Source organism: Hyla sarda, chromosome 3 (genome assembly GCF_029499605.1).
Source record: "Hyla sarda isolate aHylSar1 chromosome 3, aHylSar1.hap1, whole genome shotgun sequence".
In the NCBI taxonomy this organism is placed as follows: domain Eukaryota; kingdom Metazoa; phylum Chordata; class Amphibia; order Anura; family Hylidae; genus Hyla; species Hyla sarda.
Window position 1 is genome coordinate 271,673,257 of NC_079191.1, and position 72,089 is coordinate 271,745,345.

At 42.5% G+C, this 72,089-nt stretch overlaps 1 protein-coding gene across 6 annotated transcripts; it reads left to right on the forward strand.

Moving 5' to 3' along the window:
• Window positions 1–3,537: 3,537 nt before the first annotated feature.
• Window positions 3,538–49,708, forward strand: TNFAIP3 (TNF alpha induced protein 3). Of its 6 annotated transcripts, none has more exons than XM_056566655.1 (9): window positions 3,538–3,746; window positions 23,513–23,814; window positions 32,427–32,617; window positions 33,410–33,557; window positions 34,051–34,221; window positions 35,875–36,055; window positions 38,172–39,049; window positions 40,438–40,643; window positions 44,374–49,708. In XM_056566655.1, the coding sequence occupies exons 2-9, from the start codon at window positions 23,517–23,519 to the stop codon at window positions 44,617–44,619; spliced, it is 2,319 nt and encodes a 772-aa protein (XP_056422630.1). In that variant the 5' UTR covers window positions 3,538–3,746; window positions 23,513–23,516; the 3' UTR covers window positions 44,620–49,708. The 6 variants fall into 6 exon arrangements, with proteins under 6 accessions (XP_056422630.1, XP_056422627.1, XP_056422629.1 ...); XM_056566652.1 differs by lacking the exon at window positions 3,538–3,746 and adding an exon at window positions 16,037–16,337; XM_056566654.1 differs by lacking the exon at window positions 3,538–3,746 and adding an exon at window positions 16,497–16,621.
• The last annotated feature ends 22,381 nt before the right edge of the window (window positions 49,709–72,089 follow it).

Sequence of the window (72,089 nt, forward strand, 5' to 3'; positions counted from 1 at the left end):
TTCATCAATGGAAACCTCAAGGCCATTGGATATGCAAAATTGCTACATGATGATGTGTTTCCCTCTTTATGCACTGAAGCTGGCACGTTCCCTGAGTTTTTCCAGCAAGATGGTGCACCACCACATTATGGGTGTCAGGTCCAAACATTCCTAGATGAACAGTTTCCTGGAAAGTGGATTGGTCGTCGTGGGCCAGTTGAATGGCCCTCAAGGTCTCCCGATCTGACCACCATAGACTTTTATCTTTGGGGTCATCTGAAGGCAATTGTCTATGCTGTGAAGATACGAGATGTGCAGCACCTGAAACTACGGATACTGGAAGCCTGTGCTAGCATTTCTCCTGCGGTGTTGCTATCAGTGTGTGAAGAGTGGGAGAAGAGGGTTTCATTGACAATCCAACACAATGGGCAGCACATTGAACACATTTTATAAGTGGTCAGAAACTTGTAAATAACTCATGAAAGAATAAAGTTACGTTAAAACCAAGCACATCATTGTTTTTCTTGTGAAATTCCCAATAAGTTTGATGTGTCACATGACCCTCTTCCTATTGAAAAAACAAAAGTTGGATTCAAAATGGCCAACTTCAAAATGGCCGCCATGGTCACCACCCATCTTGAAAAGTTTCCCCCCTCACATATACTAATGTGCCACAAACAGGAAGTTAATATCACCAACCATTCCCATTTTATTAAGGTGTATCCATATAAATGGCCCACCCTGTAGTTTGCCCCATAATTTTGCACTCAATATTCAATAAAGACAAAGTGAAAACAAAATTTTAGAAATGTTTGCACATTTATTAAAAACCAAAAACTAAAATTTTACATGGACTGGTCAAGGGCTTCCCTTTTCTCTCCTAGGGTTCTTTCTAAACCTTAATTGCAGTCCCCTGTGGTAAATTCAGGTGATTGGACAGCATTTAGAAAGACACACCCCTGTCTATATAAGGTCTCACTGCTGACAATGTATTTCAGAGCAAGCCATGAGCTAGAAAGAACTGCCTGTAAAGCTTGGAGACAAGATTGTTGGGGGAACAGATCTACAAAAGGGTAAAAAATGTTTCCTGCACTGAAAGTTTCCTAGAGTACAGTGACCTCCATCATTCTTAAATAGAAGAATGCAATGCAATCGGAAAGGCAAGGGCAGTAATAAGGGGGTAATGCAGTGAAAAGTATCTTATCCCCTATCCACCGGGGCTTGGACCGCTGGGCCCCACCTCTCTGAGAGGAGCATGTGCTGGGGATGGCACACGCTCCATATATTTCTATGGGAGCTCTGGAGATGCCTGAGTACAGCACTCGAGTCTCTTCAGCGCTCTCATAGAGAATGAAGGAAGCGAATACCAATCCCAACATGCGCACTTCTCAGAGAGCCGAGGCCCTACACAGGAGATTGGGGGGGGCAGTGGTCCTGTGAATAGGGGATACGTTACTTTTAGCTGTAGTACCACTTAAACCACCTCTGCCATCTCTCCAGAGAAACAAACAAAGAAACAAACAGACTACTCCCAGAGGTAACTGCACACGTTTTTAGTCAATGGGTGGTCCACAGGTAGTTAGGGAATGGTTTAGAAAATCCACTGATTTTAATCAATGTGCAGTACAGAATGGTGTAATCTGAAACAAGATGGTCAAGAAGAAGTGCTGCCATACTACTGACTGAGTTTCCTAATTAGTAGTAAAGAACATATGAGAAATAATAATTCAAGTGAAGTTTATAATTATGGATTGTATTTCCAGTTCCCTTTTTCATTTCCCATTGTGTTTATTATTCATTTATTTCCTTTCACATGCTACTGAATTCAGGGTTTTTATAAATTGTTCAACATCTGTAGGTCATTTTTTAGGTTTAGTTTAATATCAAAATTACAACAGTTTTTGACATCCATTCCTTACTTTATTGTAAGATTGTAATACTGATGTGACAACTTTCTGTTCACTTTAATATAATTCCCAGGCCAAAAGATGAAAAAATACCATAACAACAGTTTCCCTACACACACTAACTTATCGCAAAGTACTGTATATGACGACCTATTCAGGTGTATTTCCTACCAAGTATTTGTGGTGAACCACCGGGTGAATGGCGTGTGTGGCGGTGGCCGTAGGTGGGATCAGATGGTATTATCCCCGGGGTCTGGATGGTATTAACCCCCGGATTCTCCGCCCGGATTCTCCGCTATCCCAATTGCTAGTAGTGAAATGAGAGTCCACAACCAGCTATCAACCAGCTGTCTTCACAGAATTCTCAGAGAGGTGGCCAGGACCCTGAGGACCTCGCAGCTTGCTGGACCAATATATTTGTAATAAACTTGACTTGTAATTAGACTTGACTTGACTATGTGCAGGACTTGACTAGTTTCATTGACAGCAGACATAGACTTAAGACTTACTGGAGAGATGGTAGCTTTGTGGCCTTACAGATGCTGATCACTTGCCCTGAGTTCTCTGGTAGCTGAGCTCAGTAAGGTAGTTGGTGGTAAGTGCTAAGAGACTGAATAGTAATGTCCACCTCTTTATATAGTGGGGGGCTGGACTAAAGCTCATTGGTCAAGACGTGGGTCATAGGTTAAACTGGTGCTCTCTGGGAGAACGTGACAACAAATCACGTGACTGCATAACATAACATGTGACAGGCTTACTCACAGGTCCTTGAGACCTCCCACAGGTCCTTGAGACTATCTATAGATAGGGATCATGTCTAAGCATTAAAGTGACACACACATCTTTATAAAACCAACAGGGGGAGTCCCTGCAGGGGAGCCCTAGGTCACTGAGGGACTCAACCTGACAGGGCCTAAGGGAAGTACAGGACCATGTCCTATACTGGGACATCACATATTGTAGTAGTCCAGTATCAAAAAGCTTATCCCCTATCCGCAGGAGAATAGATTTGCTATGGGGATTTGTTCCTGCTCTGGACAGTTCCTGACATGGACAGATGTGTCCGCAGAGAGCACTGTGGTCAGACAGAAAAGAAATCCAAAAAGAAAAGAACTTGCTCTGTAGCATACAGCAGCTGATAAGTACTGGAAGGATTAAGATTTTTTTTATAGAAGTAATTTGGAAATCTGTTTAACTTTCTTGCACCAGTTGATGAGAATTTTTTTTTTTCCACTGGAGTACCCCTTTACACCAGTGTTCAATCCAGTCACAAATGATACTTTCTAACCTTTATTTAGCAGGCATCTATGAGGGACAGTGTCAAATGCTTTCACAAAATTCTAATATACTATGGGAGAGACTTATCAAAACCTGTGTAGAGGAAAAGTTAAGCAGTTGCCCATAGCAACCAATCAGATTGATTCTTTTATCTCTCTGAGGCCTTCTGAAAAAAATGAAAGACGCAGCCTGATTGGTTGCTATGGGCAACTGGTTAAATTGTCCTCTACATAGATTTTGATAAATCTTCCCCTATATCCACAGCCACCCCACTATCCAGGCTACTTTTTACTCTTCATGAAAACAAATTAGCATCGTTTTACTAGGAATCCTATAGGAGGGAAATCACATAGCATCAAAAGTACATGTGATCAGGTGTCCCCCACATACCACAAAAGGAGGTGACATCAGACTATATCCCTGTGTTCTAGTGTGGTCGCACTTATCTCGTGGTTGGCTCAGTGGTGGAATAACTTACCATGGGCCCGGGCTGTTGGACAAACATCTTAGGCCCAATTTTACAACTCCCCCTAGAGCCTCCCATATCTCTAAATAATCTCCCCATCCACAATGCCCTAAATGGTGATTATGCTCCTTTTTGTGACCCACACTGTAGTTACCCCCCTAATAGTACCCCCACACAGTAGTTATCCTCTGAATTGCGCTCCCATATAGTAGTTGGCCTTCTCTTAGAATGTACCGTATTTTTCGCCCTATAGGACGCAGCGGCGTATAAGACGCACCCTATTTTTAGGTGCAAAATCTGAAAAAATTTAAGATTTTAAACCCAATAGTGGTCTTCAACCTGCGGACCTCCAGATGTTGCAAAACTACAACTCCCAGCATACCCGGACAGCTGTTGGCTGTCCGGGCATGCTGGGAGTTGTAGTTTTACAACATCTGGAGGTCCGCAGATTGAAGACCACTGCATAGGAGGTAATACTCACGTGTCCCCGCCGCTCCGGACCCGTCACCGCTGCCCTGGATGTCGCTCCATCGCTGTTGCCGTGTCCCCGTCGCTCTGCTGCCGGCCTGCTGCTGAACGTCTCTGCTGCCGGCCGGGTATCCTCGATCTCCGTCATCACGTCGTTACGCACGCCGATGCATGTACGCGACGACGTGATGACGAGGAAGGAGAGCGCCGGCCATACAGGGGATCCCTGAACGGAGAAGACACCGAGGAGGCAGGTAAGGTCCCTCCCGGTGTCCTGTAAGCACTAACCCGGCTATTCAGTCTGGCTGTTCGGGACCACCGCGGTGAAATCACGGCGGTCCCGAACAACCCGACTGAACTGCCGGGTTAGTGTCACTTTCCCTTCAGATGCGGCGGTCATCTTTGATTGCCGCGTCTGAAGGGTTAATACAGGGCATCACCGCGATCGATGATGTCCTGTATTAGCCGCGGGTCCCGGCTGTTGATGGCCGCAGGGACCGCCGCGATAGGGGTGTATTCGCCGTATAAGACGCACCGACTTTTTCCCCCCAGTTTTGGGGAAGAAAAAGTGCGTCTTATACAGCGAAAAATACGGTAAGTAGTCTCCATTTTATAATCCACCACTGGTATATCACCACAGTGCCCTAATTTAACAGTGGCTTCTCTGACAACATGAAAATGAAAGATATGTGAAAAGCATTCAATTGTGTGGGGTAAAAAATGACATTTATCATGGCGTGTGCGATGTACACACAAATTCACTGGTGCATAAAAATAGCTCTATGTGAAAAGTCACAAAAAATCGCAGCACAGCTTGCTGTGGTTTTTGTTGGGGACAATTGAAACAAAGAAAAAAAAGGGGGGACACCATGATAAATGTCCCCCATTACACAATCCCATGGGAATAAATACATTAGAAAGAGGAACAACACACAATAAGTCAAACATATGTCCAGAGTTTCCAAACCTTTTTTTAATGGGGAACTCCTGGCATTTACTTCCACATCAAAGACAGCCCTACCTATTTAATGATTCAGAGCCCATAAAGAAAAGAATGTAAGAAGCCTTAGTAACTACTGCTTAACCCCTTAAGGACCGGGGGGGTTTCCGTTTTTCCATTTTCGTTTTTTGCTCCTTGCCTTTAAAAAATCATAACTCTTTCAATTTTGCACCTAAAAATCCATATGATGGCTTATTTTTTGCGCCACCAATTCTACTTTGTAATGGTGTCAGTCATTTTGCCCAAAAATCTATGGTGAAACGGAAAAAAAAATCATTGTGCAACAAAATTGAAAAAAAAAACGCCGTTTTGTAACTTTTGGGGGCTTCTGTTTCTACGTAGTACATTTTCGGTAAAAATGACATCTTATCTTTATTCTGTAGGTCCATACGATTAAAATGATACCCTACTTATATAGGTTTGATTTTGTCGGACTTCTGGAAAAAATCATAGCTACATGCAGGAAAATTAATACGTTTAAAATTGTCATCTTCTGACCCCTATAACTTTTTTATTTTTCCGTGTATGGGGCGGTATGAGGGCTTATTTTTTGCGCCGTGATCTGAAGTTTTTAACGGTACCATTTTTGCATTGATAGGACTTATTGATCATTTTTAAATGATATAAAAAGTGACCAAAAATGCACTATTTTGGTTTAATTAATGATATATTTTTATAATTCGGACATTTCCGCACGCGGTGATACCATATATGTTTATTTTTATTTTTATTTACACTGTTTTTTTTTTTTATTGGAAAAGGGGGGTGATTCAAACTTTTAATAAGGGAGGAGTTAAATGATCTTTATTCACTTTTTTTTTTCACTTTTTTTTTTGCAGTGTTATAGGTCCCATAGGGACCTATAACACTGCACACATTGATCTTCATCATTGATCACTGGTTTCTCATAAGAAACCAGTGATCAACGATTCTGCCGCATGACTGCTCATGCCTGGATCTCAGGCACTGAACAGTCATTCGGCGATCGGACAGGCTGTCCTGTAAGCTTTTCGGGATGCCGCGATTTCGCCGCGGCTATCCCGAACAGCCCACTGAGCTAGGCGGCAACTTTCGCTTTTAGCCGCGCGGCTCAGCTCTGAGCGCGCGGCTAAAGGGTTAATAGCACGCGCCGCCGCGAACGGCGCTGCGCGCTATTAGAGGCGGGTCCCGGCTTCACTATGACGCCGGGCCCGCCGTGATATGATGCGGGGTTACTGTGTAACCCCGCGTTATATCAGGAGAGCAGGACCAAGGACGTACCGGTACGTCCTTGGTCCTTAAGGGGTTAATTGTTGTTTCGTCCCTTATACACAGAATTCAGTTAGGCTAAGTTCACACTAAGGAATTTCTGTCTGAAATTCCATGTAGGAATTTCAGATGGAAATTCCGATGCAGTGGAATCCTTTTGCTGGCAAAGGGATTCCCCTGCACTATGCACACTATGGAATATCAGCGGCAGATATTACGCTGATAAAAAATTCCGCCACCAAAAGAATGAGCATGCTAATTTTTTTAGGCAGAGTCTGCGCCACAGACATTGCTGTGCATGGGGACAGCAATGTCTGCGCAGTCCTAGCGCCAACTCATTCAATCAGCATTGGGAGTACTCAGAATCTCCGCCTGGAAGTTCTGTAGTGTGAACCTAGCCTTAGGGTATTGTCACACAGGAGCACATGCACAGTATATGTGACGCTGCGGATGTGCCAACGGCAGTCACAGGGCCCAGGCAGAGCAAGCTCCCGTAGTTCTGCGTGTCTACTCATGACTGCCGGCAGGAAATCCACAAATACAAGCGGGGACACAGAGCTACAGCAGCAGCAAGGAGGTCGCTCTGCCGTGGCTCTGTGACTGCTGGCAGCGCATCCGCAGAGTCAAATATGCTGCGGATGGGCTCCTGTGTGACCCTACCCTTACTGTATAAATGCAAAGACTGCATGTATCACATGTGGTTTTCACCCATTGGTTGTATTTATATGTGCCACCTTCTCACACAATTTTCACAAAACTGTGAAGTGGTTTTGCAAAAATAGCACATTCTAGCATGGTCTTGAAAAAATGGTGCAGTTAAACAACAAGTTTTGATGGTTCCGTAGTAGAACTAGAATTTTGGTCCAAAGTGTAATAATATTATTTCCTTGATCTGAATAATAATAAAAAAAAACTTTTTGAGACTTATTTTTGTTTTCTTTCTGTATTAAAACCATATCTGCCTGAAACCATAAGGATATGTTCAAGATTCGTAATGTCCGCACTGCAAATCTTTGTGCGCATACTCCGAAGATTGTGGGCGCCGGCACATGCCACACGGGAATGTTTTGTCTAATAGAAGGCCATGCATTTTATATGGAGTCCGCAGAATGACAAGTTAATTATTTCTGCAGACACACAATTAGAAATGTCCTCGCCTGGCACGGAAATTCCACTGTATGGACAGCGCATCACAATCCCATTAAATACAATGGGACTCTGCTGCAGCGGAATTTCCGTGAAGAATTCCAATGCAGAATTCCGCATGGAAATTCCGAGGCATGAGCATAGCCTAACTGTCTGGTTTTGTTCATAGCAACCAATCACAGCTCAGTTTTTATTTTACCAGAACTTGTTTAGATATGAAAGCTGAGCTGCGATTGGTTGCTATGGACAGAACCAGATAGTTTTGGTTTCAGACAGATTGATTAATCTGGACCATTGTGAAGTGGTTGTGACGGGTTATTGCAGTTCAACAATTCACTTCAGTGGGAGCTGAGGTGCAGTAACCTCTTGTAGCCACTAAACAATGGGGGAAATCTAAAGGGCCAGATGTTACAGAATTACAACTCCTAGCATGCCTGGGCATGCTTGGAGTTGTAGTTTTGCAACATCTGGAGGGCTACAACTTGGGCACCACTGTATAGTGGTCTCCAAACTCTTGCCCTACAGATGTTGCAAAACTACAATAACCAGCATGCCCAGACAGCCTTTGACTGTCGGGGCATGCTGGGAGTTGTAATTTGGCAACTCCTAGAAGGCAGCAGTGAAGATCACTTACCACTGATCTTTACTGCTGTCTCCGCCGCTCCCGCAGATCCTGCCGCTGCCCGGCGCGATCACCGGTCCCGCCTCCTCCTCCTGCACTCAGGCCATCTTCTCCCCGCTGGCGGGCAGAGCGGGGATTTCAACTTTAACCCTCCGGCCCCCCCTCCTGCCATTGGTCGGTTAGTCCTAAGCTCCAATCATCCATATTTTCCAGGCTATCGGGTCACCAACGTATAAGCAAAACCAAAAGCAAAAAAAAAAAAAGGACTTCAGAACTCGCTTACCAAAGCAACAATGATAAATGTCCCCATTAGTCTTTATGTCGTTAATTTCAGGCAAAGGTAATGCACCAAAAATGCTGATGCATTTTTTTGGCACACGGCATGGCATTCCAGGGCATGCCCCTTTGCACCTGTGCGAAGCAGTTTTCAGTTTTTTTCTTATATGCTGCCTAATAAAGGTCTTCCAATTGCCTTGCACCAGAATTCTAGTACATGTGGTCCAGAGGAGAGTTTTGGCCGCAGTTTGCACATGATCACAATAGAAGGATTCCATATGTAGTACGTGTTAAGGTCTTCATAGACCTCAGTCACCCAATGAAGGCCAAAAAAGTATAATTTTCGTTGCTGAAAATCGCAATCAAATCCGCCCGTGAGAACAGACCCAAACCTGGTGGGTCCTAACTGCTCTCAGCAGCAAGGACCCAGGGTTAATGCAGGGCACTGCCGATCAGGCCGATGCCCGGCATTAACGCTTTAAATGCCGCAATCAAGGTTGATCGCGGCGTCTAAAAACGAATGTAAAATGCGCCGGCAGCTCAGCGGAGCTGATCGGGACTATCGTGACAAAATCGCGATGTCCCAATCAGCTGAGAGGACAGCGGGAGGGTGCTCGCCTGCCCCCTCACTGTCCGATAGGTGTTCTGCTGCTCCATGCCTGCTCAGCAGGCTGGAGCAGCAGAGCACCGATAACACTGATCAATGTTATGCTATGGCATAGCATTGATCAGTATATGCAATCAACAGATTGCATGTTGTAGCCCCCTATGAGGGCTAGAAAAAATAAAGTGTTAAAATAAAAGTTTATAAAAGTTAATTAACCCCTTCCTAATAAAAGTCTGAATCCCCCCCCTTTTCAATTTTTTTTTAAATAAAATAATAAAATAAAAATAATAACAATCATATGTGGTACCGCAACATATGCATGTAGTTATAAATTGGTGCATGTAGTTATAAATTGGGCATAAATTGGGTATCCTTGTAACCGTATGGACCTACAGAATAAAGATAAGGTGTCATTTCTACCAAAAAGTGCACTGCGTAGAAAAGAGAGCCCCCAAAAGTTACAAAATGCATTTTTTTTTATTTCACACCACAAATAAGTTTTTTTTTTGTTTCGTTGCTGATTTTGTTGTAAAACAAGTATTGTCATTACAAAGTACAATTGGTGACGCAAAAAACAAGCCCTTATATGGGCCTGTAGGTGCATAATTGAAAGCGTTATGATTTTTAGAAGGTGAGGAGGAAAAAAATGAAAGTGCAAAAACAAAAATTGGCCTTGTTCTTAAACTCCGCCCCTAGACATCTTATCCCCTATCCAAAGGATAGGGGATAAGATGTCAGATCGCCGGGGTCCCGCTGCTGGGGACCCCCGGGATCGCCGCTGCGGCACCCGGCACACCGATACAGGGGACGGAGCTGTGATGTCATGACATCACAGCCCGCCCCCTTAATGCAAGTCTATGGCAGGGGGGTGACGACCGCCACGCCCCCTCCCATAGACTTGTATTGAGGTCTATGTATTGAGGTTCTATATGCAAGTCTATATGTAAAGTAATGTGGTGAGGGTGTGATGAAGGGCAGATGTTATTACCCTAGGGGCAGATGGCATTAACCCCTTGTATTCGTGACACCAGGGGGTGGTTAACCTCTGCACCACCCGAGGTATGGCCGCTGGATCCTGGGCTAGGCGCAGGGCAAATATTGGCTCCGATGCCAAGTTACGGAACAACGGCAGCTTTACTGAGGAAGACAGATGTTATAGTCTTTACAGCTCAGTTAGGCCCAAGGAGATGACCAGTGACTTAAGAGACTTGCGGGCCATCTGGGACTTGTAGTGGACTTGGACTGAATTATGCAGACCCACGCTGACTTTAGCAGATTTGTCTGACTTGACTATGACTGACTAGACTTTACACCTGTGGTAGCTTACCAGGCTTTGACTTTTACATTTCGGGCACTTGGTGGTGGAAGCGTGGCTGCGTGGTTAGGCCTTGGGTCTCTTAGGGACACCAGACACTCTCAGGTCTGGACTGTTCTGTACTCAGCAAAGACTAGAACTCAAGAGCTAGCTAGCTTCTCCCTGGGTTTATAAGGGAGCAATTTGGAGGGGTCCTATAGGTACCCACGCAAGTCACCTGGTCACAGAAACCTTCTCTGGTTACATACATCTAAATGAAATACATTAACCACTTGTAGGAACAATCACATACCCAAAGTCCTGAGGAGTGTGGGGCCAGGGGACTAGGACTGAATCCACCTGAAAAGGACCATAGATTGTACAGAAGGGTCACTTCTGTATTGGTCCACTACAGTAATATCCCATTTCTTTTACACACAAAGGAGAAAAAAAAGTGCATTGCCTCAGCATCTATGGAAATCAATAGAAGCTTTTTTGAGGTTAGGGTCACACGTAAAGTATATGCTGCATATACTGCATATGACTTAAATGGGTAGGAAAATAAGAAGCAAAATATGCAACATATACATATTTTTACCCATTAACCCCTTAACGACCACGGACGTAAATGTACGTCCTGGTTTGGCGGGACTTCCCGCACCAGGACGTATATTTACATCCTGTGTATGACCGCGAGCATCGGAAGGGTGCTCGTGTCATACACGGCAGGTTCCGGCTGCCGCCATTAACCCCTCCGATGTCGTGATCAATACAGATCACGGCATCTGTAGCATTGCGGCACTTTGATTGGATGATCGGATCGCCCGCAGCGCTGCCGCGGCGATCCGATCATCCAGCATGACAGCCGGAGGTCCCCTTACCTAGCTCCGGCCGTCTCCCGGGGTCTTCTGCTCTGGTCTGCGATCGAGCAGACCCGAGCAGAAGATCACCGATAATACTGAGCAGTGCTGTGTCCTATACATAGCACTGCACAGTATTAGCAAACAAACGATTGCTATAGATAGTCCCCTATTGGGACATAAAAAGTGTTTAAAAAAAAGTTAAAAAATGTAAAAATAAAAAGGAAAAAAAAGTGAAAAATCCCCTCCCCCAATGAAAATTGTCAGTTTTTCCCATTTTACCCCCAAAAAGCGCAACATTTTTTTTTAACCCCTTAACGACGCAGGACGTATATTTACGTCCTGCGCCGGCTCCCTCGATATGAAGCGGGGTCGCGCTGCGACCCCGCATCACATCGCGTCGGTCCCGGCGCTCATCAACGGCCGGGACCCGCGGCTAATACCACACATCGTGATTGCGGCAATGTGCGGTATTAACCCTTTAGAAACGGCGGTCAAAGCTGACCGCTGCTTCTAAAGTGAAAGTGAAACTATCCCGGCTAGTCAGTCGGGCTGTTCGGGACCGCCGCGGTGAAATCGCGGTGTCCTGAACAGCTTACAGGACACCCGGAGGGCCCTTATCTGCCTCCTCGGTGTCCGATTAACGAATGACTGCTCCATGCCTGAGATCCAGGATGGAGCAGTCAAGCGCCGATAACACTGATCACAGGCGTGTTAATACACGCCAGTGATCAGCATGAGAGATCAGTGTGTGCAGTGTTATAGGTCCCTATGGGACCTATAACACTGAAAAAAAAGTTTAAAAAAGTGTTAATAAAGGTCATTTAACCCCTTCACTAATAAAAGTTTGAATCACCCCCCTTTTCCCATAAAAAAAATTAAACAGTGTAAATAAAAATAAAATAAACATATGTGGTATCGCCGCGTGCGTAAATGTTCGAACTATAAAAATATATCATTAATTAAAATGCACGTTCAATGGCGTACGCGCAAAAAAATTCCAAACTCCAAACATTTTTGGTCACTTTTTATACTATTAAACAATGAATAAAAAGTGATCAAAAGGTCCGATCAAAACAAAAATCATACCGTTAAAAACTTCAGATCACGGTGCAAAAAATGAGTCCTCATACCGCCCTGTACGTGGAAAAATAAAAAAGTTATAGGGGTCAGAAGAGGACATTTTTAAACGTATAAATTTTCCTGCATGTAGCTATGATTTTTTCCAGAAGTACAACAAAATCAAACCTATATAAGTAGGGTATCATTTTAATCGTATGGACCTACAGAATAATGATAAGGTGTCATTTTTACCGAAATATGCACTACGTAGAAATGGAAGCCCCCAAAAATTACAAAATGGCGTTTTTTCTTCGATTTTGTCGCACAATGATTTTCTTTTCCGTTTCGCCGTGAATTTTTGGGTAAAATGACTAATGTCACTGCAAAGTAGAATTGGTGATGCAAAAAATAAGCCATAATATGGATTTTTAGGTGGAAAATTGAAAGGGTTATGATTTTTAAAAGGTAAGGAGGAAAAAACGAAAGTGCAAAAACGGAAAAACCCTTATGGGGTTAATAAACATATTTGATATTGCCGCATGCGTAAATGTCCGAACTATCAAAATATAATGTTAATGATCCCGTACGGTGAATGGTGTAAACGTAAAAAATTTAAAAAGTCCAAAAAGGTTGCTTTTTTTGTCACATTTTATTTAAAAAAATTTATAAAAAATGATCTAAGAGATTTATATATGCAAATGTAGTATAAATGTAGTAAAAAAAAAGTACAGATGACGGCGCAAGAAAATGGGCCCTCATACCACCTGTATATGGAAAAATGAAAAAGTTATAGGTGGTCAAAATAGGGAGATTTTAGATTACTGCTTTTGTACAAAAAGTTTTAGATTTTTTTTAAGCGGTGAAAACAAAACCCTCCAAAATGTGCAAAATTTTGGTTTTCATTTAAATTTCCTCCCTAAAAAAAATTTTTTTAGGGTTCACCGTACATTTTATGGTAAAATGAGAGGTTTCATTACAAAGTACAATTGGTCACACAAAAAACAAGCCCTTATATGGGTCTTTACATGGAAATATAAAAGAGTTATGGATTTTAGAAGGTGAGGAGGAAAAAACGAAAACTCTAAAATAAAATTGGCCTGGTCCTTAAGGTGAAAATAAGCTTGGTCATTAAGGGGTTAAAGTCAATCGGTAACAAAATCAGCTGTAAAAAATATGCAGCAAAATACAGTACATGTGACATTGCGCTAGTAGGTAATACTACGTGGAAATAGGTGCAGTTTCTGCATAAATAAAAGAAATAAAAAGTTGTCTTTCTTGAACAAGCCCCAAGGGTATGATCACACAGTAGAATGTCCGTGCGGAATTCTGCCAGAATATTCTGCACGGACATTCCGCTGTAGCAGAGTCCCATTGATTTCAATGGGATTCTGCTGCACTGTGCAGTGGAATTTCCGTGGCAGATATTTCTGAAATCCTGATTCTGACTTGTCTATTCTCTCTGTGGATTTTGTTTGGAAATGCATTGCAGTCTATGAGATGGCGCATTTCTGAGCAATTCTAGCGCCCGCCGAAACTTTCAAATGTGTGGAATACAGTTCACCTGTGTTTTCTGGGCAGACATTCCCCAAATTTTACTACTGTGTGAACATACCCTAACTGTGCGCCTACACCTTATACTAATGTCAGCCAAATCGACTCCTGACTCTCTCCACATGATCGCCGGACCCTACTGTTATAGGAGGGATGAGCCTGCACAAGATAGCGTTGCCACCTGGCCAGTATTTTACTGGCACCGCTGGTATTTTGGCCACCCTGCCGGTATTTTTATATTAAAAATACCAGCACCGCAATGGCCAGTATTTATCCAACCTATCCTCCAACTCCCGGAATGTTGCACCATAACCTATACCAGTGTTTCCCAACCAGAGCGCCTCTAGCTGTTGCAAAATTACAACTCACAGCATACCCGTCTAAGACAGTTTTACTCAACCAGGGTGCCTCTAGCTGTTGCAAAATTACAACTCCCAGCATACCTGTCTAAGACAGTTTTACTCAACCAGGGTGCCTGCAGCTGTTGCAAAACTACAACTTTAAGCATGCCCAGACAGCCTTCGGTCCAACATGCTGGGAGTTGCAGTTTTCATTTGAGGCAGCTGCTGAGCCACAGGCTGTATCAGGGCATGCTGAGAGTTGTAGTTTTCATTTGAGGCAGCTGCTGTGCCACAGGCTCAGTCTGACACCCGATGCGATCGTCCATACTATAGCAGTGATGTGGCTCTATACAGCGCTTCCATCTCTGCTCTATTCACATCACTGGCCGTTCATATTTTCCGCCCAGAGCTGATGGTTGCAGCCAATCACAGCTCTGAGGAAAAGATGAATGAGTGAGTGGCTGGCCCAGAGTATAGTGCAGAGCAGGGATGTGAGCGATGTATACAGCCGCTCTGCGTCTCTGCTATAGACAGGATAGTCACAGCGAGTGTCAGTAGTTATACCCGCTGTGATGTGTCCTTCAGCAGGTACTACTACTCCCAACATGGAGCACACTCTGCTCCATGCTGGCAGCTGTAGTACCTGCATTAATAGACAGATCGCAGTGAGTGTAACTTCTGACACCCGCTGTGATCTGTCTATTAAATGCAGGTACTACAGCTCCCAGCATGGAGCAGAGTGTACTCCATGTTGGGAGTAGTAGAAGGAAAGATCACAGCGGGTATCACTCCTGACACCTGCTGTGATGCTCCTGTATAATGTATAGATGCGGCCGCTCTCCTATGGTCCCCTGCCCTGCCGTATATATACACATATTCCGATTTCTCACAGAGAGCTGTGATTGGCTGGAACCATCTGGCCAATCACAGCTCTGCGGGAAATATGAATATGTGTATATATACGTGAGTGCAGGGGACCATAGAAGAGCTGCCGCCGCATCTATACATTATACAGAAAGATTGCAGTGGGTGACCTGTCTATTAGTACAGGTACTACTACTCCCATCATGGAACAGTGTGTTCCATGCTGGGAGTAGTTGTACTACCTAAAAAATTTTTTTTTTAAGTGAAAAACACGCACACACTACATTTTTATTATTGTCGGCTACATTTTTGGTGCTTTACCCGCTCACATAAATTGATCCCTGTTTAAAAATTTATAAACATTTCACAATAAAAAAGATACATTTCGTTAGATACAATTTTTTCCATCACTACTGTATCTTTTTTATGGTACCCTACGAAATGTTAATAAAAAAGGTATCTCCATAATTTTTTTGGATCGCTAAAGTCCAAAAAAAGAATAAAAAAACGCCTGCAAAAACGCAAAATTTAAAACCAACATGGCGTTTTTCTTGGCGTTTTTGCTCTCCCATAGACTTCAATGGGATGAAAACGCCACGATTTCAGGGCAAAAAACGCCAAACTAGGTTTTGTCGGGCGTTTTGAAAATCCAGCCTCTGAGCCCGAAATTGCTGAAAAACGCCAAAAGGATTTAAAAAAAAAAAAAAAAACGCCAAACTGAAAAACCCCAAGTGAATCTGGCATATTGCAGTTTACTATTGACTTGCAGCTAACATCTGGACGAGGCGTTTTTTCACTGAAAAAACGCTGTGTGGGAAAATTGGCGTTTTTAATGGCGTTTTGGCAACAAAAAATCTCAATGGAGTTCCAGCCTCTGCCTGACGTTATTGAAGATGTATGGCAGCTATAAGTCACAGGTAGGTACACCAGTTTGTGACTTGTTACCATGTATTGCTTGGCTTCTGCAGCCTATAAAACCAGAGAATTACAATACATCCCTAGACAGCACTTTGTGTAAAGGCAAGAGCAGCATGATATTCCCCCAAAAAAGCCGCTAAACATATAGCAGGACACGCAGCACCACACACGATCTCCCTCATAGACTGCAATGTATCTATGGTTACAGGGGCGCCTCTGCTGGCCACTCGCGTTATGACACAGCGTAGTGTATAGGAAATTCCCCGAGCCTGGGAAAACCCCGATGGGAGGAGAAGCAGAGACTAAGCCTAAGTGCAAGAGCTATTCTGGTGCAAAGTGCTGTAGTGGTGTGAGCAGGGTCAGCTTCTGCAGAGGACTATTCATCCCCGGAAAGTAATGTAAGCTTCCTGTCAGCCATACTCCCGCCACCGACTACTGACAGCTGCTGAGGTAAGACGTGACTGGACTACGGGGCTGACTGCAGCTGCGCCTTGTAAAGCTGTTTTCTGTTCTAAATGCCGCATACATGAAGCTGTGTGAGAACTAGGTGCTAGTTTGTATTTTACTGTTTGTCTATACAGGTTTGCGTGTTTTGGCACAGTCAGGTATTCGTAAAGCTTGCGGCTTGTGCGCATGCGCGGCCAGAGAAGGCCTGTCAGCTCTTCCGTGTTTATTGCTGTTGGTTTGGTGTGAATTGAAGATAACATTACCATCCTGGACAGTACACGTCTGCGGTGCATTCACATGTGATGATGTGTTCAGTCATTTCGTTTTTATTCATATCTGCAGCAGATCGTCACCGTAGAGCTAATTTCTTCCAAGAAAAAAAACAGCACCACATCTGTCATCAGTTTGTATGTGGTATTACAACTTGGCTCCATTCACTGTGATGGAATTGAGCTGCAATACCACACACAACCTGAGGACAGGGGCAGTGCTGTTTTTTGATGCCACCTGCCCCTTGTGTATTCACATGTACCGTATTCTGCAGAATTTGAAGCTGCAGATTTTAATGTAAACTAAATGACTGAACACAGAGCCAATGGGGGAGATTTATCAAAACCTGTGTAGGGGAAGAGTGATGTAGCTTCCCATAGCAACCAATCAGATTTCTTCTTTCATTTTTCACAGGCCTCTTTAAAAATCAGCAATCTGGTTGCTATGGGCAACTGCACCATTCTTTCTCTACACAGGTTTTGATAAATCTCCCCCCAATATGCGCAGACTATCAAGGGAAACTGACAGCCAGTTGACCCGCTCTAAACCCAATACACAAGTTATAGTGCGGGTGAACAGGAGGATAATGAGGTAAGTTTTACCCAAACCCAATACACAAGTTATAGTGCGGGTGAACAGGAGGATAATGAGGTAAGTTTTACCCAAAGCCAATACACAAGTTATAGTGCGGGTGAACAGGAGGATAATGAGGTAAGTTTTACCCAAACCCAATACACAAGTTATAGTGCGGGTGAACAGGAGGATAATGAGGTAAGTTTTACCCAAAGCCAATACACAAGTTATAGTGCGGGTGAACAGGAGGATAATGAGGTAAGTTTTACCCAAACCCAATACACAAGTTATAGTGCGGGTGAACAGGAGGATAATGAGGTAAGTTTTACCCAAACCCAATACACAAGTTATAGTGCGGGTGAACAGGAGGATAATGAGGTAAGTTTTACCCAAACCCAATACACAAGTTATAGTGTGGGTGAACAGGAGGATAATGAGGTAAGTTTTACCCAAACCCAATACACCAGTTATAGTGCGGGTGAACAGGAGGATAATGAGGTAAGTTTTACCCAAACCCAATACACAAGTTATAGTGCGGGTGAACAGGAGGATAATGAGGTAAGTTTTACCCAAACCCAATACACCAGTTATAGTGCGGGTGAACAGGAGGATAATGAGGTAAGTTTTACCCAAACCCAATACACAAGTTATAGTGCGGGTGAACAGGAGGATAATGAGGTAAGTTTTACCCAAACCCAATACACAAGTTATAGTGCGGGTGAACAGGAAGATAATGAGGTAAGTTTTACCCAAACCCAATACACCAGTTATAGTGCGGGTGAACAGGAGGATAATGAGGTAAGTTTTACCCAAACCCAATACACAAGTTATAGTGCGAGTGAACAGGAGGATAATGAGGTAAGTTTTACCTAAACCCAATACACAAGTTATAGTGCGGGTGAACAGGAGGATAATGAGGTAAGTTTTACCCAAACCCAATACACAAGTTATAGTGCGGGTGAACAGGAGGATAATGAGGTAAGTTTTACCCAAACCCAATACACCAGTTATAGTGCGGGTGAACAGGAGGATAATGAGGTAAGTTTTACCCAAACCCAATACACAAGTTATAGTGCGAGTGAACAGGAGGATAATGAGGTAAGTTTTACCTAAACCCAATACACAAGTTATAGTGCGGGTGAACAGGAGGATAATGAGGTAAGTTTTACCTAAACCCAATACACAAGTTATAGTGCGGGTGAACAGGAGGATAATGAGGTAAGTTTTTTACCTCATCTGGGTCACCCACATTATAACCCTGTGTATTGGGTTTAGTGCGGGTGAACTGGCGGTCAGATTTGCTATAAGAGTATGTTCACACTTTGCTGCAGTGTATTTGCCCAAGTCTGTGTTTCAGTTTGTTCCATGTTGATTTATTACAGATTTGGTGCATCTGTTGTGTGAATCTGTGGCATTTCTATAACAGATAGGGCATGTGACAGATCTGAAAAAATGGCTAGAATCCATTGCTGTAAGTCTACGTTCAGACTGAGGAATTTTTGAGCGTAATTCTGTGTACAAATTACGCTCGTAAATTTCGGGGCAGCAGAGTCTCATTGCTGTCTATGGAGTTTCAAGGCACAGTGCACGCTACGAAATTCTGCCACCAAAAGAATGATCTTGCTCAATCTTGCTGAATCTGTGCAGAACACAATGCTGTCTATGGGGATGGCAATATCCATGTGGTCTGATTTTAGTTGGCACCAGCCACCCTCAGAATCTCTAGCTACTCAGTCTGAACACAGCTTAAGGGCATATTCACATGGCAGAATATCCGCTCAATCAGTCGGCGCTAGAACTGATTTAATGGGAGGCAGCTGCAAGTGAAACTTCCTTGTGGAAATTCGTAGGGTGAATGTAGCCTTAGGGTACGTTCAGACGAGTGGATTTGCAGCATATTTTACGCTTTACATGTGCCTGCTTGGAGCAACAATATGCTACGTGTAGACACACTGAAACGATGTGCGAGTCACCGTGCATGCGCGGTGTACTTGCACACATCGCGGCCGCTCCCCCTGCTCAATGAGCTGCCGCGATGTGTGAGTATACTGCGCATGCGCGCGGCGACTCGCACATCGCAGTGTGCCTGCTCGTAGCGGCGTATTGCTGCTCTGGGCACGCACATGTAAAGCCAGCATATAGGAGGTCCTTCAGCAGTGGATCCGCAGCAAAATACGCTACGAAAATCTGCTCGTCTGAACATACGTTAAAGCCAACTTCAGAAGCCTGAAGCTGCAGCTGGCCGTTCACTAGGGAGGTAATGTAGAAGCCATGAATGAATGGACGCCTTTGTCAGGGTGGGTTCACACCACCATTTTGCTATTCGGTTTCGGCATACGATTTCATAAAAACAAAAACGTATGCAACCGTACAGAAAACAGTGCCCATAGACTTCCCATTCAAAACTGTATGCACCATAATGTATACGGTTGTTTCCGTTTTTCAAACTATACGGTTTTTTACTTTTTCTTTTTTTTTTTTCCGGACAGAAATCCGTGGCCTACCACAGTTTTTGATCCAGGTAAAAAACCGTATTAAACGTTTTTTTTTTTTTTAACATGGGAATCAATGGGAACCGTACATAACCGTATGTGCGTATAGTTCCATCCGGTTTTCATCATACAGTTTTTGACTTTGCACAGTTTTTTTTGCTTGGAATTTCAATTAAAAAAGTGAAACTTTATTCATAACGGAGTGAAAAGTTAAAAAACATATACATTTTTTTCTTAAAAAACTGATGCAACCGGACATCATTTTTCAAACCGTAGACAGATAAAAATGTGTACACACGTTTTGATACAGTTTAGTCAGGTTTTGAGGAATCTGTTTTTTTTATCAAAAACCTGACACAGGAACTGTATTGCAAAAACGTGGTGTGAACCTAATACATGGACATGCTGAGTCCACCAGAAAGAGACGCTTTATCACTGGCACAGCACTGTGGCTCATCTGGGGTCCTGAGTATGGTCCCATTTTTATCAATGGCCTTAATAGGGCACATGGGAAGGGGTTATCAAGATAAAACATAAATTAAATTAAAGTATGATATGTTTTTAAAAATCCAAGGAAGTATGTCCGGCACTGGATATGCATAGGAAACTTTGCTTTATTTTTGCTTGGCAAGGAATCACAATACAGAGCAGGAACGGCTAACGCGTTTCGCACCGTCAGGTGCGAAACGCATCAGACGTTCCTGCTCTGTATTGTGACTCCTTGCCAAGCAAAAATAAAGCAAAGTTTCGTATGCAAATCCAGTGCCAGACATTCTTCCTTGGATTTGTGTGGTGAAGCCAGGGCGGGACCGGCGCATTGGTGTGCATTGGCGGTCGTTAGTGGGTGAGCGGACAACACAGTTCTTTTGTTTTAAAAAATATGTATACATTGGAATAAGGGCCAAGCCTATATTTTATATTTTGGTTTATTTACTTTAAATGTATTTCTTATTATTTGTTTACTTTTGAGATATTTTTAAACTGGAGCTATTCACACACACACACACATACATACATACATACATATTATGTGTGTACTTCTTTCACTATTATTGCTATTTATTTTATTTTATTTTTTTTAAGCGTAACTGTAGTCATGCAGCCGGATATCTGTTTTTAAATCTACGGCGACCTTGTAGTCCTAAATTTGCCCGAGATTCCAGCCATCAGGATTATGCATTTACCTGCACCAGTCACATACAAGTCTATGGGACTACAGGCAAATCCGTATCCTGATTGCTGTCGTCTCGGGCTACAAAAAGTGAGAGATTTAAACAGATATCCTGCCGCCAGGGCGTTATCGTAGTTACACTTTAGGGCCTCTACCCAGTTACAAAGCTTTCCTGTACTGTTACATTCGTCACTATAAGAGCTGATGGATCTAGTTCTGACTACACAGTCACATGAGGGTAAGACATGCTGCTCCTCCATTTGTCATCCTTTCGACATACCATTCAGATGACTGGCAAGACACAAGGGGTAAAGATAGACTTTTTTTGTGTGAGAGAAAGCAGTTGTTGCTCATGTGTTTGTGGTAATCTCTAATTGTATACAAAAGCCATAATTCTTCCTATTAGACGGGTATATCATCTCTTATAGTTAGTAATAACACTATATATTACTCTAGTTTATGTAGATAAATCTGTACAATCTTTAAAGCGTTATTGCATCTCATAAAGCGTTGAATACCGTCTTGAATGTAAAGATGCTCTAGTAGGGTATCATGTGTGCGTCATACTTGCTGAAGACCTCTAGCATTAAGCCTCATTTATAAAAACCGTCTTATAGAAAAATTCCGCCCAGAGCAACCAACTTTTGATCAGACTTTGTTCACTGGAAACACAAAAGCTTCCCTGTCATTGGTGTCTGTGGGAAATTCTGGCAATATTCCAATAGAGGAGTTTTAATAAATTAGGCCTAGTGCAGTCCAGAGCAATCTAAGCCTTATACCAGGGTGACCCTTTTGTGCATCTCTGCTTCTCTCTATAAGGCCGGGTTCACGCAGGAGAAAAATGTGTGGAATGTCTGCACAGAAAACAAGTGCGGACATTACCCACATTTGACTAATAGGCAGGATCAAGGACTGTTTGGAAATGTTTGGAAACATAGACGGCAATGCATTTCATTGCGGTATCTGCAGAAAGAATGGACGAGTGTTTTCTGCCTTGTGAACAGTGCAGCAGAGTCCCATGCAGACATTCCGCATGTGTGAACATGGCCTAACTCTCATGGATAGCAGCCTATAATAGACGGTGGATCTGTATGGACTGCTGCCATTGAATAAAAGTACAAGTCGTGTGGGAAGTTGTGAAACTGTAATAATGTAGTCTTAAGGTTTAAATTTAATCACAAAAAAGTTAGTCTGTACTTTCATAATAAATATGTGCAAAAAAAGCCAACATTTGCAAACCAGTTATATAAAGATATCTGCATACATTGGGTTGCATTCAAATGTGCGAGCAGTGCCAAGTGCTTCTGATGGAAAATATGTGTTAATATCTTATTTACACAGGGGAGAACTGAGACACCGAAAAGGGTTTATCCCATTCATTGCTGATACTATTTGGTGAACTAGTTTTATTGTCGCCAGATTCAGAGAGCCATAACCTTTTCATAGCAGTATTAGGGCTTACAGCCCCCTCCCTCTGTCTATCCACCCAGATGCCATAGCTATTAGTGACCATAATATTTAAGGGGTTAGCGCTGTCTGGCTGGGTCATCCCTGTGAATACTCCAGCCATACAGCAGGAATGATGGGGCTCTGAAGTGCCCCCAGGTGACAGCCCAGGCAGCCACCATTTACACGTGGCAGTCCACAGTTAGCAGCCTTCCGCTGTGACCTGCTGGGTTGTGCAGAGTCTTAACAATCGGTTTTAAAAAGAAGTCGTTCTAATAAGCCGTGCAGCACTGTGAGGACATGATCTTTGCTCAGGTATTGTTCATAGAGGGCTCCTGTTCAGGTACACCGATTATTCTTTCTACCTTAGCTGCCTTGGGGGCAACAACATTGTAGGTATACTAGGAATTTCCACATCTTTACTTGCTATACCATCAGCTGGGATGACACATAATGTTAGAACCAGTTGGTCCACCTATTGTAGTCTAATAGTTTTGTGCCTTCAGCAAATTTTGGAGTATTTGTGACCCGTCTCCTGGGATTTTCCAGGCCTGTGGTCTGGAGTTCCCTGCACCTGGACATGGATGCTGCCTTTTATGTAGTTTTCTATGAACAGCCATTATGCTACATTTTCCTTTCAAAGTGTTCTTCCCCATGGGTCTTTCCACCTATTATGTGTTATCAAAATCCCCCACCCTTCCCCTTACTAAATATTTTGGGGGAGTAAATGGCTTATTCCCAGGGGATGGACTGTAAAATTGGCACTTAGGCATGTTACAACATGCTGTGACAGTGGAAAATCCCTGTATGTAGCTACAAGATACAGCCCCAGTGTGTTATACTGTAATGTGCAGCGATGTATTCAGTCCTTGTTGTACAAAAGGCAGCAGCTTGTATGTCAGAGCTGAAGTTCCCATCGTCCGTTTCAGTAATAAAGGAAACTTTTGACACCATGTATATTTATAGTTGTAAATGAACGGGGGAAGACTATTAATGAACAAATGTGTAAACCTTGTAGTACTTTCCCTATAGAACTGTCTTATGAGAATGACATCAGACCTGTATGACTAAGTGTCTTCTTTGTGTCTTATTTGTGAAATCTTGGAAACTAGTTGTAGCTCTGTTGTAACTATGGGGGATTTTTCTATTAATGCAACTTTTACTGTCTTAAGGTTTGGGAATAACACAAAATTACAACTGTTTTCTTTCTTTGCACAATTTAACAGAAAGATGGAAACGCAGCAGGCCCTTCCCCAAGACTTGTATATGAGCAATATGCTGAAGGCTGTGAAAATCCGAGAGAGAACGCCAAAGGACATAGTAAAGCCCAGCAATGGAATTATCTACCACTTTGGCACCATGCACCGATACACTATTGAACTCTTTATGATCTGTCAGTTCTGCACCAGATTCCGAGAGATTCTGCTAAAGACTCTTTTTGATAGATCTATGCAGGTTGAATTGGAAAGTCACAAGAAGCTAAATGCGTGTAAAGAAGTGAAAAAACTTGCACCCCTACGGACAAATGGTAAGAACTTCATTCTATTGATGTTCTCAGTAGCTGTATCAGTTTTCTCTCTGTGTAGTTGTTATCTCACTGATCTCATTTGGTGACTACTGAGTCTTGTACTGAGTCTTATTTAAAATATACCTCCAAATATGTCTCATAAAATCAAATTCAATTATACTTATATTGTCTAGAGGATTATGTTGGAGCAATATATGTAAAATCTGCTTAAAATGGACAGGCACTTCCTTGTTGTGATGAGAACTTAGGCCAAGTTCACATTAGCGTTGCGCTTTGCTAAAAGGAGCTCCACTGGCTAAGGCTGGGTTCACACTACGTTTTTCAACTACGGTTCCCGCATACATTTTCTATCAAAAACCGTATGGGAAAAAAACGGATGGAACAGTATGGGAAAAAGTAAACCGTGTGCGTTTTTAAACAGTATACTGTTTTTAAAAGTGCATACTGTTCCGTCCGTTTTTATAAAAAAAAAAAAAAAAAGATACGTTTTTGAAAATTCTGTCCATTTTTAATAGGAGGGGTCTATGGTGGGGACTTAAGGATGCAAATGCGCATGTGCAAAGAAAAAACGCACACGGTTTTGCCGTATGGAACCGTATACATGTGCGTTTCCCATTGACGTCCATGTTAAAAAAAAAAAGGTATGCGGTTGCAATACGATTTTAAAACAGGAGTCAAAACCGTGGTTGAACACGTTTTGGAGTACTGTTAAAAACCGTATTGCAAGCAAACTGTACGCAACTGTGTGCATCAGGGTGCATACGGTTTGCAATGCTTTGCCTATGTATACGGTTTTCAATACTCTTCCATACGTTTTCACTAATGAAAACGTAAGCGGGAACCGTAGTTGAAAAACGTAGTGTGAACCAAGCCTGAGTCTGTTCAAGACTTCTGTGGGTGAAAAATACTGCAAGCAGTAATTATTTCCTCCGCTTAATTCCTGAGATACAACAGACATTTGACTGAAACCAGACGGACCCCGTGTGTCACTTGTTCAGGATCTTTTTGGTGCAAAAAAAGTGGAACGGAAATTGAATGGGACAAAGCACAGCACTAATGTAAACTTAGGCTTAGGTAACTGTACAGTACAACTGCTAAGGGAAACTGTGTCCACAGCGGACATCATACTCCACCTACCAGGATCGGAGACATCTCTGATCTCGGGTGTTTGATTCTCTTGATGCTGTGGTCAATACCAACTGCATAGATTTCCATGACCCCTTGGGCCCTAACAAAGGCCCCTAGGCTTGCCATGACTGTATGCTATCATGGTATGCTATGGACAGGAAATAATACTTTGATATGATCATACCAAAGCATTATTTCAGCAATCAGAAGATTACATTGTAAAAAATAAATATATACAATTTGTATTAGTGTATTTAATAAAAAATAGTTTAGTTTAAATAGTGCATGTATATGGTATTGCTGCTATGGTAAAAACCCAAACCATAAAGATGATCAGCCTGGTGATCGGCAAATAAACAATGGTGGACCTGTTTTTTTTGTTTTTTTTCTATTTCCCCATAAGGAGAATAAAGTTTAAAAATTATTGTATATGTCCCTGAAAATAGTACCATTAAAAATACAACTCTTCCCACAAGAAATAAGCAATATTTAAAATAAGCAACAAAAAATACAGCAACATTGACTGAAAATGAAAAATGATGACTTTTAAGAATAAAAAGATTCTTGCTGTCCTAAAGGCTAAACAACGTAGTCCTGAAGGGGTTAAATAACAAATACTTGCCTTCATTTACTATGGAATTTCTGTCAATTAAGGGTGCATTCACACCACGTTTTTTCAATACAATTCCCGTATACGTTTTCAATGTGAAAACCGTAAGGAACCATATTAAATACCGTCTGCCAAAAGATGCATCAGGTTGTGTCCCTTTTGCATCCTGTACGGTTTTGTCAGTTTTTTTTTTTTTGGTCCAGGTGAAAAACTGTATTATGCTGAGTTCACACCACGTTTTGTTAACTACGGTTCCCGTATACGGCTGGGGGGAGGGGGGGCGGCGCCTTATTCGGGAACTGTATTTAATGCATGTCTATGAGCCGACCGGAGTGAACCGCAGCCTTCGGTCGGCTTAGTTTTCGGCCATATGCGGTTTCCCGACCGCAGGCAAAAACGTGGTCGACCGTAGTTAACAAAACGTGGTGTGAACCCAGCCTTAAACCATGTACGTTTTTTTTTTAACATGGGAGTCAATGGGAACCGTACAGAACTGTATGTGTGTACTGTTCCCTTTGGTTTTCACCATAAGTTTTTTGACTTTGCACAGTTTCTTTTTCTTGGAATTTCAATCAAACAAGTGAAACTTTATTCAAAATGGAGTGAAAAAGTTAAAAACGTATACGTTTTTTTCTTAAAAAACGGATGCAACCAGACATCATTTTTCAAACCATATACGGGTTGAAATTTGTACACACGTTTTGATACAGTTTAGTCCGGTTTTGAGGAATCCGTTTTTCATCAAAAACCTGATACGGAACTGTATTGCAAAAACGTGGTGTGAATGCACCCTAAGTCAGAAAAAGGTCAGGGGAAATGCATTTCACTATATTTATTAACAGCACAAGCCAAACAGGTGCCAAAGTTTGCCTGTATTTCAGCCAAAGTGGTTGTGGTTTTAAAATTTTGCACAATCCAAGTGATTTAGAAAATTGTTCATCCTGTTTTGGTGAATTTTCAATCTGTAAATTTTTTTTATTTTTTTTTTTTTTTTTTTTTACTTTTAATAGAGATTTTGAAAATTTTGCACATTTTCAATGCATCAACGTTTTTCAGACATGTGAAAACACATGGATACATTTAAGAGATAGATGGAAAAAAATCACTAAGAAAATAGAAAAAAAAGGGGGGGAATTATAGTAAATGACCCCACTGTCCAGCCCACTTTTAATAACAGAGGCCCAATGTCTCCATTTATTTGTAAAGAAAATGAAGCTAGGTTGACATAATGTCTTGGATATATGCTGTCAGTATACATCAGTTATTGCAACATAGAGTAAGTTGCAGGGTACCTGTGGTGCTACCCTAGACTTTAAAGGGGTACTCCGGTGCTTACACATCTTATCCCCTATCCAAAGGATAGGGGATAAGATGCCTGATCGCGGGAGTCCCGCAGCTGGGTGGGGACGCCCCGGATCATGCACGCAGCACCCCGTTTGTAATCAGTCCCCGGATCATGTTCGCTCGGCGGCGTGTGACATCACGCCTCCGCCCCCGTGTGACGTCACGCTCCACCTCTCAATGCAAGCTTCTCCTCCCATAGGCTTGCATTGAGGGGCGGAGTGTGATGTCACACGGGGGCGGAGGCGTGACGTCACATGCCGCCGGCCCTGAGGTCGCCGGCAATCAGTCCCGGAGCGAACACGCTCCGGGGACTGATTACAAACGGGGTGCCGCATGCATGATCCCGGGGGTCCCCAGCTGCAGGACTCCCACGATCAGGCATCTTATCCCCTATCCTTTGGATAGGCGATAAGATGTGTAAGCACCGGAGTACCCCTTTAACAGACCAAGTCTGTTTGATGACCGTTTTCCGCATGTATAAAATACAGTCTTGAAACAGACAAGATGTGGTCACAAGTTGACTTATTACAGTCTGGTCACATTGTAGCTACATCATGGTATATGTTAGAATACCTTTTTGAAGGTGACTTACATCCAAGACTTGTTAATGTTTTTTGGCATTTATCTTTTATATTTGAACTGTTGACCATAATGTTCACTAACTATAAGATAATTGTCTTGTTTCTAGTAATACAATGCTTTGTCAGACACTTTAGCTGACCTTTTGACAGTGATCTGAATTCTTGATGTCCAGTTGTTGGTTTTCTGTGACTACTGCATAGCTACAGGAACTACACCTCATGCTTAAAAGGGCTTTTTCATGAGTGGGAAAAACAGAGCCAATTTCTTCAAAAACAGCATCACACCTGTCCTCGGGTTGTTTGTAGTATTGCAGCTCCGTTCCATTGAAGGGAATTGAGCCAAGTTGTAATACCAAACACAACCTGAGGACAGAGGTGGCATTGTTGGAAGAAATTAACTCTATTTTTCTATTCCTGGAAAACCCCTTTAATGGAAGTATATTGCTGTGTTCTGAGTATAAATGGTAATGATGTGGTAAAAATCACCAGCAAGAAGCAGAATATGGGGTAAAGGCAGTGGAACACATTGAGCCCCTGTGTGGGCAGAACCTGCATATTTTCCTTAATCCTTAAAGGAGATATGCAGCATAAACATTTTTTGTCTCCCTGTGCCCAGGCTGCAATAAAAAATAAAACAAACTATAAAGGGGTACTCCGCTGCTCAGCGTTTGGAACAAACTGTTCCGAATGCTGTCACACCCCCTCCCATTGAATTGCATTGAGGGGACGGTGCGTGATGTCGTGAGGGGGCGGGGCTACGACGTCACAAGCTCCCAGCTCTAGTGTTGGAACAGTTTGTTCCAAACGTTGAGCAGCGGAGTACCCCTTTTGAAGTTTGTTTTATTTGTTATTGCAGCCCGGGCACAGGGAGACAAAAAATGTTTATGCTGCATATCTTAGATAGTTTGACTGAAAAATACAGACCTAAATGTGTGCCGTTCATGTTCCTGTAATAATTCCAAATATAGACCAGTCTGTGAACTTGGTAATACAGAGCTTTCATTACACAACTATTGTGTTATTTGTATGCTATTGATAATTCAGAGCCAAGCAGAGGAAATGGCCTTGGTTTACAAGGTGGGGAGGCACTGTCATCTGCAGCTGGACCAGTACTGGGGTATATACTGTATACCTGACAGCCTTAAGACTTGGAGTGTCAGAATACCCTGTAGGAAGATGACTTTCTGAGTGATTCAGGATATAGGAAAGACAGAAATGAGGAAGATGCTTGGTCATATAGGAATTGAAACTCTGAAAGAAGACAGAAGAAAAATTCCGTCCTGAATTGTCTGCACTGATTTCACTTGCCTGATGAATATACAATCCTGCCAGGCCGGTCCCCGCCCTCTTGGAAAGTCCTGTCTGCTACAATGTTGAAAGAACAGAAAAGTACAATAAACTTCAGCCAATTGCTTCTCACATAGCCTCACACTGGGAAATTCCAAGTGACACGGAATTTTATGCTGAGGCCTCTGTGTGTTCATGAAGTTTCCAGGCAAAACAAATCATATCTTTGTTCTTCATTTGACAATAGGGAAATGTTTATGAACAGCCAGTACTAAATTTACCAAAAAAAAAAAAAGGGGGTTTGAGATGGATATAATGGAAATGTGGGCACAATTTGTAGTATAATTTTTTATGCCCATATATTTTATAATATGTAGGTTTAGAATGTAGTGAAAGTACTTAAAACACTAAAAATACTGGCTTTTTAACAACTTTTTATATCGTTCATAGTTTCTATGAGCTGTATTGTAGCAGACATATGTCTGTAGTTATATCATATTTTACAATAAGATGCATGAGAACTGATGCAAAATAATTGGAGTAGATGTGCATACAAGTCAGATTAGACCTCTCCTATTTCAGGAGACCTGCTTGTTTTATATGGCAAATTCAGCTTTGCTCCATCCGTTTATACAATATAATCATCAGGGAAAAACACAGCTTTCTAAGGTAGCAATTTTCACTGTCCCTTCGGAAAACCATATGCAGCTTAACTGTTAATCTGCCAGTCATTTTGATCTGTATGTGTTATTGACAGTTATGTTCCATCCTAGTAGATAGCAGTACAAGTTTCTTCATATCCTGCACACATGTAAGGTGTGAAGATTGGACAGATCAGCCAAAGATTTTTGTGCTTCTATCTTCCTTGGTTTGATCATTGTGGAAACCACAACATAAGTAGAGTAGAATCTTACGTTGATGCCTTATAGTTTTGGGCCAAAGTTGCATTATAGCCTGTGTGATAAATCCGTAGTCAAGGGTTAATAGCACAGTTAGGTGGTGCATCTGTATTGCTGTTTAGCTCTATTCACTTCACTGGATCTGAACTGCAGTACCTGACAAGCCAAAGTGGGGTTGTTTCTGGAGAATGAAAAAAGAGAACTTAAAGGAGTTTTCCGGGATCTGACATTTTATCCCCTTTTATCGCGGTGGGCCCGCTGCTAAGACCCCAGTGATCTCGCTGCTACACCACGCATTGTATGCAGAGCCGCATCTCCATTTTCAGAAAACCTGTGGTTTCCGGGACTGGAGACGTGACATCATGGCCATGCCTCCCTCTTGACGTCATGTCACGCCCCCTCCATTCATGTCTATGGGAGGGGGCGTAACTGCGGAGTTTTCCAAAACTAGAGATGCAGCTCCGCATACAATTCGGGTGCTGCAGCGAGATCGCGGGGGGGGGGGGGGGTCCCAGCGGTGGGCCCCCCGCAATCAGACATCTTATCCCCTATCCTTTGCATAGGGGATAAAATGTTAGATCCTGGAATACCCCTTTAAGGTCTAGGTCATACATAAGAGAATGTATGACCTAGATTTTTCCAAAAAGAGACAGATAATGAAACATGTTCTTTTTTTTTTTTCTTCTTTTTTTTTTTTCATCTGTTTCTATTTTTAGATTTTACATGTTTTGTATATTTTTATGGGGCAGCCATATAGCATGGGCTTTTGCTCTGCATTTAGAACAGATGCTTTACAGCAGCTATATGGAAATAGCTATATGGGAGAGTTTTCTAGACATGCTTTGTTTCTTGTGCAGAGGTCCGTATGCAGGGAGGGGGAAAAGGGAAGCTCTGACCATCACCTTCAGTGAATAGGTTGATCCCATCTTATCTACCTACTGGTGTCACCTTTTCCTGTAATCCAGTCTGTGATGATAAGGAGGATACTGCTGCAAAGTGATCTCTATGGAAGGCCTAGTGCTAGGACTGAAAACTGCAACATTTCAGGAATGTGTTAAAACATAGATAGTAGGGATCGACCGATTATCGGTTTGGCCGATATTATCGGCCGATAATCACGATTTTGGGCATTATTGGTATCGGCAATTACCTTGCCGATAAGCCGATAATGCCCCGCCCCCACCGCACCGCGATGTATACTTCTATAAAAAAAATCTTAAACCTTCCTGTACTTATCAGCTGCTGTATGCTCCAGAGGAAGTTCTTTTCTTTTAAAATTGATTCTGTCTGACCACAGTGCTCTCTGCTGACACTTCTGTCTGTCTCAGGAACTGTCCATAGCAGGATAGGTTTGCTATGGGGATTTGCTCCTGCTCTGGACAGTTCCTGAGACACACAGAGGTGTCAGCAGAAAGCACTGTGGTCAGACAGAAAAGAAATTTAAAAAGAAAAGAACTTCCTCTGAAGTATACAGCAGCTGATAAGTACTGGAAGGGTTAAGATTTTGTAATAGAAGTCATTTACAAATCTGTTTACGCCCTGCTCCCGGTCCCGATCTATAATGCGGGTCGTTCCTGGCGGCTAATGAAAGCTGGGACCCTGGGCTAATAGCTTGCGGCACCGCGCGCTATTAGCCCTTTAGACGTGGCAATGAAAGTTGATCGCCCCATCCAAAGTTGAAAAAATTGCATCCCGGCAGCTCAGTTGAGCTGATCAGGAACTACGCGGTGAAACCGCGGTGTCCCGATCAGCTAGGACACCGAAGGAGGGTCCCTTACCTGCTTCCTCGGCGTCTGATTGGCGATTGACTTCTCCAGGCAGGATAAGTCAAGCCCCAATAACACTGATCATCTGCATGTAGGTCTATGCTGATGATCAGTGTTAGGAATCAATGTAATGCATGTTAGAGGTAGCTATAACATAGCGAAAAAATGTGGAAAAGAAAAGTTACTAATGATGAATTAACCCCTTCCCTAATAAAGGTAAGAATCACCCCCCTTTGGCCATTTTCAAAAGAAAACTGCGTAAATAAAAATAAACATATGTGGTATCACCGCATGCAGAAATATCCAAATTATATAGTTAAACCACACGGTCAAAAAAAATTCCACTTTTTAAAGGAATAAAAAGTGATCAAACAGTCCAATGAAAACAAAAATGGTACCGCTAAAAACTTCAGATCAAAAAATGAGCCCTCAGAAGATGACAATTTTAAACGTATACATTTTCGTGCATGTAGTTATGATTTTTCCCAGAAGTACGACTAAATCAAACCTATGTAAGTAGGGTATCATTTTAATAGTATGGGCCTACAGAATAAAGAGAAGGTGTCATTTTTACTGAAAAATTTACTGCGTAGAAACAGAAGCCCCCCAAAAATTACAAAATGGCATTTTTCTGCCATTTTGTCCCACAAAGAATTTTTTTTCCCTTTCGCCGTGGATTTTTTTGTAAAAAGACTGATGTCATTACAAAGTAGAATTGGTAGCGCAAAAAATAAGCCATAATATGGAATTTTAGGTGCTAAATTGAAAGGGTTATAATTTTTAAAAAGTAAGGAGGAAAAAACAAAAGTGCAAAAATGGAAAAACCCTGCGTCCTTAAGGGGTTAAGTGGAAGCTTATACTTAACTACGGTATATTGTACTTTGTTTTGTTTTTTGTGCTTTACAAATTGTCTTAGCTGTTTGCATTTTAGGTTAATACTTTACAGGTATTACTGTTTCTGTAGTTCAATACAGTTTATTGTGTCTGTGTATTGCAGGTGATGGAAACTGTTTAATGCATGCTACATCCATGTATATGTGGGGTGTACAGGACACAGATTTAGTGCTCAGGAAAACATTGCATGATGTTCTGAAGACAACAGATACACGCAACTTCAAATTCCGCTGGCAGCTGGAGTGTGTAAAATCCACTGTGTTTCAACAAACAGAACTACGATATGACACACGGGTAAGAAATATCAGTAGGCTTTTGTGCAATCTATATTGATGTAGGTTATTTTCTAGAATACAGACGCAGACCACCTAAACTCTTATGATTATAATTGTGACTTGACAAAAGGGAGAAAACAGTTTAATTATTTAAGGACGCACCATCATAAAACCATATAATGCCCCATTCACATCATGTTTCGGGGCATAGATTGGCAACCGGTCAAAAAGGGATGCTAATGTATAGCCCTACACGATGTGAATAAGATCTAAGTGTGAAAGAGTGTGTGGGGGGGGGGGGGGGGGGGTTAGGAAATACTACACACATATGACCTACATGTGTATGCTAATTTTGCTCCAAAACACTGCATATGCCCGTTTTCTTGGGAATGTCTATATAAATAGCAAGTTTCAGCTTAAAGGAAATCTAGTTAAAATGACCCAATCTGCCACTGATACATTTGAACTGGTTGAAGTCTGTGATATTGGAACAGCACTCATTTCCAGAATGAAATGGCTAATACTAAATATTTGGACTCATGTTTGAGAAATTTCTTACAACAGTAATTTCTCATCTGTGCTAAAGTAGGTTCTTTATAAGTTATTTTCTCCTGAGAATTCATAGCAGTCTGAGTGCGATTTTCACACATGCATCTATGGCATATCTGAAGATCATTTTGGCTTGATCTCTTATTTAAAGTATGTCGTGTTGATAAGAATATACAGATAAAGATGGCAGTGCTATGCAAATATGTTGTATATTTCCAAAAATGAAATCAATAGTACAATGTATAATTTATTTTACCCATAGAACTGGGATGAAGAATGGGAACACGTTGTCAGTATGGCATCCACAGACACCTCAATTGGCCACACTGGCCTCCAGTACAGTTGTCTTGAAGAGATACATATATTTGTGTTAGCTAGCATCCTTCGGAGGACCATTATCGTTCTTGCAGGTAATGTGCTTTAGCTTGTTGATAAATACCATAGCCAAGATGCTGTAAAATTTACTTACTTTTTTACTTACAATCCACGCAACCTGTGGCTGGTATTTTATATTCATACATTGGTTTTGTGGAGCTTGAAGAATCCAAAAATACTGATTTCATGTTTATTATCAAAACCTTTATTAATGGAAACATTTCAAAGTTAAGAGGTTGTCTAGTATTAGAAAAGGGAAATGCCCCCCCCCCCCCCCCCCCACACACACACACACACACACACAAACACACAAACAAAAAAGTTCCATATTTGTTTATGGGCTGCCTGAGGCTTATATCGTAGCTCATCACCACATAGTTCAAATCGACTGAACTGCAGTACTAGACCCATAGACAGATAGGGTTATGTTTCTGGTAAAATAACAACACATAGATAATTAGATCTAAAATGAAACATTATTAAATAATATTAATTCTGCTGTATTCAATAGACCTTTTTCTTTAACAGATAATATGTTCAGAAGTTTGGAGTCTGGCTCTAGTTTTTCTCCTCTTAATGTTGGTGGAATTTACCTACCTCTTCATTGGCCTGCACAGGAATGTTATAAATACCCAATTGTACTTGGGTATGACAGCCAGCACTTTGCACCCCTTGTTACTATAAAAGACACAGGTCCAGGTATGTAAAGCAATGAGGAGCAATAAGAAAGACAAAGAAGTTTCTTTTTGTGATGTGGTTCTTTACTCTTTTCCTGTAAGGGACCATCCACACTTCTGAATCTGTGCCCAGAGATATTCCAGGCGGAGATTCTTTCTGCAGGGGGTGGTGCCAAAATCATTGGCGGTACGACCAAGCGACGTGCATCGTCTCTATTAACGGCAATGCAGTCCGGAGGAATTCTATCAAAAGAATAATCATGTTCATTCTTTTGGTGGTTCCAAAATCTTTAATTTCCACAGTGTAAATGGTGTAGCAGAATCCCTTTGCGCTGGTGGAAATTCAGCAGTGTGGACAGGCCCAAATTTGTAATGAACAAACTCTGAATGACTATAGCAATATACTTTCCAGTCTGACTAGTGACACTCTGGGTAACTTCACACAGGTGATCAGATTTACTGCAGACTTTACATGTACATCCATGTAAAAAGCAGCATAATGTAGTAACAGTCAAGTGAATATGATTTTAAAGATGTAATTCACATGCTGGGGACATGTTCTGTACTGAAATGTGAGCATGCTGTGTATCTTCAAATCTGTAACATGCTTATTTTGTTGCTGATTTGTCTACACGTTCTCGGCAAGGTTATGTTCACATGGCAAAAATTCTGCTATTCCGCTCAAATTCTGTTCTGCAAAGCTTGCTACAGAATTTTGGTGGAATTTTTTTGTGCTCAAAACACAGAATTCTGCCAAAATTCATAGTACCTATTGAGATTTTCCACTGCGGAAATTTTGAAATGGGGATAGGACAGCGGAATCCCTATTCAATTCAATGTGCAGTAAATTTTGCTTAATTTTTAAGAACTTTACAGCTGGATTCCGCTCGAAAAATTCTGCTGTGTGAACGTGACCAAAGACTGCAAGTGGTGAAATCTGCTTTAAATTCAGAGCGAAATCCACATGTACACATTGACATTTTGCTGCTGATTTGTTGTGAGATTTCCATTGCTTGTGGAGCAGGCCTTAAATGGGCACTATCATTAAAACTAATTGTGCTATTGCACTCCTTATGGTAAATAAAAAATCTTTCAAATGTACTGTGTTTAAAAAAATAAAGTTTTCTATTTTTTGTGTTAAAAAAAAAAAGCTGCCACTAGGTGTCTCCCTACTTGTCCAGAGCACATTTTCCCCTATCTTTTGCACAGACGTTGTACTCCTGCTGGCCTGGCAGAAGTGCAAAATCCGGAAATGCTGAGGGGGGGGGGGGGGGGGGTGCAGCTTTATCCAATCAGAGCTCATCTCACACACTGAACTGCTCTGGGCTGTATGTAGGGGAGTGAGGGAGGAAGTTCTCCCCTGTATGGCTTCAGATGATGTCACAGCCTGCTGAGTAGCGCCCCTTTCCAGTCTGTGAATCTGACTGAGCAGAAAATACAGAGCAATATCAAGGTAGAAAGCTAACAAATAATAAGAATTAAGGCAGGGGGTGGTTTATCATGATTAGGGGCAGTGAACTGGGAGGATTATAAAATTTGACAAGATCCTGAGAGGTACTATTTAAACTTTCCAGTATCCCAGCTTTACCTTGTCTATAGTATATTTCCTCAGCCTTTGAATTGTATTCAGCATAGAGTGTGTTGATACTAATGATAAACCTTGCTACCCACATAGAAATTCGAGCTGTCCCATTGGTGTTCAGTGAAAAAGGAAGATTTGAAGATATGAAAGTGCACTTTTTAACAGACTATGAAGAGAAGTCTAGGGAGAAGCTGCTGAAAGAGTATTTACATGTGCTGGAGGTGCCTGTGCATTCCTGGGAGTATGGTACCACTCATCTAGTAAACACTGCCAGGTTGGTTCATTTATACAATGCATAAACCTGTACCTGTACACATCCGAATGTTTATTCTCTACAACCATGATGTACTACTGCTATGAAATATTTCACCAATAGATAATGTTTTGCATATATATTTTATATGAAAAGGCAACTGATCCTTGCCTTGTTATGCTAACAACTATCCTTGGTTCATAAAACATTACAGTTATTTTGTCTTGATCTTTATAGTCTCTCTATAGTTCTCTGACAATACTTTAAATGGGCACTGTCAAATACAAAAAAACTTTTTAAATGATGTACATCTTAACAAAATACTAACCTTTCTAATATACTTAATAAGAACATTTTATTTCCTTTTTACTATAAATCATGGCTTATAAAATCATGGCTTTTTCCAAGCTGAAGCACAGGCATGGACAAAGTTCAGTATGTGAGGGTGGGCTAGCACTTCTCTGTGCTCTCTCCTGTCTGATAGCACTCCTCTGTGCTCTCCCCTGTCTGATAGCACCCCTCTGTGCTCTCTCCTGTCTGATAGTACTCCTCTGTGCTCTCTCCTGTCTGATAGCACTCCTCTGTGCTCTCTCCTGTCTGATAGCACTTCTCTGTGCTCTCTCCTGTCTGATAGGACTCCTCTGTGGTCTCTCTTGTCTGATAGTACTCCTCTGTGCTCTCTCCTGTCTGATAGTACTTCTCTGTGCTCTCTCCTGTCTGATAGGACTCCTCTGTGGTCTCTCTTGTCTGATAGTACTCCTCTGTGCTCTCTCCTGTCTGATAATACTCCTCTGTGCACTCTCCGGTCTGATAGTATTCCTCTGTGCTCTCCCCTGTCTTATAGCACTCCTCTGTGCTCTCTCCTGTCTGATAGTACTCCTCTGTACTCTCTCCTGTCTGATAGTACTCCTCTGTGCTCTCCCCTGTCTGATAGGACTCCTCTGTACTCTCTCCTGTCTGATAGCACTCCTCTGTGCTCTCTCCTGTCTGATAGGACTCCTCTGTGCTCTGTCCTGTCTGATAGTACTCCTCTGTGCTTTCTCCTGTCTGATATTACTCCTCTGTGCTCTCTCCTGTCTGATAGTACTCCTCTGTGGTTTCTCCTGTCTGATTGTACTCCTCTGTGCTCTCTCCTGTCTGATAGTACTCCTCTGTGCTCTCCTGTCTGATAGTACTCCTCTGTGCTCTCTCCTGTCTGATAGGACTCCTCTGTGCTCTCTCCTGTCTGATAGCACTCCTCTGTGCTCTCCTGTCTGATAGTACTCCTCTGTGCCCACTCCTGTGCTAGCCCACCCTCACTTACTGGACTTTGTCCTTACCTGTGCTTCAGCTTGAACAAAGCCATGATTTTATAAGCCATACTTTCTATAAAAAGTTTAAAAATATATATTCTTATGAAGTATATTAGAAAGGTTAATGGTTTGCCAAGATGTACAACATTGTTTTTGAATCTGATAGTGCCCATTCAATGGTCAGCTGTACATGCAAACCTAAAAGATTTCTATTACTTCTATTTCACATGTAGCATTTGTAAGTATTTTTAGCCAAGACCCAGAATTAAAATCGACACAGAGAACAAATATAATGGAAAGATTTACACTTTTTTGTGTGTTCTGGATCCACTCCTGGTTTTGGGTAAAAATACTGATCAAAATACTGGCCCTCATTTACTAAGCTAAAACCCACTAGTTTTTGTCGTGTTTTTCCAAGTTATTTTGGTGCACATTGTCTCAGACACTGTGCAGCAATGTGCACCAGGAAAATTCAACTAACCCGCCATTGCATTGTGAAAAGCCGAAAAAGGGGCGTGGTTTCACAACCCGACTTATTTACTATTGAATTCACAGAAAATCCTGTGAATAAATGGCTGGAAATTTCCCCCTAGAAATAGCTGGTCAGAAAATGTTCTACAAGTCTTAAACAACATTTCACACTAGTAAATGAGGCCCTCTACATGTAAACTCAGCCTAAAGGTGAGGCTACATGGACATGTGGGTGAGATGCGGCAGTCAATGTACGTAAGATTTTGCCTGCAAAATCTTGAGGCTGTTTACATGCGTCTGACTGCTCGCGTGGCCTACCCCTTACGAATGAAAAATCACACACTGATTATTTAGATGTTTTTTTCTATCTGCAGACTTGATGAAAACAATCTACCCAAGGAAATCAATTTGGTGGAAGACTACTTTCAGCTGGTTCAGCACGAGCACAAGCGGTGGCAGGAGACCAAAGGGGGAATGAGCCGATTTGAGATTTCCCTTCCCCAGCTCTCTCTTGTGGAAGTAAAATGTGAAACATTAAATTGTCCTTTCTTCATGTCTGTGAGCACACAGCCCTACTGCCATGAGTGCTTTGATAGGAAACAGAAATCTGTTGACAGAACTAAGGCCCAGAAACAGAAGGGCAATTCTATACATCATAAACCTGTGTATTTTGAACAGTCATGTCAAATGACAGAGGAGTCATTGACAACAACTGCCTCTGCTGTAGCAACAGCACCCAGCCTTTTTATTTTCAGTGAAACAAATGCCATGAAATGTAAAACACCAGACTGCCCATTTACATTGAATGTGGAGCTCCATGGACTGTGTGAACACTGTCACAATGCCAGGCATCTTCAGTTAGTCAGCAGTACTGAAAGGGTTAGGACGTCTGACATAATTCAATGCAATATATGTTTACAGGATGCCAATAGGACTTTCAATGGTATTTGCAGTTCTTGCTTCAAACGGACTACAGAACGCTCCCACAGTTCAAGCTTTTCCCCTGTGCTTCATCAAATATCCATCTCTGACCCTGTAAATCTGTCAAGGAGTCTTGTGAATCTATCAGGGCAAGAAACCACAGGCAGTGAGGCCCCAACATCAACCACTGGTTCACGATCTGTGGCAAATCACAATGTAGAAGAGAGGACAGCTCAGCAGAAATGTAGAAAACCTGGCTGCCAGTATTTTGGTACACTACAAAATGAAGGATTTTGCACTTTATGCTTCATTGAGTATAAAGAAAACAGTGGTAGGTAATTGTTATTTTCTTAAAGTCATTTTAGTAGTAACAGAACTACCTACCGTTGCTCTCTGTGAATTAGGAACAAAAAGAGATCTCATGGGAATGCTATTTACAGAGAAGGAATACCAGTAAATTACCTGAAGGTGTGAACATGTAGTAAGAGGATGAGACTTGGAAATAGCTAGAATATGGATGAATGGAGTGTATTATGTAGGCCCTTGTTTTTACCAGTATGGTTTACCTACCCCCAAAGTCTTACTTTAAGAGCAACCATTTCTGAGTGCTCACCTCTGGTTTCTTGTTGTCTACAATCTAATCTAAAACTTTTATATTGCGCAATTTTTATGAACAACCCGCAAGCTAGCAGAAAATTCCCCCACCCCTTGCTTGTGAGCAATCACCTGTCATAGGATTAAGCTGTCACATCAGCACCTCTGAAGTACATTTTGGGTGCTGGTAGAATTTCAGGCAAGAGAGAGGGAGGCTTATATATACAGCATGGGTAAGTTACAGGGTCTCTATGCATGAGCTTGTTTACTTTATTATCTATGCACCTTATACCTTAGGAGGAGATGTTGGGGTTAGAGCCCACAGTGGTTTAATATTGGATTAACCTCTTCCTCCCTGGAGTTTTATCATTGTGCTTTATTGACATTGTGCTCATATGTAATGATAAACACTTGCAATATGTTGGGATAGCTTCTGTAACCCCCCCCCCCCCCCCCTTGTGGAGGTCTTACTATCTGTTTACAGTGTGTACTACACAGTTATTTTAAGTACCCCCCTGGCTATTATTTGTCTGTAATTTTATTGAGCACCATATATGTTTCTTTTTATGATGGAGTATTGAATAAAGTCAGCAGGGTGTTAAAAGCTGTATACTGAAAGAACACCAGTTGAGTGACCTGTGTTCAGTCCAAAAAAGAACATGTTTTTATATCCCTCTATAGCCTCTGTTGCCCTGATTCCAGTGGTATGTTTTATGTTCCCAAGATATATTTTTCATATATATATATATATATATATATATATATATATTATATGGTTGACCATCTGTACTATTTACTGAATAGTTAAATGGGTGGGAGCTTTATTTCAAAATCGGGTGTGACAACTAGGCTCAGCGGGTGTGATAAGAAGCTTCATAACGCCACCGCCTGAACAAAGGTATCATTTGTAGCTTCTGTGCCCTGATGCAAAATCTGTAATAGGGCCCCATATCTACTGTGTGCTTTTTATGATACTGATGTTTTCTTATGGGGCAGAGGTGTCTATGGGCCCCCCTTGGGCACCAGCGCCCCGTACAACTGCTAATGATTGTGCAATTCTAGGTAGTCTGTGCAAGTTGACTACACATTATTAGCTGCACTAAGACCATATTTTATATTTTCCAGCAAATTCAAGTAGAACAAACAAAACGCCAAAAAACAATGTCAGTGTGGCTGCATTCAAGAACATGAGTCGGTGCTTGGGCCGTGAGTGTAGCACCTTGGGCAGCACATTGTTTGAAGGATTCTGCCAGAAGTGCTTCATTGAAGCTCAGAGCCAAAGATACCATGAAGCAAGGAGTACAGAGGAGCGAATACAAAGACAAACTGAGGTAGTTTTATATATTTGTGTAGATAGCTATAGTAACATATACAGTGTGTGTGTGTATATATATATATATATATATATATATATATATATATATATATATTGACAAGTGAACCTTTATGGCCCTGGTTTATCAAAAGGTGTGAGAGAAAAACTGGAGAGTTTTTGTCTTTAACAACTAATCACAACTCAGCTTCATATCTTAATGAGCTTAAAGGGGTAGGGTACTTAATGAGCTTAAAGGGTAAAAACTTTTTTTTTTTTTTTTTTTTATCAACTGGTGCCAGAAAGTTAAACAGATTTCTAAATTACTTCTATTAAAAAAAATCTTAATCCTTCCAGTACTTATCAGCTGCTGTATAATACAGAGGAAATTCTTTTCTTTTTGGATTTCTCTTCTTTCTGACCACACTGCTCTCTGCTGACACCTCTGTCCATGTCAGGAACTGCCCAGAGCAGGAGAGGTTTGCTATGGGGATTTTCTCCTGCTCTGGACAGTTCCTGACATGGACAGTGGTGTCAGCAGAGAGCACTGTGGTCAGACAGAAGAGGAATCCAACAAGAAAAGAACTTCCTCTGTAGTATACAGCAGCTGATAAGTACTGAAAGAATTAAGATTGTTTAATAGAAGTAATTTACAAATCTGTTTAACTTCCTGCCAATCTTTGATGGTAAAGTGAAAGCTGAGCTGTGATTGATTGCTGTGAGGCCTTAATTTATCTAACTTATTTTGATATATTAGGGCCTATATGTGTGAATGTATTAATGTAATGGTGATACATGTTAGTGATTACAATATTAGAGAAAAAATAAAATTTTGGGGGGGACAACTGTACAATTGAAAAGAGGATTCCTCTAGCCTGGATACAAGAAGGTATACAGTTGGGCAAGGAGGGATGCAGGATTTGTATGTTATCCTGTAGCACATTTGCCTACAGATGTTGCAGCTAGGGATGCACCGAAAGGGAAATTGCATTGCCTTGCCCGCTTTTTTAATATAGTTTTTGTTACATTTTTTGGGGGATGTGATGTGACCAAAATCAGTCATTTTTGCGTTTTGGATTTTTTTTGCATTTATGCCGTTCACAGTGCAGGATCAGAAACATAATAAATAATAGTTGGGACAATTACGCACGTGGCAATACCAAATATGTTTATTTTTTATAATTTTTTCATATATTTTATATGGAAAATGGGAAAAAGGAGGGTGATTTAAACTTTTAATATGGATGTTTTTTTTTTCCTTTTTTTCTTTTACACTTTATTAGTCCCCTTAGGGGACTTTTAGAAGGAATCGTTAGATTCCTCATACAGATCAGTGGAGTTCCATAGAACTTTATTGATCTGTGTGCTCTGTGCTTATTTGGTTGAGCCTGCGTCAGCCAGGCTCAATCAAATGAAGAGACACCAATGATGCAGAGGTAAGCCCTTCAACTACCTCCACAGTGGATCGCAATGCAGGGTGCCATTAACCCCACTGGACCACCAAGGAGCATTTACATGTCCCTTAAAGGACATCTATAGTGCATCTGAAGGATAGGGGATAAGTTATAGATCGCGGAAGGGTCCGAGCGCTGGGGCCCCCCGCGATCTTCAGTACGGGGCCGCGGCAATATACAGGAAAGGGGGCGTTCCTTCCCTGCATGATGCGGCGGCCGACATGCCCCCTCCATGAATCCCATAGAGATACATGGAGGGGGCGTGTCTGCCGCGGCTTTCTGCTGGGGACAAAACTTCACTTCCGGCAGACTGCCGCGGCCCCGTCCAGAAGATCCCGGGGGGCCCCCAGCGCTCGGACCCCCCCGCGCGATCTATAACTTATCTCCTATCCTTTGGATAGGGGATAAGTTATTTTGCGCTGGAGTACTCTTTTAAGATGCCGCGGTCAGCTTTGACAGAGGCAATCTAAAGGGTTAATAGCCGGCCTCGTCAATCACGGCATGTCTGCTATTAGCGGCGGCCCCCAGCTACAAGAATTGGCAAGGGGCTTCTGGGTATGGTCGATGATGGACATTGGAGCAGTCTATGATGTCCGTCATTACAGGCAGAAGTCAGCTACTGATAGCAGCAGGCATCTCCTGTTTATGACGCGGACTTGACCCGCGGGCCTGCATCATGTACTCACCCGACCCATGATGTACATGTATGTTATGGGTTAGGAAGGATTTAAATGCTTTAAAAAAAAAAAAAAAAAAAATGTCAGAACTGCTTATTAGTTTTGATGACATCACATACCAGAATGTTATCAATGAAGTAATCAAAAAAGTCTTCTCAAAATAGTACTGATAAAAACTGCAAATCTCAGCACAAAAATTAGCCCCAACACCGCTCCATTGGCGTTAAAACAAATAAGACATATGAGTTATAACATGGCTTTGTTTAGTTAGTTATTTTTAAAGTAACTATGTTGTAAGTATGATGTGATTGTACTGCCTCAGGCTAGGATTCCACTGAGCTTTTTTCCCAACAGCAAAAACGCCAGGAAAAACTGCCACAGCTTTTTCCTTCATTTTCTGGCGTTTTCCCTGGTGTGTGGAAACTACCAATTTTGTCCCCTGTGGCAGTTTTCTCACTGTCTTCAGGTACCACTCTGTGGGTCAGTTGCTGAGTGCCAGGTCAACAGAGTGTAAGGAGATGAGGAGTGATGTACAGCATCACTATTCACCTCCCCCAGCATAGTGTACCCGTGTATACTATACAAGAGTCGGGAATCCTGTCACCAGACTGACAGGACTCCCTGTTCCTATAGCCTTTTTGGGCGGTATACAGAATATACAGCTATCTATAGATAGCTGTATATAGTGTATATAGAAGACAAGGCCCCCTTACCTTCATCGCTCCCTGTCTCCACCGGGCCCGTGTAGCTCTGCCCCCTAGGGCAGGTGGCAGAGTGGTAAGTATGAGGCTCTGTTCACATTGTACGTTTTGTATAATGTGAACAGACCCTTCTGCCAGTGTCTTCCCAGACAGGGAGACTCCAGCTGTTGTTAGACTACAACTCCCAGCATTCCCAGACAGCAAAAGGCAACAATTGGAGGCTCTCTGTTTGGGAAGACATTGCATTATGGGCACTCTCCCCACTGGAGAGCGCCAAAAATGTCCTAACCAATTTTTTCTCAATCATTTTTTTGGATCTTGCCGTTTTTTCACTTCCATACACTTCCATGGGAGGAAAATACCAAGAAAAAAATGCCATACTCTGAATTTGAGGATGTTTTTGAAACCAGACTCTGAGCCTAAAAGAGCTGAAAAACGGCCAAAGGATAAAAAAAAAAAAAAAAAAGCCAAAATGAAAAACGCCAAGTGGATACAGCATTTTGCAGTTCACTATTGACTCGCAGTGTGGCAAAATGGGCGTTTTTAATTGGCGTTATTGCATGAAAAACCTCAGTGGAATTCTAGCCTCATAGAATAAAGTTAACATGTTTATTATATCATACGATGAACTAAAAGAAATAATTAAACTCTCAAAAAAGAAAGTGTGGCCCATAAAAAACACAATTTGTCACAATATGGGTCTTAAAAGGCGAGATGGGGAAAAAAAAACCTAACCAAAATATTGAAAATTCACAATGTCAGGAAGGGATTAATAATATTAGAAACAGCAAGTAAAAATATAAAGGGGTCTTAAAAAAGACTTATCTAATAGTGTTAGAATAGTGTCACATTGTCACATTATAATACAAATTTTATGCAATGTAGTGTGTTTGACAGTAAAATATTTTTTCCCTCAGAAATCTGGCCAAAATCGAACTGGTAATCACATAAAGATATGTGCCAGGGATGTCTGCCGAAACCCAGTAACAGGCAGAAATGATGAACTTTGTGAACAGTGCAAGCACAGAGGTGGCTTCCACAAGTTATCAGGAGAAGAGGCACCTAAGCTGCGGTGTAGGGCACCAGGATGTGATCACTACGGTAATAACAAGTGCAATGGGTATTGCAATGAATGCTATCAGTTCAAACAGATATATACATGATTTGGAAAACCTGGACACCCTATTTACCACATGGTGCTACCTTCTTAACACTCCATAAAAAGGACTTTGCTAAAGAGACTACTTTATACTGGACTTTTAGTTAAAGTTAATTCTTTTTGATATTTATCTTTATAATATTGTCAATGTATGTAAATATACATGTAAAAACAAGGACTAATCCTATTTTGTGAAATGAACGTCCTTTCTATGCTGCAAACAATGTTTAACTTTACTGTTTCTTTAAAAGATTTTGTTTTTATGCATCTGTAAAATATTGACTGGTTTTGTATTGTTGGAATATTTATGCTATTGCAATGTTGTAATAAATCATAATGGTAAATAATCAGATTAAACCACAGCAGTTGATGTTCTGGTATGTACTGTATATAATCTTCTCATGTCAGATACAGAGGGGAGATATAAAAAGACTGGCTAATTGTATGGAAGTGGAAACCTAGATAGGCAGTCTAAGAGTTTTAACAGATTGTTTGAAAATCTGGCGCATCTTATGCTGTCTACTCTAGGGTTGCACTATTAGCGGGCTTTAAAACCAAGGATTTTTTGGCACATATTACTTTCTTGGGCAGTTAAAGCTCAGCTCCCTTTTTGAGGCCACTGTCCTTTTTTAGTGGTGAATATGGTGCAAACAAAGTAAAAATCATTTGTAAACTATATTAAAAAAAAAAAAACAGCGCTAATAACACGTGCCACATTTCAGTCAAATTTGGAGCAGAATATGCTCAGGAAAGGCAATAAATCCTTTAAAGAACCATCTTAACACATCCTTTTACTTTTGAACACTATTTGACAGCTACAACAGATTGTTCTAGAGACAACTTTTAGAGTAGATAAAGCAAAGGGGATCAGCTATTTATGTCATTATTACTTCATGTAAACTGTTCAAAGGTGAACCTATCTACCAGGATAGTGAAAGATACTAAAGGGCTGTCTTTAAACAGCGGCAGCCTGATTGCTATTTTTAGGCCCCTGTGCCAGGAAAATAGCCATCTCCGTTCCTGGCAGTTAACTTCTTTCCTGGTAAAACATGGAGTCTCTTACCTATTAAAGGGGTCTCCAGCAAGAGCGCCGAGTGGACACAGGTCTCCATGGCAGCTTGGGTCTTTTTAAAGGACCCAAAGCCTTCCATAGATAAGCCAGAGGCACAGCTGTATATATTGCATAATGCTGACAGGACAGGCATATTACAATGCACTACATCAGTAGTGTATTTAATAAGAGATCAGAAGATTGCTGGTAAAAGTCGCTCCTTGGGACTAGGTAAAATAAAAAAGTTTAATAAAATAATGTAAAAATAAAATTTCTATTGTGCCAAAATACAAAAACTTGAAGAAAAAAAACATATATATTTGATATTGTTGTAATCCTACTGACCCTTAAAATGTTCTTTTTACAGCTCGCAAAAAAGATAATATCACAATTATTATTATCCCTTCAGAAAAATAATTGATAACATTAACAATTAGTTATATGAACTCCAAAATGGTTCCATTAAAAAGTACAACTTGTCCCGCAAAAAACAAGCTCTTATGTGGCTATATTTACTGAAAAATAAAAAAAAAGTTACAGCTATTAAAGGGTTACTCCACTCCCCAGCGTCCGGAACATTGAGTTCCTGAACGCTATGTGCGGGCTTCTGTGTTCACACCCGCCCCCTCGTTACGTCACGCCCCGTCATGTGACGTCACATCCCGCCTCCTCAATGCAAGTCTACGGGAGGGGGCGTGACGGGCGTCATGCCCCCTTCCCATAGCCTTTCATTGATGGGGCAGGCCGTGACGACACGAGGCGGCAGGCCAGAACACGGAAGCCTGCACACAGCATCCAGGAACTCAATGTTCCGATGTGAGGTGGAATTTTGCAGATGCTGGGGAGCGGAGTAAACCTTTAAAATGCGACTATGAAATTAATGTTTTGAGCAGTAAGGCCCAAATTGGCTTGGTCACTAAGGAGTTAAAGTGTTAACTGAGAAATGAAAGCATTAACACCATCCCCTAACCTAGCCCACATTATAGCTGTATTCTTTTATTTACACCCCGGTAAGCTCTTATTTGCTTATTAAAAGAGAGTAATCCAGTTTTTGTTCTTCATATCGATTGTACAATCTCCACATGGGAGCTGTGTTTAATGATGTCTTACCCGGGTAACATAAAGATAGGTATAACCAAATCACATCTGTCCAAAGATAGAGGTATATAGATCATTCCAAAATATCAGTAGGATGCTGGAGGACCCCTGAGGCAGGTTTAAGGCACAGCAAATGCTGCAGACTTCAGTGCACAGTCATTCAGGCAGTGTGCAGTCATTTGCAGAGCAAAGAAGAAATAACTGGTTGACAATACTCTTATTCAGAAACCATAGAGATAGCTACAGAATTAACATGGGAAACTATGGCTTTTACTGGGGGTTTTCCTATAATCATTTCCGCAATCGAGCTGTGTTACCATTGTAAACACAAATAAGGAGGGTAATTCAGCTCATCACGTTAGTAGTCCAATGCATCTGGAATAGATATGTCCGGAGAGCAAGGTAGGTAGATAGCGGGCCGTATCCCGAATAAGCAGAAGGAGGGCAAAAAATTAAGGAACCTCCAGCTCTTCGTAGTAGTGTAACAGTTAAAATATCACTTTTATTGTAGCAATTAAAAAGATAAAGACATCCATGGAATAGAAGTAAAAACAAAAAGTAACGCTGACGTGTTTCGAGCTATTTACAGCTCTTAGTCGTGGCAGATATTAACGGGCATATGCCCCTTTTATACTCACACAAAATGCGACCCAACCACTCGGGAATAAACACCGGAAACAAAGTGATGTGTCCAGGCGCTGATGTGATACCATTGTACTTCCCCAATGGACAGGATCACAACACACTCTTGTATTATCATTGGACACACTAACTTTAGTGCAGCAAAATACCGTGAAGGGACCATTACTTGTGTGCAACAAATAATAATCACCTTTTCTTAAGAGACTTAAATACCACATGTCCCTTATATGAAAAGCTGAGGGACTTTTACATTATTTGTTTTACTTTTGTAATTACATTAAATTTTATTTGTAGTTCAGACAAAAATGTAAATTTTGAATTATTGATTTCTCTTTCCAGTGCATTGTGGGAGCTCAGCAGTTAGGTCGCCATGGACAGCAGACTAGAACTCAAAGGGTTGACTGGGAGTTAAAGAAATGATCTTACCAACTAAAATCTGATACATTTCCTGTTGTGGCCAAGCACTGGCCTCAGTAGTGTAGCTTGCAGTCATATGGATATCCTCTGTGTAGGAAAGTAAATAAAGACTGGCAGGGACCACCCTAGTGTCAGCTCTGGGTCTTCTGGACAAACCCTTAAACTGATGTCCAGTCATAATGAAACCACAGAATTATAAAAGGAAAAAAGATAATGGAATAACTTAAATGAACACAAAATAATACTGCCAAGTTTTCACAAAGCTATCTACCTTAACATCTCCACAGTGACATTCTGATAAAAAGTGGATGTCATAGCGTAAAGTTTTGGGACTTCATGGTACCCTGTGACCCTTTTAAATATAATTTACAGTAGCTGCATTTGCTTGGTTCTTCTCGATGTGAACCATAGTACTCTCAAGAGTACCTAAACAAACTGCTATGTTCAAATTGTGGCTGAAAAAAAGTGACAGGATCACGTACAGAACACCATAATGGGAGTTTGCATTGATCTTGGTAGAATTTAGCAGTCATTTTTCAGCAATTGAAGCCATTTTCAGTCATAAATGTCCTCAATATGACTGAAGACATAGTGACTGCAATTTGCTTACTCAGTTTAGTTACAAGGTAACTAAAGAAAGTAGAAATGGCATAAAAACTGTAGTAGTCATTCACCTTCTCTGCCCCACTACAGCAAGACTCACACTGATCACCAAAAGGACTGGTGGCATGGCACTACTAGTCATAGCAAGTTTTGTGTTACCACCTTGTTTTGATCATAAGGAAGGAGCAATGAGCCAAAGATCATTTCGCCATGTTGCCAATATTTAAATTGCACATTATCTGATTACTGTTGGATTATCTGATATTTGTCCAAAGAATAGTCTTTCCTTCACTGTGTTAAATTAAATATGGAGATTTATCTTGACTTTAAAAGGTATCTGTCACCAGTTATAATTAATGTTGGTTTATGATGCTATTTAGGGCCCCATTGGTGAAATTTTAAGACGTTGTAGTTAGCTGCAAATAGTCTGAGGTTACCCTGTATCTAAGTAAGTCAAAACACTGGAGCTTGTAAATGTGTTCAATAATAGGTTTGAACAATCACATGTTATTGTAGCTAAACCGTGTATATGAGGTCACATGGCAGGACAGTCAAGTATCAGTAAGTAGAGAAAGCTGCTATGTAATGTATTTTTGTAGGGGTGGAATCTTATACCTTAGTAAAATAGGATTTTGTAACAGATGTTCATTAAAGAGGTACTCCGCCCCTAGACATCTTATCCCCTATCCTTTGGACAGGGGATAAGATGTCTGATTGTGGAGGTCCCGCCACTGGGCTGTGGCACCCCGCTGTCATCACTGCGCAGAGCAAACTTGCTCTGTGCGTAATGACGGGCGATACAGGGGCCGTAACATCGTGATATCACGGCTCCGCACCTCGTGATGTCACGGCCCCCCCCGCTCAATACAAGTCTATGGGAGGGGGCGTGGAAGCATAGACTTGCATTAAGGAGGCGGGGCCGTGTCGTCACGATGCTCCGGCCCCTGTATCACCCGTCATTACACACAGAGCGAGTTTGCTTCATGCAGTGATGACAGCGAGGTGCCGCAGCCGAGATCGAGGGGGTCCCCAGCGGCAGGACCCCCGCGATCAGACATCCATCCCCTATCCTTTGGATAGGGGATAAGATGTCTAGGAGCGGAGTACCCCTTTAAATTATCCAGGTCACAGTTTACATTTTTGTTTTCAGTCTTCATGCAATGTGAACAGCATGTGTTATTATGAGATTATTTATTTACTCACTTTATGTATTGTAATTGTATAGTTGCACATTATTTTATATTGGACATTTACTTTAAACTAATAAATTATTTAATACATTTATGTTGCCTTTTTCTTACAATGAATAAAGATGCATCCAAATTCCAATATAAATATATTTTTACTTGTGTATTTCAGCATAGACATTTTTCCCAAAATATGTTTTGCCTATTTCTCGAAGCCCAACAAGACAAATTATTAAAGGTGCACCCCCAAGGAAAATACCGTATTTATCGGCGTATAACACGCACTTTTTAGGCTAACATTTTTAGCCTAAAGTCTGTGTGCGTGTTATACGCCGATACACCCCCAGGAAAGGCAGGGGGAGAGAGGCCGTCGCTGCCCGCTTCTTTCCCCCTGCCTTTCCTGGGGTCTAGAGCCCTGCTGCCGGCCCTTCTCACCCCCTGGCTATCGGCGCCGCTGCCCGTTCTGTTCCCCTGACTATCGGTGCCGGCGCCCCATTGCCGGCACCGGCAGCCAGGGGGAGAGAAGGGGCAGCGGCACTCATTGTCGGCGCCGCTGCCCCGTTGCCTCCCCCCATCCCCGGTGGCATAATTACCTGAGTCGGGTCCGCGCTGTTGCAGGCCTCCGGCGTGCGTCCCCGGCGTCGTTGCTATGCGCTGAACGGCGCGGCGCATGACGTCAGTGCGCCGCGCCGTGCATAGCAACGACGCAGGGGACGCACGCCGGAGGCCTGCAGCAGCGCGGACCCGACTCAGGTAATTATGCCGCCGGGGATGGGGGGAGGCAGCGGCGCCGGCAATGGGTGCCGCTGCCCCTTCTCTCCCCCTGGCTGTCGGCGCCGCTTCTCTCCCCCTCGCTATCGGCGTCGGCAATGGCACCAATAGTCAGGGGGACAGAACGGGCAGCGGCGCCGATAGCCAGGGGGTGAGAAGGGCCGACAGCAGCGCTCTAGACCCCAGGAAAGGCAGGGGGAGAGAAGCGGGCAGCGACGGCCTCTCTCCCCCTGCCTTTCCTGGGGGTATATCGGGGTATACACGCGCACACACTCACCCTCATTTTACCATGGATATTTGGGTAAAAAACTTTTTTTACCCAAATATCCTTGGTAAAATGAGGGTGCGTGTTATAGGCCGGTGCGTGGTATACCCCGATAAATACGGTAAATGTTTTCAAATCAACTGGTGCCGGGAAGTTATACAGATTTGTAAATAACTATTTACTATTAAATGGGCACTGTCAGATTCAAAAACTTTTCATACATCTTGGCAAAACATGAACCTTTCTAATAAACATCATAAGAAAATGTTCTTTCCTTTTTATAATAATCATGGCATATAAAATCATGGCTTTGTCCAAGCTGAAGCACTGGCATGGACAAAGTGGGCTAGCACTCCTCTGTGCTCTCATAGGACAAAAGAGAGCACAGAGGAGTGCTATCAGACAGGAGAGAGCACAGAGGAGTCCTATCAGACAGGAGAGAGCACGGAAAAAAAGCAGAGAGGAGTACTTTCACACAGGAGAGAGCACAGAGGAGTCCTATCAGACAGGAGAGAGCATAGAGGAGTCCGATCAGACAAGAGAGAGCACAGAGGAATACTTTCAGACAGGAGAGAGCACAGAGGAGTACTATCAGACAGGAGAGAGCACAGAGGAGTCTATCAGACAGGAGAGAGCACAGAGGAGTACTATCAGACAGGAGAGAGCACAGAGGAGTCCTATCAGACAGGAGAGAGCACAGAGGAGTACTATCAGACAGGAGAGAGCACAGAGGAGTACTATCAGACAGGAAAGAGCACGGGAAAAAAGCAGAGAGGAGTACTTTCACACAGGAGAGAGCACAGAGGAGTCCTATCAGACAGGAGAGAGCATAGAGTAGTCCGATCAGACAAGAGAGAGCACAGAGGAATACTATCAGACAGGAGAGAGCACAGAGGAGTCCTATCAGACAGAAGAGAGCACAGAGGAGTCCTATCAGACAGGAGAGAGCACAGAGGAGTACTATCAGACAGGAGAGAGCACAGAGGAGTCCTATCAGACAGGAGAGAGCACAGAGGAGTACTATCAGACAGGAGAGAGCACAGAGGAGTACTATCAGACAGGAAAGAGCACGGGAAAAAAGCAGAGAGGAGTACTTTCACACAGGAGAGAGCACAGAGGAGTCCTATCAGACAGGAGAGAGCATAGAGGAGTCCGATCAGACAAGAGAGAGCACAGAGGAATACTATCAGACAGGAGAGAGCACAGAGGAGTCCTATCAGACAGAAGAGAGCACAGAGGAGTCCTATCAGACAGGAGAGAGCACAGTGGAGTACTATCAGACAGAAGAGAGCACAGAGGAGTACTATCAGACAGGAGAGAGCACAGAGGAGTACTATCAGACAGGAGAGAGCACAGAGGAGTACTATCAGACAGGAGAGAGCACAGAGGAGTCCTATAAGACAGGAGAGAGCACAGAGAATTACTATCAGACAGGAGAGAGCACAGAGGAGTCCTATCAGACAGGAGAGCACAGGAGTACTATCAGACAGGAGAGAGCACAAAGGAGTCCTATCAGAAAGGAGAGAGCACAGAGGAATACTATCAGGCAGAAGAGAGCACAGAGGAGTAATTTCAGACAGGAGAGAGCACAGAGGAGTCCTATCAGACAGGAGAGAGCACAGAGGAGTGCTATCAGACAGGAGAGCACAGAGGAATACTATCAGACAGGAGAGAGCACAGAGGAGTCCTATCAGACAGGAGAGAGCACAGAGGAATACTATCAGACAGGGGAGAGCACAGAGGAGTACTATCAGACAGGAAAGAGCACAGAGGAGTACTAGCCCACCCTCACTTACTGGACTTTGTCCATGCCTGTGCTTCAGCAAGGGCAAAGCCATGATTTTAGAAATCATGATTTCTTATGAAGTATATTAGAAAGTTAATGTTTACCAAGATGTATAACATATAAAAACGTTTTTGTATCTGACAGTGCCCACTTAAAGAGTACCTATCACAAAATAAACTTTTCAAAACTAACTTAGGGTATGTTCCCTAACTACACTTAACACCCCCCTGCCCTTAAAAATGGTTTAGGAGCTTTAAAAAGCTCTATTTCTTGTGAGCTGTCGGCAGGAGGATTGTGCGTGCCCCAGCAGGCACTACATCACTGAAGCCTGCTGGTCGGGGGACCGCTTTCGCCCTCTGAAATCAATACAGAAGGCTTGTGGCAGGACTGCTAGGGAGCACTAGGGACCCCTAGTGGTTAATGTTTTACAGTTAAATACACCATAAAGGAAGCACAATGTTTAATTAAAACCAGTTAGAAAATGATTCAATTGGCAATGAACTTTAATATATCAAAAGTTTGTTTGATGAGAGTTACACTTTAAAGAAATATTAAACCTTCTAATACTTATCAGCTTTTGTATAGCCTAGAGGAAGTTGTGTAGTTCTTTCCAGTCTGTCCTCAGTGCTCTTTGCTGCTACCTCTGTCAGGAACTATCCGGAGCATGAGAGGTTTGCTATGGGGATTCAATTCTGCTCTGGACAGTTTCTCCTGGGTGGCTTACAAAATCAGAAATCTATGGCTTGAGATTTTCGGGGACTAGGGTCCAGAGAAGGTTGCTTATATAAGGACACTGGCATTGTCATAATTGGATGACAAGGAAAGGGAGTAGGATGAAAGGAGGAATGTAGGATCTTCCTCTACTCCCTCACTGCCTGTATATTTAAAAAATGGAAATAAAAGGTTAGGGTCTTAAAATATGACAACACAAAGCACAGTTCAAAACTTTTTTTTTTTTTTACTCTGTAGCAGTAAAGGCCAAAAACAAGGGTGCAGTTTAGGCAATCCACCCTACAAAATGTTAAAGCTTTTTAATACATTATATTGTACATGATGGGTAGGATCCTGTCGGAAATTCCGAGGACGTCTAGAATGAAAGAAATTCAGCTCCACCACTAAAATTCTGTAGTGTGCATTGTGCAGCCGAATCCCATTGACAGCAATAGGACTATTCAATGGACTTTCTGAGCAGAATTTCTAAGAAGAATTGTGCATAGAAATTCCTTAGTCTGAACCTAGCCCAAGTAAAAAAAAAAAAAAAAACTCTTGGAAAGCATGGATAAAAAATACAGAAATAATGCCGTAAAAATCAGTACATTGGGAAAAGATTAAAATATTAATATATATCATAAATGAAGATAACCAAAAACTTTTCTTCAACCCTCCAACTCTGGGTGCACTGGTTCCCCAGCTATAGGCATAGAGCCTTAATAGCAATGCTCCATGAAAATAAAAGTATAGTAAAGTCAATGCCCATAAAGGAGTCTGCAATAGGTGTAGCCTATCGGAAAGCAGATACTTAGGCTTTATTTACATGGCAGAATTTCCGTGCAGAATTCCGCATTGGAATTTCACACAGAGATTCCACAGCAGCATTGATTTCAATGGGATTCTGCTGCGCTGTTCACATAGCAGAATTTCCGTGCCAGAAACATCGGGCACAGAAATTCAAAACATGTCTATTCTTTCTGCTGACTCCGCATGGAAATGTATTTCCGAGCGGTCCTACTGCCGACATGTTCTGCCGGCGCTTCACTGTCAGAGGACTTCCCATGCGGACATTCCCCTGTGTGAACATAGCGTAAAAAGCTTACAGTTTACAGGGAATTTCCACTTCCATTTAGGTTAATGTCACACTGAGGTTTATGTTAATGAAATTGAATATTTACTGCAAATCAGTGTGACTTCTGCTGTTGTCTTTCAGAGACCAGTTCAGAAATGCGCGGCTTTACCTTGCCAAGTGCCACTCTCATGTCATTTTTGCAACAATGGCAGTGTTCCCTCACATTAGGCAGGCAGTGTTCCCCCACATTAGGCAGGCAGTGTTCCCCCCACATTAGACAGTGTCCCCCCACATTAGGCTGGCAGTGTTCCCCCCACATTATGCAGACAGTGTTCTCCCCACATTATGCAGACAGTGTTCTCCCCACATTAGGCAGGCAGTGTTCTCCCCACATTAGGCAGGCAGTGTTCCCCCACATTAGGCAGGCAGTGTTCCCCCACATTAGGCAGACAGTTTTCCCCCACATTAGGCAGGCAGAGTCCCCCCACATTAGGCAGGCAGTGTTCCCCCACATTAGGCAGGCAGTGTTCCCCACATTAGTCTGGCAGTATGTTCCCCCACATTAGGTGCAATATAGTCCCCCACATTAAGCTGGCAGTATGTTCCCCCACATTAGGCTGGCAGTATGTTCCCCCACATTAGGTGTAATATAGTCTGCCACATTAGGCTGGTAGTATGTTCCCCCACATTAGGTGCAATATTGTCCCCCACATTAAGCTGGCAGTATGGTCCCCCACATTAGGTGCAGTATAGTCCCCCACATTAGGCTGGCAGTATGTTCCCCCACATTAGGTGCAATAAAGTCTGCCACATTAGGCTGGTAGTATGTTCCCCCACATTAAAGTGGCAGTATGTTCCGCCACATTAGGTGCAATATAGTCCACATCATTAAGCTGGCAGTATGTTCCCCCACATTAGGTGCAATATAGTCCCCCCACATTAGGCCAGCAGTATGTTCCCCACATTAGGTGCAATATAGTCCCCCATATTAGGCTGGCAGTATGTTCCCCCACATTAGGCTGGCAGTATAGTCCCCCACATTACATTGGCAGTGTAGTCCCCCACATTAGGCTGGCAGTATAGTCCTCCAGATTACGTTGGCAGTATAGTTCCCCCCACATTAGGTGCAGTATGTTCCTCCACAGACGTACAGCCTCCAGCCATACAGTATGGCTGGAGGCTGTATGCCTGTGTACTGCCCCACTTCAGTATTACGACCACCGCTCCTCGGGTCTGGCCATAGCAAGACTGGAGGATCACTGGTCGGAACACCGAAGCTGACGCGCCGCTGGTAAACACTTCCCAACTGCCAGCACGCATCCTTCTTGCTTCTTCTCCGCTCCTCTGCGCTCTGTTGCCATGGGCGCACGCATGGGACGTGAGTGACGTCCCGACGTGCGCTAGTTTCCGGCGGTCCCCGCATTTTTTAAAGTAAACGCGGGGCCGTAGGGACTTAACAGAGGCGTCCCTGTGTTCCGAAAGCATCTTTCGGAACACAGGGATGTGCCAAGGCAAAAACACCCGGCGGGCCTCCCACGCCGAACCCCCGAGACTGACTTACCGAACCCCTGGGGTTCGATCGAACCCAGGTTAAGAACCACTGGTCTAGGTGATATTGTACATCCAGATTTCAGGCTATTGACAACTACAGGCAGGAATCATGGGGGAGATTTATCATTGCCTTCCTAAAATTTTATTGAGTGAAATTTGGTGCAGTTTTTGCGCAGAAATTTGACACGATTTCAAAATAGACAACTTTGGCAAAAGTGACTGTAAAATGCAGTGCTTCATTATTAACTATGTAGTGGACGAGATTTATTAACTGCTTCTTTTTTAAAAAGGTGCAAAAATAATTTGCAAACGTTAAAAAAAAAAGCAAATTCGGACCAGCTTACCCTTAAAAAGTGACATCCTACAGCAAGTTCTGAGGTGGTTTTTCATTTGTGCAAGATTTATCAAAGTCTGTGCACCGTTTTGATAAATTTGGTGCAAGTAAACCAAAAACACAGCAAAAAAAGAAAAAAAAAGGCTGTGAAGTGGTTGCACACAGACACATTAATAAATAACTCCCCAATATTATAATATGTGCCTTAACCCCTTATCGACCACATAAACTTACACTTGTGGCCGTCTCCCGTTATGTGAAGCACGCTCAGAAGCTGAGCGTGCTTCATACCCGGCAGGTCCCGGTTGCTATCAGCAGCCAGAACCCGCGGCTAATACCGGACGTCGCGCTGATGTCCGGTATTAATCCTTAAGACGCTGTGATCAAAGTTGACTGTGGCTTCTAAAATGGGAGAAAAGCGTTGCCGGTTAGCTCAGTGGACCAATCGGGACAGCCACGATGAAATCATGGCGTCCCGAACAGCTGAGAGGAAAGCGGGAGGGTGCTTACCTTGTCTCCCAACATCCAATCGTCACTCTTCTGCTCCACGCCCTAGATCCAGGCTGGAGCAGCAGAGCACCGATAACAATGATCAATGCAGTGCTATGGCTTTGCATTGATCAGTGTCTGCAATCAAGGTATTGCATGTTATAGTCCCCTATACGTCTATGCAGCGTACTAGGCCGCAGCCTGCCCGGAGTGGAGAAGATGACCGCCGGAGAAGAAGGACAGCCCGGACCGGACCATCCTCCACCCGGAACGCCCCCGGACACTACATGAACGATGGATGGATGGCCCGGAGCACCCTGACAGGTAGGGGAGAGAAGCGGGTGGTGGCGGCGGCGGCCTATGGCCCCGCAAAAGCCACTGCAGATCATTGATTTAAAGCGCCCGCTTTAAATCAATGATCTGCAGCGGTGTCGCAGGGGGTTAAATAGCCGATAACTTATACCGAAATATCGGTATAAGTTATCGGCTATCGGCCCTAACCTGCACCGATTATCAGTATCGGTATCGGCCCTAAAAAAACGATATTGGTCGATCCCTATTAGTTATCCTGCACGGAGAACGGCGTAAATGTAAAAAAAATTTCAAAAGTCCAAAATTGCTGCTTTTTTTCTCACATTTGATTCCAAAAAAAATGTATAAAAAATGTATGTCATAGTGCAAAAAATGGAAAAAAGTGATATGTTACTCAGGACCCAATCCTGATCATGTGCATATAATTTGTATGTGTCTCGGACCTATATATCCAGAGATATAAGCATTTATCTGCTGGTGAGTTACTTTTTCATTGTGCAGGCTGGAGGGGGCGTGTCAGTCTGTCTCCCTCACAGGAGCAAGCCTGGGCAGTCAGCCAATCAGTACTCTCTACTCTCTAACCCTTTCCTCTCTGGTTTTATGCTGTGTCATGTGTCAGAAGAAGATACTTGGAGCTTGCCTGCAGTAATCAGAAGACATTATGGTGAATTCATAACAGGATAAAATGTATAAATATAAGAATAGATCTTTATAAACTTAGTGCAAGGATTTTTTAGATAAAAGTACAGCATTTTTATGAATACATGTTCTATCTGTTTTATCTTCTCCTAGTAAAGCTGGATGCAAATCAGCATAGCTGTCACTAGGTGTGTCATTCAGCTTTCACAGACTCCTGAATGTCTTATCAACTTCTTTGTCATTCAGGAGTCCGAGAAAGCTTTGACTATTTCAGCATGCTGGGAGTTGTAGTTTAGTAACAACTGAAGCTGCAATGTTTGTAAATAACTATGTTAGAGCAGTGTTGCCTCCAGCTGTTGTAAAACTACAGCTCCCAGCATGTCCACACATCCTTTATCTGTAGTTTTGCATACACAATAGAAATCTCCTATACTGGATACCGGTATGCTTTACGGCCGGTATCCAGTATGCTGTAAAATCTAGACTAGTCTGTCTGGCTAAAAGACAGGCGACCCCTAGTGGCGACTATTTTGAGCTTGAATTTCAGGTGAAAATGTAAATTTTTTTAACAGGTGTATATTGTGAAATGTCATATTATAATGAGTCTTGCAATATATGAAAAGTTTTTCACAATGACAGTGCCTCTTTAAGCAAAAGTGGTACTGATAAAAACTACAGCCCTCATACTGCCCCATATACGGAAAAATTAGAAAGTTGTAAGTGGTGAAAATAGGGCAATTTCAAACATACTAATTTTGTTTAAATGGTTTGAGATTTTTTTTAAGTGGTACAATTATAGAAAAGCATATAACATGGATATCATTTTAATCATATTGACCCACAGAATAAAGAAAACATGTCAATTTTACCGGAAAGTGTAAAGCGTGAAAACAAAACTTTCCAAAATTTGCAAAATTTTGGCTTTCTTTTCAATTTTCCCAAATAAATAATATTTGTTTGGTTACGCCGTACATTTTATGGTAAAATAAGTGATGTAATTACAAAGTACAATTGGTGACACAAAAAACAAGCCCTCATAGGGGTCTGTGGATGGAAATATAAAAGAGTTATGATTTTTAGAAGGCGAGGAGAAAAAAACGAAAATGCAAAAATAAAATAGGTCTGGTCCTTAAGGCCAAAATGGTCCTGGTCCTTAAGGGGTTAAGGGGTTAAAGAGGACATGTCAGAGAGAGAGTACTTTTAATTAAAATTCTGCATTGTGTAATCCATTTTATTTGATAAATGTATAAATACATTGACAATCTAATGGCCCTATGTGTGTGTGTGTGTGTGTGTGTGTGTAAGGAGGAGGTTGCCCCTATACAGTTACACATCATCCAATCACACACACAGACCCTTGACATGGGGAATGGCATCGCCCAGTTGTCAATTTATTCATAATATTTTAGGAGGAAAAACAGAAGAAAAGATTACCCATAATTGCTACTTTATTAGGAATAAAAGTAGTTCCTTAAATAGACAGGTCAGGACAGCTGCCAGAGTTTAAGACCTGGTCTGCAGGTTTCGGCATTGACAAATAGGAATTTCCAACATTGGCATCTACATACTAAATGACGCCTGTCCAAAGTTCAGACTTATGCACACACCTGTAAATTGTATTAGAATGGCTCACATATTACTAGAGATAGGGTACATCTAATGTCATTCAAGGGCACAGCACTAATAAAGATCTCTCATTATGTGTCATTACAGCAACATGCACTATGTGTAGGTGCTATAGTGTCCTAAAGGGGTTGTCTGCTGTGTTCAAACAGGGTTAGGGTTAGTTGGCACCCCACCTTGCCCTGGTGTTCTTTTTTTTTGTTTTTACCTCATTGACATACTGGGCCTCATTTACTAAGAGTGTCAGGTTTTTACTAGTGGGAAAAGTTGTTTCAGACTTGCAGGATTCCTCTCTATTTACTATTGGGAAAAGTCGGGAACATTTTCTGACCAGCTTTTTCCAGGTGGATATTTCCAGCCATTTATCCATAGGATTTTCTGTGAATTCAATAGTAAACCAGTCGTGTTGCGAAACCATGCCGCTTTTCGGGCCAACCACGCCCCTTTTGTGGCAGACCACGCCCCTTTCCGGCTTTTCGCAGTGCAATGTCGGTTTTGTCGGATTTTCCAGGCGCAGACTGGTGCAGACACTCTGCGCCAAAATAACCAGACAAAGACTGGTCAGTTTCAACTGAGTAAATGAGGCCCACTGTTATTTTACAGCCCTAGCTGCCTGTTGCTTTGCTTTTTTAGCAAGTTGGACAACCTGTTTAATAAGTGTACCATGACAATGACACACTATGCATAAAGTCACTTTTGGCCTTAGTGATGCTAACTTTTTTTTCCCTTTGTAAATTTGGGAAACAAGATTTTTTGGTTAATGCACATGTATATATTAGTGTGGAATTTTTATAATTTTTAAGGGAGATACAATAATATTGTTCACTGTACATAATAAATAATATTTTTAAGATTTCCTGGATTGGGTTATCCAGAAACCAATTTTTGTGTGTAAAAATAAAAAAATTTGTACTTACCTGCTTCAATCCTCAGCTGCATCTGTTTCAATGTCCAGTAGTGTCCAGTCCTGCAGCTCAACACTTCCTGGTTTTGGTGTCGACACAAGGAAGTGCCTTTTCAGCCAACAATTTAAATTGAAACACTGCTTCATGAACTTTATGGGCACTCTCCCCAGGGGTGAGCACCAGAATGTACTAACCCATTATTTTTGTTTTTCTTTTTTCTTGTTCCAGATAAGTGACTGTGCAGGACTACTTGAATTGGGTGGACTACAATAATGGCCAGGGTTTTTTTTGTTTTTTTTTTCTTTAATAAAATTTTTAACAAGGGCTGTGAGGGACTGTTTTTTTTTTTTGGAATAATTAATTTTGTATTACATTTTTTTAATATGCATTGTGTTTTTAAATTTTACTTTACAGGATTATTAGTATAAGTCAATTACTAAGTTAAGGCATAGCGTTAGCCCCCAAAACAGCTAGCATTACCCCCTAATAATTACCAGGGTACCCAACATTTGTTTAACAATTTTCTACACATGTAAAGACTATGGCCCAGATTTATCAAACTGCGTGAGAGAAAAAATAGAGGAATTTTTACACAACAACCAATCACAGCTCAGGTTTCACTTTACAAGAGCTTGTTAGCTGAGCTGTGATTGGTTGTTGTGGGAAAATCAGTCAATTTTTTCTCTCACACAGTTTGATAAATATATATATACCCATATATACTTTTCATAGGGTTACCAAATAATGCCATAATACAAGGAGCAAATATCTTCATACATATTACCAGTATACTATAACTGACCAAATTCAGTATACTTAGACAAACTTTAATACCCCTATAGAAGGCATACACAAAACGGCACCCATGACCACTATCGTTACACCACATAATGACTAGATAAAACCACTATACTGTTATTACTGTTACATAATGAAATCCATTATACACAGATCAATATTCCCTCTCCCATAGACTGATCACATAGGGGTAGGTACCTGCAGTCCACAGACTCTGCATTCCATATAAGTAATAACATACAGTTACACCCAGTGACTCACAGGTGACGTCTTTTCTGATCAGAGTTGTTCACTTTCCCTTTACTTCTTCATCCTGCTCAGACCATAATGAAGACTTCTCTAGCCATTACTTGTCTTCACAGTATCTACAGGCACTTCCCTCCAGCATCATCCTCACCTGTATACAAACTCCCCATCTGTCCCCATATGTGGCAACATGAAAAAGAAACAAAAAACACAATACTCACCTATCAAACTGCTTCTCGTTGGTCATCTCCTCTCCTGACAGGAGTCTAGCTGCAGAGTGGAGCACCAGGCTAAAACAGGAAACATTTTTTTTTATATAACTAAACTTTAAAAGGAAACTTATAGCAGGATTACCCACACTAACCTAAATATACAGGTAAATGCAGATGACCCTGTTTCTAACGCTTCTTAGTGAAAATGGGTGCAGCCGTTGAGCAGATATCCATCTTATTGCCATTATGGTATTTTCCTCCTAACTGCATTGAAGGCGGACTTCTACTGAGGGCTCAGCCTATAGCCCTGCCCCCTTCACGGACCTGCAGAGGAAGATAGATAAATATTTATGTAGGGGGTGGGGTTATTGGCTGAAGGGAGTGGGGCTATTACCACAGCAAGCAGCATTGTACATACGGGAACAGCCCGCCTTGTCATATAACCTGTTAAAGACAGCGGGAGTATCCATATGCCCCCGTTTTAAAGTCCTTAAGGACTGAGGGCGTATGGATACGCCCGTCGGGAATTCCGGTCCCGCCGCTAGCCGGTTAGGGACCGGATTGGGATGCCTGCTGAAATCATTCAGCAGGCATCCCGGCACATCGCCGAGGGGGTACCTGAGACCCCCCCATGTTGGCGATCGGAGAAAATCGTATGTCAATTCAGACATGCGATTTTCTCCAATTCCGGGCTGATCGGGTCTCTGGTTCCCCATCACCCGGAAAATAGGGATGATCAGAGTTGTCAATGACAGCCCCGATCAGCCTAAGGGATAGGAGTGAGGTCGCAGTGCTGCAATCTCCTCCTATCCCCTGCCATTAGTCAGAACTGACCAATGGCAGCGCAGGACAGGGGGTTGCCATGGAAACCCCCCCCCCCCCCGTTCTGCCCACCCCTGGATGTCGGGCAGAACGGGGGGGTGAAAATGGAGGCCTTTACCTGAGGACCAGATGAGTGGGGCCCGGCGATCATCGCAGACATCCACCGGAGATCACGGCTCAGGTAGGAAATCGACGGTGGGGGGAGAAATGAAAGTAAAAGTAAAGTGATCTTTACTGTGGCAACCACTAGGAAGGCCGGAGTGCAACTCCCAGCATGCCCTGACAGCCAAAGGCTTTCTGGGCATGCTGGGAGTTGTAGTTTTGCAACATCTGGAGGGTCACAGTTTGGAGACCACTGTTACAGTGGTGCCCAAACGGTAGCCCTCCAGATGTTGCCAAACTACAACTCTCAGCATGCCTAGACCGCCCAGGCATGCTGGGAGTTGTAGTTCTGTAACATCTGTCCCTTCAGATTTTGCAATTTTCATGACATTTTTGAAAATTGCTGCTCTACTTTGAAGCCCTCTAATTTTTAAAAAAAGTTAAAATATGTCCATTTTATGATGCCAACATAAAGTAGACATATTGTGTTTGTGAAGAAAAATTTAATTTATTTGGAATATCCATTTTCCTTACAAGCAGAGAGCTTCAAAGTTAGAAAAATGCTAAATTTTCTAAATTTTCATGAAATTTGGGGATTTTTCACCAAGAAAGGATGCAAGTAACGCCAAAAAGTTACCACCAAAATAAAGTAGAATATGTCACGAAAAAACTATCTCAGAATCAGAATATTCTGTAAAAGCGTTTTCGCGTTATTAATTTGTAAAGCGACGGTGGTCAGAATTGCAAAAAAAGGGCTCAGTCCTTAAGGTTAAAAAGGGCTGAGTCCTCAAGGGGTTAAGCTATGTTGAGCTGTTTAGATTGTTTTATAAATTTTTTTGCAAAAAACTGAAAATTTGTAAATTTTGCAATAAACTTATTTGCTATGGGAGTTGAATGCGTTTGATTACAACTGTATATATATATATATATATATATATATATATATATATATATATATATATGTGTGTGTGTGTGTGTGTGTGTCAGCTGTTTTAAAAATAAATCCTGCAACAATTTGCAGAATAATATTAACCTGTTATTTGCAGTATATCATGAACTATGTAAGATCCCTTTTGAAAAATTCATATATTTTAAAAGCTAATTTACACATACAGCAGCATATATTGGTTCCATACACTACACAACAAACATGAATTATGAAGGTTATGACTGTTAGAAACTGGGGAAGCATCATAAAAAAATATTGCCCAGACAGCCTTTGGCTTTGCAACAGCTGGAGGCACCCTGGTTGGGAAAAACTAGGTTAAGGCCTTGTATGTATGATATAATATCGCCATCTAGTGGATTTTTGATAATAGTGATAATAGTGTTTGCAGTTTGATCTTTAGCATATATACTAGAGATCCATCTGGCAAGATCTGTTGTTAAAATATTTCATACCCTGATGTGCACTTGGTTGTTTAGCGTTCGCAACTTTAACACCTTAAGGACGCAGCCCTTTTTCACCTTAACCCCTTAAGGACTCAGGGTTTTTCCGTTTTTGCACTTTCGTTTTTTCCTCCTTACCTTTTAAAAATCATAACCCTTTCAATTTTCCACCTAAAAATCCATATTATGGCTTATTTTTTGCGTCGCCAATTCTACTTTGCAGTGACATTAGTCATTTTACCCAAAAATGCATGGCGAAACGGGAAAAAAAATCATTGTGCGACAAAATCGAAAAAAACCTGCCATTTTGTAACTTTTGGGGGCTTCCGTTTCTACGCAGTGCATATTTCGGTAAAAATTACACCTTATCATTATTCTGTAGGTCCATACGGTTAAAATGATACCCTACTTATATAGGTTTGATTTTGTCGCACTTCTGGAAAAAATCATAACTACATGAAGGAAAATTTATACGTTTAAAAATGTCATCTTCTGACCCCTATAACTTTTTTATTTTTCCACGTACGGGGCGGTATGAGGACTCATTTTTGCGCCGTGATCTGAAGTTTTTATCGGTATGATTTTTGTTTTGATCTGACTTTTTGATCACTTTTTATTCATTTTTTAATGTTATAAAAAGTGACCAAAATACGCTTTTTTGGACTTTGGAATTTTTTTGCGCGTACGCCATTGACCATACGGCTTAATTAATGATATATTTTTATAGTTCGGACATTTACGCACGCGGCGATACCACATATGTTTATTTTTATTTATTTTTTACACTGTTTTATTTTTTTTATGGGAAAAGGGGGGTGATTCAAACTTTTATTAGGGAAGGGGTTAAATGACCTTTATTAACACTTTTTTTTAACTTTTTTTTTGCAGTGTTATAGGTCCCATAGGGACCTATAACACTGCACACACTGATCTCCTATGCTGATCACTGGCGTGTATTAACACGCCTGTGATCAGCATTATCGGCGCTTGACTGCTCCTGCCTGGATCTCAGGCACGGAGCAGTCATTCGTCGATCGGACACCGAGGAGGCAGGTAAGAGCCCTCCCGGTGTCCGATCAGCTGTTCGGGACGCCGCGATTTCACCGCGGCGGTCCCGAACAGCCCGACTGAGCAGCCGGGATACTTTCAGTTTCACTTTAGAAGCGGCGGTCAGCTTTGACCGCCGCTTCTAAAGGGTTAATACCGCACATCGCCGCGATCGGCGATGTGTGGTATTAGCCACGGGTCCCGGCCGTTGATGAGCGCCGGGACCGAAGCGATATGATGCAGGATCGCGGCGCGATCCTGCTTCATATCGCGGGAGCCGGCGCAGGACGTAAATATACGTCCTGCGTCGTTAAGGGGTTAATTTACACTTTTTATATAGTAAAGCAAAGCTTACTGAGGGACATTTATCAATGTTTGCTTATGTATTCTTTTTTTTAGTAATTTTTTCCTTACTCTTTTTTTGCTTATGTGGGACTTATTTATCAACTGGTTTCAGCCTGTTGATAATTTTCTTTCACGTAAGCAATTTTTCTTTTTTTACTTTGGTAGTAGCTTTTTCTGCTCCATGTTTGAGCTGGAGTAAATTTAGTCACTTTTTAACCCTGTTGCGACTTTTTTTGCGCAGTTGCAACTGTCGCAGTTAATAAATACCTGACTACCCGTAGTCCATTTTAAAATTATTACTACGTAGTTAATTTTTGGAAAACTTGCTTTTCTCGCTTTCCAGTCAAAATGTTGCACGGAAAATCGCGTAGTCGCAGTTGCGACAATTTTGCGACAAATTTAGTAAAGAAAACCTGACTAAACCCGTTGATAAATGTCCATAACTGTGCTTTCCTATGCTATGGATCACTGCAAAAAAAGCATTCAATATGGTATACTTTATTTTTTAACATTGTAGCCTATAGATAGAGAAATAAGAGATATGCAACTTTAAGACATACAGTGGGATACCTTTAGTCAATGGTTTCCAACCAGTGTGCCTCCAGCTGTTGCAAAACTACAACTCCAAACATACTCCATTGTTTTTTTTTTGTCTTTTTTTGTATGTGAGTCTTGAGATCATGAGATATATTGTAGACCCATGACAATAGCATGTTTTTGGACCTATGCAGCACTACATAAACATGCAATGAGTTAGTAATATGGCATGTTTTCCAGTAGGCCACCAATTCTTCTGGAGGTACAGGAAGTAGATTCCTGTTAGCAATGAGGAGCAAAAGCGGTGACATTTTTCTACTTAAAAGTTACTTGGCTTCTCCATCCACACCCCCACTTAGGTGGGTAGGTGGTTACATACCCCCCCCCCTTTAGGTAGGTGGCTTCAGCTCCCCTCCACCATAGGTAAGTGGCTCCAGCCCCTCCCTTGGGTAGATGGCTTCTCCATCCATCCCCTCCAACCCCTCCTCCCTTAGGTAGGTAGGTGGCTTCAGTGCCTCCCCATCTGGTAGGTGGCTACTCCATCCACCTCCCCCTAGGTAGGTGGCTACAGCTTCAACTACAGCTCCCCCCCCTTGTAGGTAGGTAGGTGGCTTGTGTCCCCCCCCCCCCTCCCTTCTCTGGTAAGGGGCTTCTCCATCCATCTCCTCTTAGGTAGGTGGCTTCAGTCCCCCCCACCCCCTTCCTTGTAGGTTGGTAGATAGCTCCAGTAACCCTCCCCCCTCCGCCCCCCTTAGGTTTTCCCAATGTCCCGGTACGCCAGTCCGGCCCTGCCCCAAGGTACAAACATCCCCACTTCCCCATGTCACCGGTTAGTTTTTCTTTTATGTCAAAGGAATACAGGAAAATATAAATTGTACATAGCAATAATTGCAATCAAAAAGTCCTAGAAAAAGGGAGAGCACATAGGAGCACAAAAAAAAAAAATAACTGGCAAATGCCATCCCCAAACTAGAGCTGTAAAAGTGTAGGCACAGGCATGCAGATCAGACACGGAATAAGAAGCGACTGGCCTATCCCCTCAAATCAAAAATAAACAAAATCAAAACCTGGCAGTAGTGATATTTGCAATAGAAAAGGAGTATAAAAATACAGTAAACAAATATGAAACTAAAGCAGAAATGTAAAACACATAAAGAAAAAGAAGAAAAACCAGGGTCCTAAGGCAGGTGGAGTAAGAGAGAGGAAAGGGAAATAAGTGGGGGATAAGGGTTTAATTGGATAGGACTAGACAGCATCAAAGTCCTGGCCACAGTCAGAATATGCCTGAGCAAACCCTTTTTAATGGCCTAAAATGGCCAGGGAATAGAGATAGTAAAGCAATACATGCAGAAGGGCCACTGTGGTACCTGCAACATGGAAATAAATGTCAAACACTGAGCCAGGACAGGGCTGCTACACCAGATATGAATCCCTGTGCCAAACTCTGACCTACAGCACAAGCAGAACTCTGAAGTGTCCAGGAAAAAGGAGTGCAGCATTTGTGTGTAGACGTACCATCGTGTCAGTATGTTACACTTTTTCTCCTGCTCACAACATTTTGCAGGCATGTGTAAGAATGAAAATCTTTTGCCAGCGAGCTTTTGAAAGGTACACCCCCAAGTCTTGTTCCTACTCTTGTACATAAGAAGGTTCAGGGTCTGCATCTACTTCCAAGAGGCGACTGTAAAGCTTGGAGACAACCCAGGAGGGTGGCTGAATCAGGGGAAATTCCAAGGCGGTAGGATCAGTGGATAGAATCCGCTAAGGAAACCACACGTGTTTATAGGTCTATCCAAACCACAACAAGGACTTCTCCGGGCAGGTTGCCTGTGAGGATGCAGGGCTGCTCCCACCAATCCTACCCAATTGAGCATCCCCAGACACCTGACCAAATAAGTAAGTGCTGAGAAATCGCTTAGATTGTAAGTGCAACAATCACACTTGGCCAGGTTTCCAGGGCTGCATTCTGGCCACTCAGAAGCAGCAAGCACAGGGCCAGTCGGATCCGGCCTTAGTGACCGCACCTTCCTGAGCTGGTCTTGTTAAGGCTTCAGTCTGCTGCTGGACTTTGCTTGTGATTACAACTCATACCTATGTCTCCAGCTTTCTGTCTGCTTTGCCTTATATGCTTCTTTGACCTCCTTCCGTTTCTTAACCATTCTTTTTGCCTGCCACTCTGTGCCTTGTAGTCCATCTGGTTTTACATCGGTTTGTATTTGACTTTCCTCTTGTATAGTCTATAGGTACATTGAGCTATCCTGGTTTGATCCGGTCTGTCTCACATAACTTTGTTAGTCTATCTATGTGTTTCTTGTACCACTTTGTGTTCCCTGGTTTCTGCTTTAGTTTACCCTATGTATCTTGACCGGATCCCTGACCTCTTTACTGTGTTGTTTATTATTTTAATTTGTGACGCCCTTGCACTCAGTCCAAAGCAGGGTCCAGCTCCAAGTTGTGGAATTGCCATTTAGGGCGATTTTGCAAGTAGGCAGGGGCAGTTGATTTGGTTGAGAGCAGAAGTCCACTGGTCCCTGCCCATAGATAACAGTAAGAAGCCGATCCCAGGCCTGTAGGAAGTGATGTGTCAGAAGAGGAAATAAGATGGAGGCAGGTGTATAGAGCAGGAGAACCTATGATAAGGCACAAAGGGGGAGAGGCATCCATGCCTCCTTTAGGTCCACCCACTGTTTATGCTAAGTGTTATGGCACGAATCCACTAACTGAAGCAGCAGCAAAGCCTTATGGTACAAGGTCATTGTTACGGTGAGCGCTCCGGTCCGGCGCTCCGACCGTGAGCGCTCACCTCCCTGCTTCTCGCCTGCCTTCGCTATGGCCCCGTCTCCTGCTGCAGCCGGCGGGGCTGGGATTTGCATTGCGGGATGCGCCCACATGCGAATCCCAGCCTGTCACTCTGCTTCTCTGCTCCGGCGCACGTGTCCCCGTCCCCTAAGGCTCTGGAGCTTGGAAATTCAAAGGGCCAGTATGCCCAATAATTAAGTAATCACCTGTGCCTCAGTTCTAAGTTCCTCCACCTCCCACACTTCCCTGCCGGATATTCAGTGCCCCTAGCTTGAAATTAAGCATTCCTATTGTCTGTATGCCTTGCCCATGTATTTTGACCCTTTAGCAACATTACTTGACTACGCACCTTTGCCACCCACCCTGACCTTATGCTAAGTCTGACTACGCAAGTGCCTCATCCTTCTGTACCTTGTCTTGCCCAGTTACCTGTGTGGTCGAGTTGTATCGGGGGTAGCGACCTTGGTGTTGCCTGCCGCAGCAAGCCCATCCTGCCTTGCGGCGGGCTCTGGTGAAGACCAGCGGCACCTTTGACTCTGCTCCCTGATACGGCCAGTGACATCTACCACATAGGTTGCAGGATCCACATCCAGCAGCGCTACTACTACTTCTGTGAGTGTTACAGCAAGATCCGGCCATGGATTCCACTGGGGTTCCGCTGCCCAATAATCCGGATCTCGCCTTAGTCGTGGCTCACCAGTCGCACCAGCTGGTCCAGCAGGCACAACAGTTAAACCAATTGTCCGCCATGATGCAGCAGTTGCTTTCTCCTCAACAACAACCGCAGCAGCCACAGCTTCCTCCTGCTCCAGTGTTGCCTCTCGCTCCTGCAGTCGCCTCAGGATCTAAGCTTCGCTTGTCTCTTCCAGAGAAGTATGAGGGGGATCCCAAGTCTTGGGGGGGTTTCATGACACAGTGCTCCATGCACATTGAACTTATGGCGGAACAGTTCCCTACGGAACGAGCAAAGGTGGCCTTTGTCCTCAGTCTCTTAACTGGAAGGGCCCTGGCCTGGGCAACCCCACTATGGGATTGCAGTGATCCACTCACTATTAATCTCCAGACTTTTTTGTCAGAATTCCGTGGAATCTTTGAAGAACCTGCACGAGCTTCCTCCGCTGAGTCTTTCTCAGGGTAACTCCTCGGTGGGCGAGTATGCCATCCGATTCCGTACCCTGGCATCGGAGTTATCCTGGAACAATGAAGCTCTTTGCGCCACTTTCAAGAGAGGACTTTCTAGCCATATCAAGGATGTCCTTGCTGCCCGGGAATTGCCCACTACCCTGAATGAACTCATACAGTTGGCATCTCAGATTGATATTCGTTTCTCTGAATGATGTGAGGAACTACGTCAAGATAGGGAGTCTGCATTTCCTCGGCTGGCAACCATCTTCCAGCAACCACCGCAACCTTCTACGTTGCCTCCCGCTGTGGAGGCTATGCAGGTGGATCGGTCTGGCCTGACCCTGCAGGAAAGAACCAACAAGCTGAGAATCTTTGCCTTTACTGCGCCAGTGCAGATAATTTCCTCAGAGATTGCCCTCTGCATCCACAGTCACAGTGAAATGCCAGCACCTAGTGTTTGTAAGAGAAGAGGCCTCCCTAGGTGTAAACACCACCTCTCCATGCTTGAATTTGACGGTCCAACTACCTACCCTACCAAGAGACTATTTCCGTTCTTGCCTTCTTGAATTCTGGTTCCGCGGGAAACTTTATCGATGCCTTCCTAGTACATAGGTATCGTCTGCCTGTATCCCGCCTTCTGAAGCCTTTGTACATCTCTTCGGTCAACGGAGAAAATCTGGACTGGACTGTCTTATTCTGCACAGAACCCTTATCTATGCAGGTTGGAGTTCTGCATGAGGAAAAATTATCCTTCTATGTTCTTCCACATTGCACCTCCACTCTTCTACTTGGCCTTCCTTAGTTACAACTACATGCCCCACATCTTGATTGGTAGACTGGAGAAGTACTTAATTGGGGAACCTACTGCTATAACAACTGTATTCATCCCCTACCGTCCAAGTTGGTGTCTCCTTCTAATCCTCTGCCCGGTCTGCCATCTTTTCTTCAGGACTTTGCTGACGTCTTCAGCAAGAAACAAGCTGAAGTTTTACCACCACATCGTCCCTATGATTGTCGTATCAACTTATTGCCCGGGACCACATCTCCTTGGGGCAGAATTTACCCTTTGTCTGTTCCTGAAACCCAGGCCATGTCTAAATACATCCAAGAAAATATTCAGAAAGGATTTATCAGTAAGTCATCCTCCCCTGCCGGAGCCAGATTCTTCTTCGTAGAAAAAAAAAATGGATCTTTGCTACCTTGCATCGACTACCGTGGCTTGAATAAAATTACTGTCAAGAACCACTACCCACTTCTTTTGATCTCAGAATTATTTGATCGTTTGCATGGAGCGAGGATCTTTTCCAAACTTGACCTTCGTGGGACCTATAATTTGATCCGCATACGTGAAGGAGATGAATGGAAGACAGTGTTCAATACTCGTGATGGACATTTCGAGTATCTTGTCCTGCCTTTCGGACTCTGTAATACTCCAGCAGTCTTCCAGGAGTTCGTCAATAGCATATTTCATGACCTTGTATACTGCTGTGTCGTGGTATATTTGGATGATATTCTCATCTACTCACCCAATATCCAGACTCTTCACCCTCACCTCCGTCAAGTTTTACAGCGTCTCCGAGACAATAATCTCTATGCTAAACTTGAGAAGTGTACTTTCGAAAAAAACAGCCTTCCATTTCTGGGGTATACCGTTACCAGTCAAGGTCTTCAAATGGAACCTAACAAGTTGTCTGCAGTACTGGACTGGCCACGACCTTCTGGCTTGAAAGCTATTCAGCGCTTTCTCGGCTTTCCCAATTATTATCGGCAATTTATTCCTCACTACTCCACCTTGGTAGCCCCCATCGTTTCTCTCACCAAGAAGACTGCTAATCCGAAGGTCTGGACTCCAGAGGCTGAAGAAGCTTTCAAACAGTTAATGTCCGGCTTCGCCTCTGCTCCTGTTTTATCTAGACCCAATCCAAGCAAGCCATTTATTTTGGAAGTGGATGCTTCTTCAGTTGGAGCAGGTGCAGTTTTAACGCAAAAGTCCTCTAAAGGAAGAATTGTAACCTGCGTTTTTTTCTCTAAGACCTTCTCTCCAGCAGAGAAAAACTATACCATTGGAGATCTCGAACTCTTGGCAATAAAGCTGGCTTTGGAAGAATTGCATCATCTCTTGGAGGGCTCTTTACATCTGCTTACTATTTACTCTGACCACAAGAACTTGCTCTATCTTCAGAATGCCCATCGTCTCAACCCCCGACAGGCTCATTGGTCTCTGTTCTTCTCCAGATTTGACTTTTTTATTCACTTCTGTCCAGCAGAGAAGATCTCTTCAGCGTCTGTGAGTCTACAGCATCTGCCTCCTGGAAAGACTTACTTATTTCCCTGTTTAAGACTCTGAGTCTTGAAATGGCGTCATTCCTCTCTTCTGCCCGATCATGCCGAAATATGTAAGTCCTTGCAGCTCATCTCCCAACAGTATTGGTGGCCTACTTTAAAACAGGATGTCGTTGATTTTGTCCGTTCCTGTTCGGTTTGTGCCAGGGACAAGACATGCAGGTCTTCTACATCCCTTGCCAGTTCCAGAGCTGCCCTGGACCGATATTGCAATGGACTTTGATACCGATCTTCCCCCTTATTAGGGCAATAC

Excerpts from the sequence above, each read along its gene's own strand:
- TNFAIP3 (XM_056566650.1), top strand. The coding sequence starts at position 17,104 with ATGCGCAGACTATCAAGGGAAACTGACAGCCAGTTGACCCGCTCTAAA. Across the intron at positions 32,618-33,409 it reads AACTACGATATGACACACGG|AACTGGGATGAAGAATGGGA; the intron begins GTAAGAAATATC and ends TTTTACCCATAG. Across the intron at positions 39,050-40,437 it reads TGAGTATAAAGAAAACAGTG|CAAATTCAAGTAGAACAAAC; the intron begins GTAGGTAATTGT and ends TATATTTTCCAG.